General features: G+C 47.0%; 2 protein-coding genes across 7 annotated transcripts in view; one reads left to right on the forward strand and one right to left on the reverse strand.

Annotated features, from left to right (window-relative positions):
* Positions 1-6,986: 6,986 nt before the first annotated feature.
* Positions 6,987-51,583, forward strand: HADH (hydroxyacyl-CoA dehydrogenase). Of its 2 annotated transcripts, none has more exons than XM_027599060.1 (8): positions 6,987-7,213; positions 29,511-29,639; positions 32,784-32,941; positions 37,144-37,270; positions 40,666-40,755; positions 44,339-44,411; positions 49,692-49,808; positions 50,734-51,583. In XM_027599060.1, the coding sequence occupies exons 1-8, from the start codon at positions 7,082-7,084 to the stop codon at positions 50,850-50,852; spliced, it is 945 nt and encodes a 314-aa protein (XP_027454861.1). In that variant the 5' UTR covers positions 6,987-7,081; the 3' UTR covers positions 50,853-51,583. The 2 variants fall into 2 exon arrangements, with proteins under 2 accessions (XP_027454861.1, XP_027454862.1); XM_027599061.1 differs by lacking the exon at positions 6,987-7,213 and adding an exon at positions 7,889-7,992.
* A 10,644-nt stretch (positions 51,584-62,227) lies between these two features.
* Positions 62,228-70,668, reverse strand: part of LEF1 (lymphoid enhancer binding factor 1) — a 120,155-nt gene continuing 111,714 nt past the window's right edge. For 4 of the 5 annotated variants that reach the window (XM_027599907.2, XM_027599905.2, XM_027599908.2 and 1 more), the window contains one exon: positions 62,236-63,413. In XM_027599907.2, coding sequence (XP_027455708.1) covers positions 63,334-63,413 — 80 coding nt within the window. In that variant the 3' untranslated portion in view covers positions 62,236-63,333. Of the gene's footprint in view, positions 63,414-70,668 lie in introns of all 5 variants that reach the window. The other variant, XM_027599906.2, reaches the window with a different exon arrangement.

Raw genomic sequence — 70,668 nt, forward strand, 5'->3', positions numbered from 1 at the left:
GTATTTTTATAATAAATAATCTCTATGATAAAATATTTTTTTAAAGATTTACTTTACACAGAGAGAGCGAGAGAGGGAACACAAGCAGGGGGAGTGGGAGAGGGAGAAGCAGGCTTCCCGCGGAGCAGAGAGCCTGATGCGGGGCTTGATCCCAGGACCCTGGGATCATGACCGGAGCTGAAGGCAGACACTTAATGACTGAGCCACCCAGGCACCCCACTATGATAAAATATTTTTAACATTTAGGCCAAACATTGTGTTTGAAATAAAGGATAATTGAAATGATTTTATCTAGGAACCAAGATGAAATTTTTAAAACCATGTTTCACAATGCAAGCAAATAAAAGTAGTGACCTACATTGAACACATTTCATTACCATATGCAGTTTTCCTCTTTTTATTTTTGTATTATGGACATTTATTATGGACAATACCTACAGAAGTTAAGCACAAATCTTGTTTCATCTACACCCAACCCACTTTCCATCATCCCTGTTCTGCATTGATTTATTGTGAAGCAAGTCTCAGACATATCATGTGAACATATTCATAATGCAAAATACATCTTGCGAGGATGGTTCAAATCCAGTTGCAGTTTTATTTCAAAGAAAAATTGACAAAGGTAGAAATATATTCACAAAATAGTCTACGGAATTTCAGAATGTCAAATCAAACAGACCAGAAGAACGTGGTTTGTAATTCTCAAATGTTTTTATGATTACATTACAAATGTAACGACTGTAAGAATGTTATTGAAGGTTGTATATTCTATAGTTTCTTCTTATTCGGTCTTACTACTCAGACTTTCTTTATGTGCTTGCTATGTGTGCTTCATTTAAAACAAAGTTTTCCACAAAGAATATACCGATTCGGCATTTCTAATTCTAAAAGATGACACTAAATTCTGTTCTTCTCCCATCATGTTGTTTGGGAGCATCTGTCCTCGTATTTTTTCCAGTCTGAATTTGTTCAGCAACTCTCTTCCCACCTGACATGCAAAGGCTGTGTGGTGAGTTGTCCATTATTATAGTTTTTGAAAGATCTCTCCAAAGGGTATTTAAGTCCTTTATATAGTTTCCTTGTACCCAAACACAATGTTCATGGCAAAGCCAGTGCCTAAACATAAAAATAAAAACAAATTAACTAAACCCTCAATAAATCTGTATTTAAAGAGAGGGAGAGAGATATGAAACTAAATGCCATTCCTGACCCCAGATTGGATTCAGTACTAGAAGGAAAAAAAAAATCTGTGAATGATATTATTGGATCAATTGACTAAATTGAAATACAGGTGATCAATTAGAAATGTTGTAACAATATTAAATTTACCAATGTTAATAATGTACTATCGTTATGTAAGAGAACCACCCAATTCTTAGGAAATATACACTGAAATACTAGATGAAGAACCATGATATGTGTAACTTACCCACAAATGGCTCAGATATTATATATCTCTCTCTATATATTATACATATCTTAAATATTATGGATAGATATCGATATGTAGAGAGGTAAACATAGAAAATAGATAAGATAAAAAAATGATAAAGCAGGGGCACCAGGGTGGCTCAGTCGGTGGGGTGTGGGACTCTTGATTTTGGCTTGGGTTGTGATCTCGGAGTCGTGGGATTGAGCCCCACTTTGGGCTCTGTGGGGAGCATGGAGCCTGCTTGGGATTCTCTCTCTCTCTCTCTCCCTCTCCGTCTGTCCCTTGCTTGTTCTCTCTCTCCAATAAAAAAAAAAAATGATGAAGCAAATGTATAAAATATTAACAATAGGTCAATATAGGTATATGGGTTTCTTTGCATTATTCTTATTCTTGCAATTTTTCTATGAGTTTGCAGTTATTACTAAATAAAAATTGAAAAAAAATTAAATGTAACTGTGACCACGACTTTCATAAAAAGGTCCACCCTGATCTGGCCCCTGCCCCCTTCCAACCTCATCTTTACAGTTATTCTATATTAATTTTATTTCCAGACCACTTTCTTTTCTGTGTTCCTTCACAATCTACAGATACGTTTTTCTCTCTCTGGAATGTCCTTATAACTCTTCTTCTGCTTGATAACCTCCTACTCACCCTCACTACTCTGCTGTAATATCTCCATCATGATGAAGTTGTTTAGCACACTGGTGAAGGGCAAAAACACATGGTTCACGAAGAGTCTAGCAAATTGAGCATTTACTAAATATGTTAGCTGGTACTCCGTGACACCCCACAAACACTTTGCTACCCACCCCCAAGCTAACGTCCTCCACAGTCCTTCTCATTCCCCTGGGGAGAGCAGTTACAACCCTGCTGTCATGACTCACTTCCCCGTTTGTTTCTCCTCCTATAATATGAGCTCTTGAAAGACAGAGACAACATTCTAGTCACCTCTTTTCCAGCACCTAGAATCAGATGTTTCTTGATCACATAAAGCAATGAAGAACTTAGTTGTTATTTTTAAAATCAATCATTTTACTTTTAAAGATAAACAAGGAGTCACTGTCAGCCTTGTTAACTCTAAATATCTGACTCTGAAAATGTCTTAGAATTGTAGTTAGTAAAAAAGTGTTTTAGCCTTGAACTCATTTATAAATGAACTGGCAATTGGGATCTTTATGAGAGATAATTTAGAAGTTGGGAAAAGTAACTTTGGTTCTTTATGGCTCAAATTTAGGGTACTTGTGAAGGAATAGATGCATTTAGAATGTTGGGGCTAGGACTTAGAAGTTTGGTCTTTATCCTGTGGATAAAGGTTTTGTTTTTGTTTTTGTTTTTTATGTGGATAAAGTTTTTAAAAGGAGGGGAGTACAGTGATCTAGCATCAGGGCACTGTCTAAGACAGATGGAATTATGAAAAGAGTCTTGAGGTCAGAGTGCGTTCAAAACTGAGCCTGACCTGTTATTAGGAGAATTACATTTAATAAACAATTTGACCGTTCAGCATCTTGGCTTCTTCAGCCTTAGAGGAGGATGGCAGGGGTAGAATTAGGGTTGTTATGAAGAGAGGCAAAACAGCATAGTGGTCAAGAACATAGAGGTCAAGAACAGACTATCATGAGTTCAAATTCTCCCTGTGCCATTTATTAGCTGCGTGACATTGACTAAGTTACTAAACCTCTCTGTACCTCGGTTTCCTTATCTTTAAAGGAAGGGTACCCTTAGTACCTACCAAAAAGGATTATTGTGAGGATTTAATGAATCTTCCAAGTAGGGGGGAAATAGAGGGAGAGAGCAGCTGTGCTGGGATGAATGACTGCTAGCATGGCAAAAGCCAAGACACATATTTGAAGTCTACCATGATACTTTCTTCCCCCTAAAATCTCAAGAGGGTAAAATTATTTTTTTTAAGATTTTATTTATTTATTTGACAGAGAGAGAGAGAGAGAGCAGGAACACAAGCAGGGGGAGTGGCAGGCAGAGGGAGAAGCAGGCTCCGCGCTGAGCAGGGAGCCCGATGCGGGGCTCAATCATGGGATCGTGACCTGAGCCGAAGGCAGACGCTTAATGACTGAGCCACCCAGGTGCCCCAAGAGGGTAAAATTATTTGTAAATTTGTTCAATGTTGCTAGACATTTGTCTTGTATGTTTTATAAGTCATTCTGAGAGCATCTCTCAGCAGGATATAGAAACAAGTAACTGTTCCCTTCTTAAACTAGCCATGTCTTGATGATGCAAATTGGATGATTATTTCCTTGAAAGCCATGCTGACAAACGTGGCACTGTGCACCCTCATTAGTTTTGCAGTTGGTAAACCTTTGGTTGAACTTTCCAGGCTTTGCTCTTGTGCCACCCTAAGCAGGCACAGGTTCTGGTCTTTTAACCATATGAAACCTAGAAATTGCTCAACAAAACAGAAGCAGCTGTAATTTTTCATTCTTACCCTAGTAAGCCAGAAATCATGAATTTCCCACAATTACAAGGAAAAGTCTAACTTACTCCATGAATCCTGCCCCCATGAATGCTCCTGATTATTAATGCACCCTGTCCTTGGGGCAATGTGTCTATCGTATGACAATGTGAAGACCAAGTGTCAGCTCAGCTCTCTCTCCACGTACCTACTTTGTAAAGCAGGACAGCTGGGAAGGCTTTGATATTTTTTGTCTACTGCTGCCTTGTTGGAGGTGAAGAACCTACTGTACTCCCTGCTTCTGCCACTCTTCAGGCCCTCCACCATGTATATTTTCAAATAATGCTTCTTTGATATGTATTTTTTAAGTATTACAATGATCCATTTATGAGACAAAAGTAAAAGCAGTCATCATTTACTCCATTCTCTGTGGCAGTCCTTCCCTTTGCTGTCTCTGAGTTGGTTCAGTGACCAGGGTCATGCTTCCCAGTACCCCCTCCCTTTCTGTAGAGAGAAATGAAGCAGGACCCCAAGAACAGGGTGAAGGTGCCAGTCAGGGACCACAGAAACTATTGCTGGCTGCCTGAAAGGCCAAGACCACACACTTGGGAAAAGACTTGCAGTCTTGGTAAGGGAAGAATGATTTTATTGTAACTGTTATTTGATCAGGACTGGGCTGGAGTGGAGGGGCAGGTCGGGCCTCCAGCCTCAGAAAAATGTAGGAAAGCCATTAGGGTTCAAAGCCGACGGCCAAGAAAAAATTCTTGAGACGTCTTTGGTGCAAAAAAGGTGATTTTACTAAAGTACGGGACAGGACCCGTGGGCAGAAAGGGCTGCAATGGGGTCCTGAGGAGCGGCCCATTATATACTTTCAAGTTGGGAGGGGTTAGGGATAGTGTAAGTCTCTAGGGCACTATGGAAGCAAGGTTTCCAGGACCTTGAGGGGGCTAGCTATTGTTGAGAAAAGGTCATTTTTTAAAACCATCTAATAAAACCTTAGTCATGAGACCCTTCAGACGCATATCGGTGGGCCATAGGCTCGGGAGACGATTGCCAACATGTATCTTGGGGGGTTTAGAGATAAAGGAAATTTCTAAAAGAATTTTTATATGTTAAAGTAGACTTACAGGACCCTGGGGGTCCGGCTAAAGTTGCCTTTTGCCCTGAGCAAAGTATTAACATGGAGGCACTTGAGTTCCTAGAGGAATGTCACTCTACCTCTATCAAGGACTTGTCCATGGGCTGTTAGTAGGGAAATTTAATAACTTCTCTTCTGCCTTTGTTTCCCACGTCAAGAACTGGGGCTAGAGGGTGCCTGGGTGGCTCAGTTGGTTAAGCGACTGCCTTCGGCTCAGGTCATGATCCTGGAGTCCCGGGATCGAGTCCCGCATCGGGCTCCCTGCTGAGCAGGGAGTCTGCTTCTCCCTCTGACCCTACCCCCTCTCATGTACTCTCTCTATCTCATTCTGTCTCTCAAATAAATAAATAAAAAAAAAATTTTAAAAAGAAAAAAAAAAAAAAGAACTGGGGCTAGAGTCTTAGCATGAACAGCTGGAAAGGTACCCAGCCATTTCTTTTGATAGACAAGGACACTGGAGCCCAGGGAGAGGAAGTGTTGCAAGGGTCATACCGCACACAGGCGACAGAGCCAGCACTCCCACCGCCCACTGCTGTGCTCTTTTCTTTACATCCCACCTTTAGATAATACAGACAGCCTCAGATTTGAGAGCCACTAAAAACATGGCAATGGTTATTCTTTTCAGAGAAAAACAGATCACAGATCTGAAAATGTAGCATCCTTGGGCACTGTTTTACATTACACAGATTTTCATTAAAAAGTGTTTATTGTAACAATGCTAATTAGAGTATGTTTGGATGTCTGGCCTTGCATTAGACACTTGTTAAATGAGAACCAAAAGTTAAAATCCACCTCAAGAATCATCCATGCATCCTCCTAATCTACCATCCTACCCTCACTTCTAGCCACACCTAATTCCTCTCTGTTTTCCCCTGGCAATATTTTCTTCTGTTTCCACTTTAGCATGTGCTGCTACCTCTGCCTAGAATTCTCTCTTCTTCTTTGTTCTACTAGGTTTCTCTGTGTAATCTTTCTTTTCCATTTCTAGTCCCATTGGCTTTTGCATTTGTTACATTCTGGCACTCAATGGACCTTAGTTACTTGGATTTAACACTGTCTCCTCAAGCAGCAGTGATCCTAGCATTGTTCCAATCCTAACAGAGCGCTGGGTAACTGCACTTCTCCCATAATTTTACAGAATTAGATATAAAAATGAGATCACAGCAAAGGAATGGTAAACACAGGATTCGCTGTGTGGGTTACTTCTGATAGGAGAGGCTGACTTTTGTTTGGATGGTGTGTTTGTGGGTTCTTACTGTGTATCCAAAAATAATAAAGATTCTATATTACTCAAGTATAGTAACCAGAAATTATTCACATGAATGAGAAGATTGACCTAATTGGTATCCAAATCTTCCATTATTTGGAAAGACATTCTTTTCCCATGCTTTCTAGGTGTTACTTCACAATGGTTGCTTTTTGACCTTCAACCGTCCACTTTCCCTGCACTGATCGATGCCTGACGCTGAAATGGGTAACTAAAAGTCAACCCCCTTTCCCTCCCGTGGGCCTGTTCGCTACACTGGAACTCGTGGGTCCTTAGCCATTTGTTTTGGGTGTGAGCAGTTTGCTTCCTTCCGTTTCAGCAGAAACAATCAATATCCACCGCATTAAAATAATCACCACAGCCAAAGAGCATGTACGTATTCGGCGCCGAAATACGCGCAAGCATCAAGGATGAGGATTTAACAAGGCAACGGCGGGTACTTCACCTCACGAGTGACTGGTGCCCTTTCTGAAGAGAGCGTTGCGCGGCTGAAGGGCCCAGGCCCCACCCCCCGACCGCTGTGAGCCCACCTCCCCTCGCCCCCACGCCGCTGCGACCACGCCCCCTTCCCCGCCTGTAGGCCGTAGCCGCGCCTGCCCACGTGAGCCCGGAAGACGCGCTAGGCCGTTCGAACGCGGTCCCACGCCGGCCTGGGCCAATGGGCGGGGCGCACCTCGAGTCTCCACCCCCGCCGTCGAGGACGTCACTGAACTCGAGGGCGGGCGGGGCGGAGGGGCGGCCTAGGCCTCCGCCCCCAGAGGTCAGCTCGCTGCTAGTCCCTGCGCCGCGGGTAACTTCGCCAGGTCTTATCGCTGTCGCCGCTTTTGTCTCCGCAGCATGGCTTTCGTAACCCGGCAGTTCGTGCGCTCTGTGTCCTCCTCGTCCACTGCCTCGGCCTCGGCGAAGAAAATCATCGTCAAGCACGTGACGGTTATCGGCGGCGGGCTGATGGGCGCCGGCATCGCCCAGGTGAGCTGCCGGGCGGGCAGCGTACCCCGCTCGATTTGCTGCGCACGCTTCCATGCAGGCGCTGGCCAGCCGAGACCGGAGTGGGTGTCCTGCCGGGAGGCCAGGGTCCGCGGGAAACCGGGGCGAATGCCGCCCCGCCCCTCACCCGTGCAGTTGAAGAGTGTTGAGTCTGGGCCTGACTCTCCTCCACTCCTCCGAAAAACGAATGTCTTTGGATTGAGCCTGAGGTTCTAAATTCCAGTCTCCCGCAGGGTCCGATGAAGGCTCCGTGGAAAGTGTTTCTGAATGGAGTTTGGAATTGGGCCGTGCAGAGAGTATAGTATTATATGTGCACAATATTGAGGAATAACATGTGCGCTTGCTGCTGGGCTTAAACCGAATTTGCTTCCAGAGACCTGGACTGCGATCAGTTTTGTTTGTAATCAGTTTCTTAATAATTATACAGTCTTTGTCGAAGCCGTTTTCTGCTCTTCTAAATGATCTCTGTTCCCCGCCCTCGACTTGTGTTTCCTTTGTGGGTTACAAAGAATAATTAGTCATCGTTTTGGTAGCACTTTGTAAGGTTACCTAATCGTAGCTCGTGAGGCTCTGGGACGCCTCCAACTGCAAGCGTGTTGGCTAGGCAGCTTTGACCTATTACCCTTTTTTGCAGAGAACAGCGCGGTTTCAGCGCGGTTTAGGGTCTGGGGAGAGTGGGAGTAGAGTGGCTGAGGGCCCAGGAAGAGTCTCTAATCTCATTGTTCATCTTCAGGACTCTGCCCTATTCCACCTGAGCTATGGTACGGACTCAGTTGTGTAACTGATTACCTGGATACTGTGATACTTGCATGTATGTATGTATTTATTTTTAGCGGTTACATTCCAGCTCATATTGGAGAACTGTGATTTTCTTAGCTGACTTTATTCTTAGCTTTCCAGCCCTTTGCAACTTGGATTGTTGAGGACGGAGGCAGTTACCAAGTTTTTCTTAAGGGAGTACTGGAGTGCGGTGGCTACAGTCAATAAGGTTTAATTTTTTCAGTGTCTATCTGCAACCAAGTCCACACTTCCATGCTTGCTTTTTTAAAAAAATCTTTCCGGGCGCCTGGGTGGTTCAGGCGGTTGAGTCAGACTCTTGATTTTGACTCTTGATTTCGTCTCAGGTTATGATCTCAGGGTTGTGGGATCAAGCCCTGCCTGGCCCTTGAGTGTGGAGGAGCCAGTTTAGGATTCTTTCTCCCTCTCCCCTTGCCCCTCCTCCCCCCCTTTCTCTTCCCTCTCTAAAAAAAATCCTTTATTATTACTGTATATCTAAATTCTCCCTCCCTGCAGATTTTTTTGTCGCATATTTAATTGCATTTTCTCTTAAAATCAGTATTTTTTTAAAAATGTTTTTATCCATCTGACTTCTTACAGTCTCTCATATTTTTCTTCTGAGATCATGTTTTTGGACATACATTGCCCTTTTTGTTGTACGGATACCCTGGCTGCTAGGTTATGGTGTTCCCGTAATCTGTTACATGTGAGGAGGAGTAAGTCCCTTTAACCTAAAAGTTCCCCCCCCCAAAAAAAACAAAACTGAAAGTTCCACACATTATACTACATGATACTCAGAGCTTAGCTTGAGCGCGCTTACATTCTTCCTGCTCCACCAGAATCTCCCAAGGCTATGAGAGTGAGATTTCTTGTGGGCACGTGTAAAATAATGTATTAGCCTAAAAACACTTAAAGAGCGTCTTGGTGACAAGTTATTAAGGCTTTAGCCTCCAGTAACAGTATGGGAAACGGACAGTACCTTGGAGACATCAGTGGAAGAGGATTAGAAGAAATTATGTAGGAAGCATCACCTCAACTTTTGTACAAAATGGGATTGCTCAGTTCTTGGGATGCTGCATCCATTATTGGATACCATGAAAAAGGGTGTTATCTTGCATGAAAAGGCACAGAGGTAGTACCTAAAATTGTGGGTATGGTGATGGAGCATTCACTTGAGAAAGGCGTGGGGAGAAATGACTGACATTGGTGGGAACACATACTTGTGGGTCAAATCCTTGAGTAGTTGGAGCAAGGAGCGCCTTTTCAGAGTTAAGGGGGAAAAATGTTACTTACCGCACTAGTTGGAAACATAATGGAATTGTCATTCTGAACGTTGATAAATACCAAAAGTCTAGGGGTGCCTGGCTGGCTCCGGCAGCGGAGCAGGACTCTTGATCTCGGGGTCGTGAGTTTGAGCCCCATGTTGGGTGTGGGGATCAGAAAAAAAATACCAGAAGTCTAAGTAGTGGACATTCATAAGGAACATAGTTCCATTCTTATATAACAAAGTTTAAAAAGAGCCTCACCCACTTCAGGTGACAACTGTAATCCTGTGGGGGAAACCACGCTTTCCTGCAGAACATCTCTGGGTGCCGCTGGTTGGTTTCGCTGATGTTTTGGGTGGTTTAGCTCATCTGTTTTTGCATTCTGCCCTGCAGCATGCAGTTCCAGGCAGTGTATCACCTCATTCTTGATGCTCCTTGACCTTTGGTTTTTGGCTCTGGGTAAATCTGTTTTGCTGATTGAGTGCCACTGAAGAATTAGATGATGTGTTTTGAATATAGAATGGGTCCAGTTCAGTATGGGGAGTTGGATGATTTTTATGCTGGCGTGGCTTCACATGCTGGCTGTGTTAACATGGGAAACTTACTCAGCCTCTGGCCTCAGTTTACTTATTTCTTAAAGTAGGACTGGGCGCCTGGGTGGCTCAGTTGGTTAAGCGACTGCCTTCGGCTCAGGTCATGATCCCAGGGTCCTGGGATCGAGTTCCGCATCGGGCTCCCTGCTCGGCGGGGAGCCTGCTTCTCCCTCTGCCCCTCCCCCTCTCATGTGCGCGCGCGCGCTCTCTCTCATTCTCTCTCTCAAATAAATAAATAAAATCTTTAAAAAAAAATAAAGTAGGACTAATACTAATACTAGCCCGGCAGGAGTATGGAGAGGATTGAATTAATTAGCATATGTCAAGCACTTAGCACAGTGTCTGGCACCTAATAGGAGCTCACAAAATGTTAGCTGCCTTTACAGTTATTATCTTCATTGAAGTAATCCTTGTCCATTTGACCTTTTTGCCTCATATCTAGTCCCAACTCTGTTGCTGCGGAGGTAGGACTGTATTATTTAGATGAAGAATGTTGGTCATGATTCTGTTCCAACTTGCTTAATCTTGAACACAAATGCCAGTTGAGTCTGTGCTTGGTTTGTTATGGACCTCTGAAAAGAGGGAAGGCGCTTTTTACCCTCCCCCCCACCCGTGGTAGATCCTCAGTGAAGCCTTACAGACACAAGCACAAACTGGCATCTAAGCTATGTGTTTATTTGCACTTCCCTGAACTCTTTCTGAAGTAGTTCTATTTACAATTTTAATTTTTTGGTAAAATGTATCATTTTGTCATGTGTTCCACTTCATGCTGAGTAGGATAAAAAAAGTTTTTTGAATAGGTTTTGTGGGAGCCTAACATGTTTCTCAAGCAATTTAGCGGTTTCAGGTAAGTGAAGTTTGTGCTTCATTATATTTGATCAGAGCATAGGCCATTTGTACATGTGTATTCTCCTAGAGCATCTACTTTGCCTGTCATTTTTTTGTTTGTTTTAAATTAAAAAAAAAAATCCCTTAGGCTGCAGGTTAATATTTAATAAGGTTAACTTGTGTGTTTGTCCATTACAGGCGTCTGACATGGTTCTGGTCACCAGTTTAGCTTTAGCCGAATACTTAGGCCAGCAAAGAAGCTTATAGCGTTAAATGACCCTTGAGTGAGGGGCAGGTTGTTTTTTGTTCTGTAAAGGAGGGGAGAAAAGGAAGAAAGCTACTAGATGTGCATTTCTTCAGTTTATTGAATGAGTCCTTTCTCAGCTTCCCTTGTTTGTTGCCTTTTTTCATCTGAGGAACCCAGAGAGCTCATAGCTTTCCTTATGTTACTGGGCGGGGGTGGGGGAGCCAGTGGGCTCCCTGGAAATGTACATTTCAGAAGCTGGATTCCTCAGGGCTCCTGGTACAACCTTCCTTTTAGTGCACTATACGTCTTTGAGGAGATGAGAAAGTTCGGAAGGGGCTCGGGGCCTGATTCTTCTCACCCAAAGCTTTTTTTTTTTTCCCCCCGTGTTAAAAAACAAAAAGTACACATTTCTTCTGGGGAGGGCTCCTTAGACTATTAAAACAGAGTTGGGGAATGGCAGGGGAGAGCATTCTAAGCTACAGATGAATGTTTCCTCAACATCTGTGTTGCTTTGTGATGCTTGATAAGGACACAAGTGGACCCGAGAGCTTTTTTCCTCCCTAGCCACTGAATTTGGTCATCCATCTCTCTGCCCCCAAACTCTGATTTTTTCTGATGCTGAAAAGAAGAGTGGTCACAATTGCTCTGTATTGTTTAACTTTATTATTATTTTTTTTTTCTGCTACAGTGAATATGTCTCAGTTGAACAGTGCAGTGGCCTGGGAAAAGTTTCAGGATTGCTGGAGACTGGCACAGTTACCTGGCTATAAGCTCTCCTTTTGAGTGTTCCTTATGGACGGAATGTTTTTATTCCATTGTTAACTCCCTCCTTAAGGGTATGGGATGCATTTGTCATGAAGCTCTTCCCTCCTTTCTTGCATTGTTGCTCATTTCTTTAGTGGGCTCTTGTCTGATCTTCATGATATACTAGGGACAGCAAAACCAGCCCTTGTCAGCATATTAGTCATTGGACTTGGGGTGGGGCTGGAGACTGGAGAAGCGGGGGGCTAACAGGCAAAAAAAAGAATGCCAAAGAATACGTTTGGACGTTGTAGAGCAGAAATGGCACCTCAGTCAGGTTTTGGGTTTTCTCCACCATGTCCTGGATCCAGCCTCACTGTTACCTGCCCGTTGCTTGTGTTTCTAACTTCCGTTCCTCCCACTTCTGTCTTCTCCCCATGTCTGCCTCAGGCACACCCCTCACTGCCAGCTCTCTTGGGCCCACAGGAGATTATACTGTGGCTCTCTATCCTGGGTCTGCCTGGGGTATATGAACAATGCAATAGTTTCTGGTGAGTGGTGGTCTAACACTTGAAAGTGAGCAGAGTATGGCAGAGCCTGGCACCCAGCCCTGCCTGTCCTTGCTGTAGGAACCTTAGGTGAGTCACTTAACCCCTCTCTGCCTCTTCCCTTATCTGCAAACAAGGATACTTGCCTCACGGTGCTGTGAGAGCTAACCGCTCAAAGAGCTGAAGAGACTTCACTGGCGTGTTCAGTGGTAACTGTTTCGTGAATGTTGCTTTCTGGTAGATTTGTGAGATCAATCTGGTGATGACTTCTCTAATTCTAAATCCTCTTAACTGTCTTTGAAGATGTTTGACCCCTGAAGCCGAGATAAGCACAGTTCTGCCTGCACCTCTGGCCTATGCTGTGTTGTGGAGACAAGTGTGGTCTCCATGGGCAAGGGGATCTTTTGTGGGTATGGAATCGACAGATTAACAGCTTGACCTCTCCTTAGCTCTAGACTCAAAGTTAGAATCACTCACTGGTGATTTCTGTTTGGCTGCTCTGATGCCCTCTTTCTGCCAGGAATAGACTCAGACTCCCTTGCCAAGACTTAGTTATTCATCATGTTCCCTTCCTTTGCCCCCTCCAGCTTTCCCTGTGACTTTCCTCCCTCTGCCATTACCGCTCTTGTTCTTCCAGCCACATACACTCTGAAGCTGGGGTCATGGTCAGAGTCTTCTCTGTGCTGCAAAAACTCTGAGGCTTTTCTCTGTGAGGAGCATTCTTTCCCTTGAGCTCCCCATTGTAATTCCTGGATCAGGCATTGATACTTGAATTGTTGTAGGAGCCTTTTAATTGGTCCTTTTCAGCAAAACCCCACTCATTCTAGCAGCCTTTGCCATACTAATCTTCCTAGAGAGAAGTTTGGATTTGTAACTGTCTCTTCTACTCAGAAAGTATTCATCATGGCAGCATCTTGGAGAGATAGGTCAATATAACCAAGAGTTTGTTGATGCTAGTGACATGTCCAGTTACTTCTTCTTCTTCCTGGAATTGGTGGGAGATGGGAGGAGAGAGTCCTGGGAGAGTTACTTTTCTCTACATTACCAAATCCAGATGCTTATTGAATTTTCAAAAAAATATGTACTTCTCATCTGAAAATGGAGACACATTTCTTTGGCTTTTTAGAAATACTTTTTGAAATATAAAAACCTAAGTAAAAAAAAACAAAAACAAAAACCCCCACAAAGCCAGCTAGTGAATTAAACTGTCGTAAGAATAAACCAGCTGGTTATGGTAGCGGGCGGGGGTGGTTGAAAGCCTCGATGGAATGCCTTTTTTTTTTGATTGTCGAAGTTAGTGAAGACAACCCATGCTGATGGCAGAGTTGAATTGCACAATCGGAGATAATCATAAACCCAGAATTGTCAGCTCTGAGAGACGCATCTGATTTATGCCTTTTTCCCTCCCTGGATCCAGTCACGCGCTCAAGGGCAGGCCTTGATGCAGAGGAACAGCAGCGTCTGGGGGACAGTCAGCATCATGAGCGCTCAGTGCACTTATTCTGGGAATTGGAAGGAAGGCAAAATAGTTTTCTGAGGGAATGTAATGCTGATGCCGTGCGGTCCTCCTGTCGTGTAGGGGCACACGGGACAGGTCTCTGTACAGAGTTCTCACACGTTTACCATTCAGGTTAAGCTGCTTCAAAGCTGGTGATATGTTTGCAAAAATATATAAAGCCAGCATGCTTCTGCTTGGAGTGTTTCCTTGGCCCCGTGGCTGGAGTACTCAGGGGCTTTGACAAGTGTGCTCTTCACCTGGCCTATTTTTACAGCTCTCAAGCACCCGGGTCTAAAAATATTTCTCTCTGGCTAAGCCTGCCTTCCACCAAGGCTAGGGAGGTCATGGAGCTATGAGAACATAGCCTTCAAATAAATTTGTTTCCATTACAGATTGCTTGTCCTCAAGGTCTTACAGTGGGTAGGTACTGTAATATAAAATAAGAGTTCTTAATGGGTTGACTTAAATTATGGTCACTCAAGTTAAAGTACCAGGAAGAGCCCTCTTTATTGTAAAACCAACAGATGGCTATGGGAGGGGGAACAGAAGGCCTTTCTTTTTATGTTCCATTTCTCCCCTACCATCTCCTCAGAAAGTTGGGAATAACTTGGGGGGGTATTGTTGCATAATTCAAGAAGAATGAGTGGGGTTTCTTTGCATCTGCGACATGTGAAATTCTTTTCTAAGTAAGAGCCTTCAGTAATATAATTATTTTCACATTGTTGGGCGGCGGCTCAGCTACACCGATGAAAAGAACCCCGGACCTTCGGGAGATCTGATCTCGTCTTGGCCTTCTTAACAACTGTATGTGTTCAGCCAGCATTGTCTGGGGGCCCTGCAGCCAGGTTAGGTCTTGGTGCTCAGTGGCCAGAGATGAATGACATTTTGTCAGGAGCCTGCAGTAGGGAAGTAGGGAAGACAAGGCTGAAACATGGTCATAGCAGTGTGGTGGGCACAGGGCTATTACAGGAGCACAGGAAGGATACCTAGCCTGGGGCTAAGAAGATCTTGGGGTGTGAGGTCTGGAAGTGATCTTACTTAGGATGTGTGATGCTGAGGCTTAGTGAGGGGGAGTTGGGGAGAAGGCGTGGAGAAGTAGATGTGGAGGCTGTGGGCCTCACGGTGGTGGTGTCAGTAAGCAGTGTGTTTGGAGAGGAGGTGAGTCTCCATCCAGGAAGGCTTTGTGTGCCATATGTGGGAACTGAAGGTTTATTCTTTGGTCACTGGGGGCCATTGAAGAGATTGATGGAGTAAGTACTATAGACAGAAGTACCTTTTATGCAATCACATTTTACAGTACTGCCTGTATGTGATCTTAAGTGAGTAGTTTTTCTGTCTTAGTTCTGTTTCTTTCCTCAGTAAAATGAAAGTGCTGTGTTGGATTAGAACAGAGGTTTGGGTTTTTTTTAATTGTGGTAAAATATGCATAACATAAAATTGATCATTTTAGCCATTTTTAAATGCAGGTGTCCCCCACTTTCCAAGAGCTTGCATTATGCCATTTTGCTTTTATGAAAGATCTACGTTAGTCTCTGTTTTTGGTAACTGAAAGAAACCCCTGGAGGATTTTTGCTTTTGTGAAAACAGGTGAAAAGCCAAAATAGCATTCAGCACTTGTTTGGCAGCAAGCCGTTTCAGAGACCTCACACACCCTGAGTGGCTCTTTCCCTGGGAATGACGCTCAGCATCCAGCCACCATGGCTTTGAACTGTGTCTGTGTGTGCCTGTGCTTTATCTCAGTTTATTTTTGTATATCCATTGGCAAGATGTGTCCAAAGGTATCAGAAAAGCCTAAGAGAGGTTATTTTTGGGGTCTGAGGAGGTTCAAAATTTTTCCATATAAATTAATGGTAATTGCGTCTTTTCTTTATACCATTTTGGCTTATGAATGTTTTCATTGGAGTGTTCTACTGCCACATAGTGGAGGGAGCCTGTATGCAGTGCAGTGGCATTTAAGTGTATACACATTGTTGCCAAACCCTCACCATCATCTATCTCCAGAACTCTGCATCCTGCAAAACTGAAGTTCTGTACCCAGTGAATGATAACTTCCCCCATCCCACCCCCGCCCTTAGAAGCCACCGTTCTACTTCCTGTCTCTGAATGTGACTGTTCTAGGTACCTAAGTGGAATCCTACAGTATTCTTCCTTTTGTGACTAGCTTATTTTCCTTAATATTATATCTTCAAGGTTCATTCATGTTGTACCATGTGTCCGAGTTTCCTTCCTTTTTAAGGAATAATAGTTCACTGGAATAGTTTTAATGGAGTAATGTATATACCACATTCTGTCTATCTATTTATCTGTCTTGGGACACTCGGGTTGCTTCCAGTTTTTGGTTACTGTGAATAATGTTGCTGTGAATATGGGTATACATAGGACCAACAAGGACTATTTAGAGTCCTTGCTTTCAGTTCTTCTGGGTATATACCTAGAAGTAGAAGTGCCGGATAATATGTAATTATTTTTACATTTTTGAGGAATTGCTATAATGTATTCCATGGCAGCGGCAACATTTTACATTTTCATCAGCAGTGTGCAAAGGTGCCCATTTGTCCATATCTTTGCCAGCACTTATTTTCTGTTGTTTGTTTGTTTGTTTTTATCATAGCCATCCTAATGGATGTGACTAGATGAGAGATTTTTACACTAAAGCTCTGATGGACTTTAAGGGCTCTATGAATCCCAAACCTCCCTACCCTGACCTCTGTTTTACATATTGCTCTTCTGTATGCATTCCTATAAAGAAGGATTTTTATGGTTAAAAAAGGTTGAAAGCCACCACACTGAATGATCTGTAGGGTATCTTTCTGCTCTAAAAATCAGTGATCTTGTAGCTAATTATTTGTAGCTAATAAGCATAAACAATAAATGCTTTTGCTGATCTCTGACCTTGCAGTAGTTGCGAAGCTAAGGTGCCTTCATTTCCCCAGTGTGATAGAGAAGAAACCTGTGTTGGAGGGACTGAGCGTGTGTGTCTGTGGCCATCCTTGACCTGGCTCACACATGTGCCCCTCACAGATGGTCACAAATACAGGGTTTGCATGCCTCTAGCCTTGTCGGCAGCCCCATTGATAGAAGGGTACAAGACCTGTTCACATGCTGGAGGAAATTAAGCATAAGTTCATTTTTGAAATCACAGGGTGCTCAGACCAGACTGCACAGCAGTTGTCCTTCACTTCCCCTTTTGCCTGGCATCTTAACCACCAGTGCCAGAAAACAGTTACTCTGCTTGCTCTTGTAGCATTCTTTCCCCCTTCGCAATTGACTAAAGGACTGTGCTTATTAGCTCTTTTTGTTGTTGTTGTTACTGTACTTTTCAAAGTAATGTGGCGCCTGGGTGGTTCAGTTGGTTAAGCATCTGCCTTCGGCTCAGGTCATGAGCCCAGGGTCCTGGGATCGAGTCCCACATCTGGCTCCCTGCTCAGCAGGGGACCTGCTTCTCCCTCTCCCTCTGCTTATGCTCCCCCTGCTTGTGCTCTCTGTCAAAAAATAAAAAAATAAAATCTTAAAAAAAAAAAGTAATGTGATTTTTTTTATAATTCTAAAATAACTTGAAAGTTACGTAAAATTTGTTATAGTTTCAAGTTACAGTCATGATTTTTTTTTTCAAGTTTTTATTGAATTCCAGTTAACATACAGTGTTAACTTTCAGGTGTAGAATTTAGTGATTCATCAGTTGCATATAACACCCAGTGCTCATCACAAGTGCCCTCCTTAATGCCCATCACCCATCTTCCCACCCCCACCCACCTCCCTCCAGCAACTCTCAGTTTGTTCTCTATAATTAAGAGTCTGTGTCCTAGTTTGCCTCTCTCCCCCCACCCCATGTTGATGTGTTTTGTTTCTTAAATTCCACATATGAGTGAAATCATATGGTATTTGTCTTTCTCAGACTTATTTTGCTTATTATAATACCCTCTAGCTCCATCCATGTCATTGCAAATGGCAAGATTTCATTCCTTTTTTATGGCTGAATAATATTCCATTGTAGATATATACCACATCTTTATCTGTTCATCAGTCAGTGGACGTTTGGTCTCTTCCATAGTTTGGCTATTGTTGATAATGCTGCTGTAAACATCGGCGTGCGTATATCCCTTTGAATCTATATTTTTGTGTCCTTTGGGTAAATACCTAGTAGTACAGTTGCTGGATCGTGGAGTAGTTCTGTTGTTAACTTTTTGAGGAACGTCCATACTGTTCTCCAGAGTGGCTGCACCAGTTTGCATTCCCACCAACAGTGTAAGAGGGTTCCCCTTTCTCTGCATCCTTGCCAACATCTGTTGTTTCCTGTGTTGTTAATTTTAGCCATTCTGTATAGTCATGACTTCTTGAGAACTCGTCTAAAAATAACTTAAAAACTAAGGCTTTTTAGAAATCTATTATTCATGTGTTCTTTTCACAAATATTAAGTGTCTTGCATGTGCTGGGTATTGGGGTGGGTAAAAGGTAGTATGTGGTTGCTGCTCTTGAGGAGTTCATGGTCCAGAGAAGGAAATACAAGCATGAACAACTAACTAATAAAGGGAGATAGATTGCCTATCTGTCATATCTGGGATGTGACCTGATACAGATGAAAGTTTTGGTAGTTTGAATATCTTAAGGTCAGGGGCACCTGGGTGGCTCTGTTGGTTAAGCGTCTGACTCTTGGTTTTGGCTCAGGTCATGATCTCGGGGTCCTGGGGTCAGGCTGCACGTTGCGGGGGGGGGGGGGCGTCCATGCTCAGCTGGGAGTCTGCTTCTCCCTCTGCCCCTCTCCCCACTCATGCTTGCTCATGCGCGAGCTCTCTCTCTCTCTCTGAAATAAATAAGTAAATCTTCAAAAAAAATAAATACCTTAAGGTAAGACTTTTAAATACATAAGATCTGATATAGGGGTGCCTGGGTGGCTCAGTCGTTAAGTGTCTACCTTCGGCTCAGGTCATGATCCCAGGGTCCTGCTCTGCGGGGAGCCTGCTTCTCCCACTTCCTTGCTTGTGTTCCTTCTCTTGCTGTGTCTCTCTCTGTCAAATAAATAAAATCTTTAAAAAAAAAAAGATCTGATCTGATCTATATGATACATCTTCTCTGGTAAGGAAAAAGGGACATTTAAAAAGGCATATGTATAGGGGCGCCTAGGTGGCTCAGTCAGTTAAGTGTCTGATTCTTGATTTTGGCTCAGGTCATGATCTCACGGTGTTGAGATGGAGCCCTGAGTCATGCTCTGTGCTGGGCGTGGAGCCTGCTTAAGAGTCTCTCTTCCTCTGCTCCTTCCTGCCCTCCACTTGCACACACTCTCTCTCTCTTAAAAAAAAAAAAAGGCATATGCACATATTATACTGCGTATATGTATATGAAATTTATATTTCCTGGAAGTTTTTTTCAAAGACTTTATTTATTTATTTATTTATTTATTTATTTATTTATTTATTTATTTATTTATTTATTTCGAGAGCAAGCAGGGGGAGGGGGAGAGAGAGAGACTCTCAAGCAGACTCCACCCTGAGCACGGATCCTGACCTGGGGCATGCTCAAGACCCTGAGATTACGACCTGAGCCGAAATCAAGAGTCAGGCACTTAACCGACTAAGCCACCCCAGTGTCCCTACTGGAAATTCTGCTTGGACTGCAAATAGGAGTGTGCCAGATCCACCCTGTATTGGTATTTGTGGTAACAGCAAATTCAGACTCCGAAGTGGATGATGCAGCAGCTCTTTTGAAAAGGTCTCTAGGTGTTATCTTGAGTTCATCATTCAAAGTTGGTGTTTGCACTACCATATCCTGGTGATTGCACTACCATTACATAATGGAGCAGCCATTGATAGCTGGTGGCTCACACCAGCGCTATGCTTTTTCTGTCAGTATTTGGAATCTTATATGAAAGATTTTTTGTATCTGTAAATCTGTAGAGGTGCCAAGAAGTGACCACCTCTGTTAAAGGTTGGGAGAGGTTTCCCTAAAGGAGAAATAGCCTCTGTGTTGAATTCTAAAAGATGATTGGAGTCCCCCAGGTAGCAGTGAGGGAGAAGGGGCTTCCTGGTAGAGGGAACCACCTGGGCTGGGGCGTGAAGCTGTGAAGTAGTATGGAGGAGGAGGAAGTGGGGTGTGGCTGGAGAAGAGTACAGGTTCAGGTTACTATGCTACAAAGCATTTAGTCTTTAGTTACTTATGGGACAGCCACCGTGTGCAAGGCATGTGGTAAGTACCAGAAGATAGAAAGATCAAATCAGTTTATGCCATAAGGAATTTAAATCCGGGAGCGGAGATTGCTAGACAAAGATCCAAATGACACAGTTTCTTTGGTATACAGTAGCAGAGTAAGACCAGTAAAAATCTAGCTCTGAGGTTTCAAAACAGAGAAAAGAGCACATTCATTTGGTAAAAGGCTTCATGGAGAGGGTAGCATTTGAAGTGGGTCTTGGATGGTGGGTAGGATTTTTTTGGACAGTACTTAAGGGTTGAGATTAAGAAAAAAGTGTTGTGTAGCAAATTGTGACCGTCATAATAGTGGTACCATTAATGGAGTTCAAAGAAAAACGGTAGCAAATTGTGACCGTCATAATAGTGGTACCATTAATGGAGTTCAAAGAAAACTGGTTCAATGACTGTAGGACATCAAGATGGTGACTGAGGACAGAATATGTTAGTTTTAGGCACAGTTGGAATTAAGAGAATGATTGATATTGCAGAAGAAAAAGATACCGAGACAGAATAGTCTTGACTGCCATGCCTTTTGGGTCAAGAATAGCCAGCACATGAGCTCCAGATGCAGACAGCCCTACCTTCAAATCCTAGTCCTCTCCAGACCTTCAGATTGCTCCTTGTTACAGTGCCTCCCCCAAAGGCTATTATGAAGATGAAATTGGGTAATTTAGGAGGAGTGAAAGTTCTCTGAAAGCAGGGGATTTGTTTTGTTCACTGCCTCATCCCAGAGCCTGGAAGAGGCATGAACAACATAGGTGTTGAGTTAGTGGTAGGCAGTAGTTGAAGGAATGAATGTAGAGATGTGGCCAGCATGATACTCTAACTGGTAGTTCCCCTCCATTCACAGGGGCGCACAGGTGTTGGGGAGGGGACCAAGAATGCTCACTTCTAAGAAGCCAGGCTTTTTGTCTGTGACTTTGATCGTTTGTTGAAAGCATTTTCTACCCAGACTGTTCTCAAAGGCTTCCCCACTGTCCAGATTGTGTGTGTACCCCAGTACAATTATTTGGCTTCCAAGAACAACACAACAATCTTGTTCTGCTCTTAGCCTTCAAACCAGAGCGTAACTGAAAGCCAGGAATGAAGACCTAACCACTTGAAGGACTCTGGATTTCATTGGGGAGGAGTCACCGGAAAGCCGTAACTGTGAACCACCGTCTCTATCACAGGAGAGAAGTAGGCCTCAGCAGCAGTTAGGTATGATTCTTACAAGAAAGAGTGAAGAAATTATATGGGAAAGAGATTTTAAGGTCAAAAAGCAGCTGAAGGAACTGTGTAGGATGGCCTTAGGAGTTATGAGTTTGACACTTTTAGACCTGGGTGGTTAGTGGAGGAAGGAATGTGAATCCATGGAGACTTCTGACTTGCACTTTAAGATGAAACAAACATCTGTTAAGGTTGGGAGAGATGAGCTTAAAGTGGGGAAACTCAAGTGGGAGGCTTTTGCTGTTGAATTATGTGCCCCTACGCTAGTGTGGTACTATGTGGGACTCAGAGAGGAATGCTGTTGAACTAAGTGTCAACACTGTGTTTCAGTTTAAGTGTGTGGCTTTTTTTTTTTTTTTTGGATACTTGTAATTCAGCATACACACCTTCTTTCTTAACACTTGATCTTATGGTTACCAGAAAGGTTAGATGAGGTCATTGTTTTTCAAACTAAAGTCTTTTTGAAAAGAGGATTTTGAGGCTCTGAGAGTTCTTAAGAAATTTAAAAAATTATGTGTTTTCCTTTCATTGATCCTGAAATTTTAAGCATCTTCTGGATGATGTGAGTGTTTTTATTGTATCACCGATGAGATCTGAGGCATTCAGTGCCAGTATGTACATTTATGTTCATAGTATTATTTGTGCCAAGGGAAGACACAGTACCTCCTCCAAGAACCTTTTGCTGTAAATTGAAGAAAGAAAAGAGGGAGAATAGAACAGTTACTGGCACTTGGTAAAAAATGTAAGAGCTCTGAATGCTGAAGAACCGACGAGCCTCCCAGTGGTGAGCATAATGCTCATGGAATAAATACTTGTATTCCATGGATCCTGCCTTGGGATCAGTAATTAGCTGTGGGAGTAGTGGTAACTGCAGAATGAATTTTCCTGTTCCAGATGTCAAAAATAATCATATTATATGCTCTTTTATTACAGGTTTTAATCTCATCATTGTCTTCAAGAGAGTAAACTACAGAACTGTAAAGTGACACCTCATTAAAATTGGCATTTGATAATACTTGAGAATTGGTTAAATAAGATTAAATGAGATAGGATAGGCCTGATGTCTGGCACATAGGAAGTACTCTAAACTGTAGTTGTTACTAGGGATAGCAAACCTCTGTGGACTCGGGTTTGGGTTTGTTCTGGAGTTTTTCAAGGGATTTCTTTCTAGGGAGCTTAGGATTTTTCCTGGCATTATGGCCTGTGGAGAAGAAAGAAAGGGAGTGGCTAGCTTAGGGCTGTTAGGGGTTAGCCAGGAGCCAGCTGTAAACAGTCAGAGATCAAGGCCAGAAGACCGCCATTTCAAGGGAAGGGACTGGAACATAATTGGGAAACATGTGTGCAGGGCCTGACCTTAAAGAAAGGAATTAAGAAACAAGTTCTCTTTAGGGGAGATGAGCAAGACACTGATGTTCAAGAGGTCTGGGCAGAAGTAGGGGCTTGATGGGACCTGACATTTCCTTGAGGAATTTGGGGAGAAGTTAGAGGAGAGGAGTCTTCCAGATAGTATCTTCTGGATAATGTCTAGAACTTTCTCATGGACACAGGGCAGCAGGAAGACATAGAAACCCCTACTGATATTGGGACAGAGGTTTGCTGGCCTCTCAGTGGTTTGAGGAGATAATTGGCAATAGAGAAGGGCTGGGGTGGATGGGGATAGGAATCAGGGCAGACAGGTTCTTTATTTTTGAGTGATTCTTGAGTATTTGGGCTGCACATTAGAATCATCTGGGATTTCTCTCGTGTGCTCACACTTTCTCTCTCTAAAATCTTAAAAAAAAGGAGGGGTACCTGGGTGGCTCAGTCAGTTAAGTGTCTGACTCTTGGTTTCAGCTCAGGTCATGATCTCAGGGTCGTGAGATCGAGCTCCTTGTAGGGCTCTGCACTCAGCAGGGAGTCTGTTGAAGGCTCTTTCTCTGCTCTCCTTCTGCTCCTTCCCTCTCTCTCTCTCTCAAATAAATAAGTAAATCTAAAAAAAAATCATCTTGGGTTGTTTTTAAAATGCCAGTGCCTTCAGACTAAATAAATCAGTATCTATAGATGAGGTTTGGACGATAGTTGGTTTAAATGTTTCTCAGCTGATTCTAACCTGCAACCAGATTTGAGCACAGATCGTAGAACATCAGAATCACCAGGAAGGCTTTGTTAAAATTCTGCCCCCAACCCATAGTTTCTGATTTATTGGGTTGGGAGTGGAGTTTGATGATTTGCATTTCTAACAAGTCTCCAGATGAGGGTGATGCTGCTGGTCCGGTCCCCACACTTTGAGAACTGCTGTCCTAGAACCATAGGGTGTTTTAGGTGTCTTTTGAGGCTCACATGGCAGATGTCATTTGCCTGGATAGATGTTCTTGGTTATCAAGTCATATTTGCTGTGAACATGACTGTGATTTGATTGAACTGAAGGCTACTTCTGTGTGTTGTTACACCACTTGCTAACCCTCACCATGGGACAGTGTACAAGGTATGGAACCTCTTTCAGCCCCAGTTTTCCTCATCTACAAAATGAAATGGTGCTGCCAATTTCATAAGGACTGTGAACGTGTTTTAGGACTCCAGTTTGGAGAAGAACTGACGTGTTAAGAGGAATTTTTATAGATGTCACCAAGTCCGTAATAGTTACTAAGGAAGGCATGTGGGAAAGAGAATAACAAGTCAGTAGCATGACATTTTTGTAAAATAGTATTTTATTATTTACTGTATCTTGAAAGCTGGTTGTCTCAGCAAATAAGACAGCATTCTTTGTACTCCTCTAACTAGATTACAAGAAAAGTTCTGGAGCCAGGCAGCCTTGGAATTTGAACTCTGGCTTCACAGCTTTGCAGCTGAGTGATACTGGGCCGAGTGACTCAACTTCTTTCATTCCTTTTTTTGCAAAACAGGGATGCTGTCTACTTCTGCAAGGCTGTTGGATTGATCGGAAATAGTCTTGGAAAATGCAAAGTATGTGCCTGGCACGTAGTAAATGCTCAGTACATTGCATCTCTTTGCTGCATTTGGCTTTTTTTTTTTTTTAAGGGCTTGTGTTCTGATAATTGTGTGTAGAGACTGTTACTTTTGTAAGCTCTCCCAGGTCTCAGGGATCTCATAGGAGAAATAAGACAAGTGCATTAATAACTTAGAAAGAAGCAAGCTGGTGTTTATTAGTGGCCTGTGACTGTTTAGCCATGCTTAAGACTGCCTCAGCTTATTGAGCCAATCTGGGATGAGAGTCTGACATGGAATGCATGGGGGCAAGGGACAGACTGCTTGCATCCTGAGTCTGTCTCAGTGCTGGACAGTTGAGACACACAACAGTAGGAGCAGATTAATACAGTCAAAAAACACCAGACTCATCCTGTGGAAACTTTATTAAGTATCTAATATTGTGTTTTGTTCATTTATTTAACAAGTAAACATTGGGTGCTGGCTGTGGGCCAGGCACTTAGAGTTGCAGAGACAAATAGTGCTTGAAGTTGCCCTCAAGATGGTGCTGACCTGGTGTCCCTAGGGTATTTCTGCAAGAAATGATTGCAAGGAACTAGAACATTAGGATGGGTTGCTCTCTGCAGGTGGGTAGGATGAAAATGTTGCTATAACTTGAAATCACCTGAGGTAATATTGTAATGGTCATTTGTTTCTATGCAAATAAATTGTGACCTGAACTAAAGAGCTTCTTCCCAAAATGGAAAATATTTCAAGGAGAATTTAATTTTCTCTTTTTTGCCTGTTTTTTTTCTTTATTCAGACCTAACCATATCCACTTCGGGTTTAAATAGGAATGTCCTTTCTACCTGTGTCTCTACCATAAGATTTCCTTCATATTTTCCTGAGGTTTTATGAATTAAAGAAAAGCTGAAGTAGAAAGTATTTACAAAAACAAAACAAGACTGCTGGGTGTAACTGTTCAGAGTATACAATTGTTGCCTTCTCACTGGACCAGAAATACCAGTAGAGGCAATTTGGAGCATAAAAAATGCTCCAGTCACTTGAGGAAGAGAGAGAACATTGAGCTTTTTGAGACCAGTGAGGCACGGTGGAGCTAAGGGAGATTTTGCAGAGCAAGAATGTGATCAGTAACGCACTGGGAAAGATCTGTCTTCTTCCTCTCTGTCAGGTTTGGCTCCTCCTTGTACCTCTTGCATCTTCTGGGTGAGAGGGAAACTAAATGTTACACACTCGGTCACTTTGACATGGTCATTTGACATGCGCACTTTGCTCTCCTGGAACGTTGTCCGGAGAGCCTTGTTTTGGCAGCTGGTTTTGGCCAGTGTCTACACACATGTTTCCAGTGTGTTCGGCCAGAAACCCGGATGAAGCAAGGCAGGGACCGGATTGCCCAGTGTCTTCTTGCACGGGGGGCAGGGAGTGGCTGGGGGAGTTTATCAGAGGACTTTGGATTAAGAGAAGAAGGTTAGCATGAAGGCTGTAAATGCTTTTCTGGCCATGGTTTTTCCTGGTTGAATTTTAGTGCTTTTGTAATGCACGTGCCTCTGGTTTACTTGACTATTTCGGGGCACTTCCCCTCTAGGTTTGGATCTGCTTACAGTTTAAAAAAAGCAGTTATAGTTGATCCTTGAACAACATGGGCTTGAACTGTGGGGACCCACTTAGTCATGGATTTTTTTTTACAATATATTTTTTTAAAGATTTTATTGTGAGAGAGAGAGAGAGTAAGCAGGGGGAGGGGCAGAGGGAGAGTGAGAGAATCTTCAGCAGACTTCATGCTGAGCACGGAGCCAGATGTGGGGCTCGACCCCACGACCTGACCTGAAATCAAGAGTCGGACACTTAACTGACTGAGCCAGGTGCCCCTGTTTTTTACAGTATTGTAAATATATTTTCCTTATGATTTTCTTAACATCTTCTTTAGCTTGCTTTATTGTAAGAATACAGTATATAATACATGAAGCATGCAAAATATGTGTGAACTGATTGTTATTGGTAAGGCCTGTGGTCAACAGTAGGCTATTAATAGTTAAGTTTTGGGGGAGTCAAAAGTTGTATGTGGATTTTCAGCAGTGCGGGGGGGGGGGCGTCAGCACCCCTAGCCCCAAGTTGTTTAGGGGTCAGCTATCTAAGGAAAGCCTTGTGGCTTATCTGTTATGTAACTAAAATGTCCCATGACTGTCATAATCAAACATGGCTATACCTTTGAAAGTGGGTTTCTAGAGAAAAGGTGTGAAATCACCCCTCACTTGTCCCCCACCCCTCACTTCTTTATGGTTAATCCTTTATTCCTTGGGAAGTTGGCCCATTCCACATGTCCTCCTTTCAACGAGCCTTCTGAGTTCAGCTGCCTGACAGGATTCTTCACGATGGCAGTTTTTATTTTATTTGACTTCCCACCTATGGAGCCTTATATCCTTAGTTTTCTCCCCCCACCCCGGTATTCTCAGTGTGATTATAAAGTCCCTAAGCAAAAGACACTGCCCTCATTTTCTTTCTTTATTTCTGTTCCCTTCAGCTTTGGTATTCTCTTGTGCCAAATGTACTTGAATTTTTTTCTCCAACTCCTTGAGGAGCAAAAAAAATCCGAGTGATGCCTGCTAGAAGAAAAGGGGAAAGTGGATCGGGACCTAGTCAGGTAGAAATCTGGGGAGTCCTTTCTGGCTTATTCAGAGGATAATCTAGGTCAGAGGTTAAGAGGGACAAAATGGAAATCACTTGTGTCATTCCAGACGCCTCTCAGAGGAGCCAGAACAAAAACGGAAGGTCCCTAAAGCTAGCACCTCTGCTCGCCCCTACCTTGCAGGCAAGGTGCCCCATCAGTGGTTATCAGTCACACCTCCCTTCAGCTGTTGCTCCCCAGGGTGCCTGCCTCAAAGTAATTTTTATTTATTTATTTTTTTAAAAAAGATTTTATTTATTTATTCGACAGAGAGAGACACAGCAAGAGAGGGAACACGAGCAGGGGGAGTGGGAGAGGGAGAAGCAGGCTTCCCGCCAGGCACAGAACCTGAGCCAAAGGCAGATGCTTAACCACTGAGCCACCCAGGCAACCCCACCTCAAAATAATTTTAATTTCAACTAAACTGCATCTGGAATTTGAGATTTGTTTTCTTAGTTTCTGTGTCAGGATTACCCACCAAATCCCCCCCGCCCCCTCCAGGTTTGGTGATTTAGTTATGGGACCCAGCATATAATGATACTCATGGCTACAGTTTCGTTCAGCAAAAGGCTACAAAACAAAAACAACAGAGGGAAAGGTGCAAGGGGCAAAGTCTGGAGGAGAGCCGGGCCACTTCCAGAGTCTTCTCCCTGTGCAATCACACAGGACACACGCAGCGCCTCCAGCTACAGGTTGTGATGGCACATGTGGAGTGTCTACCAGGGACACTCACTGGAGACCCGGGGCCCTGGGTTTTTATTGGGGCTGGTCACACAGGTACCCTCTGCCTGGCACACTCCCCAATTCCTGAGCCCTGGAGGGAAAGCAGGTGTGCAGCAGAGGCCACAGCGCACGAGTGGTTTAGGCACAACGAGCCATTCCTCTAGGGAAAGGATGGGAACTCTCTCCCAGTCTGAGTTTCCGGGGCCCCGCCAAGGGCCTTTCTAAAGATAACAGTCTCGGGCCTACTGTGTCACCTTCTGCGCACGGTTTCTAAACGTGCTCATGCTTGTTTTACTCGGAATGCGTGGGGGGGCCCGTTCGTGTCATGTGCTTGAGGTGTTGGCAAGCTGGGCCTCGGTCTGTTGCTCCTCAGGGAGAGAGCCTGCTCTGGGTGGATGGGTGTTTTATGTGGGCTGCGCTGCCTGCCTGCAGCCTGTGTTTCTGCCAACAGGGCAAGTTCACTGCCTCTGTCCTTTTGGCAGGATAACTCTCGTTACAGCTGTTACCCAGCTGGCCGGAGCAGACCTTCCTGTCCTGGTCCCCAGATGGGCTCTGGGGCACCGGCAGCCTGGCTCCCCTGCCCACAGGTCCCACAGGCTCAGACTTGCAGCCTCTCTAGGGAAGATTGCTCAGGGAGAAGCCATAGGTGCTCTTGTACTTAACTTCCAGTTCAAACTCGTCTTACAATTTTTTTAAGTATTCTTTGGAAATCTTGGCTCAGGGATTTGGACCTCTTTGCCTTTGAGTTTTGCTCTTGTGTTACGTTTCCTCTCCGGTTTTCAGTTTGGAATCTGAGTCGCCCACTTTCAACAGCCTTGCGTCACGACGGTGGGTTAGAACGGTTTCTTGCTGTCCTCTCTGGGCAGGTTCACTTCAGCTAAGCTTTCCCTCTCCTACACACGGTTGATCCACAGATGTTTCCAGAGGGGTGGTTCTGCGGGGGCCCTCTCAGAACCCGAGGGGCATCTCAGTCGTGCTGGCATCCCGGATCACTTGTGTTTGTGGTAGGCCGCATGTCCTCTTGCGTGCGGCTTGAACTGAGTCCAGTGTCTACCTGTAATGTGACCTGGTGACCTACTTTTAGCCACACTACCTGTTCCACAGTCCTTGCAAAAGCTATTGGCAAATTGTGATGAAAAAGGGATTGGCTTGTCGCTGAATGTGGCTAAACTGAGCTGGCTCCAGGTGAACTTTGGGGCAGCGGCACTATGTATACCCTCCGAATTTTAGCCAAGGCGGGATGGGGAACTGCCCTCCTAATTGGCTGGTCACCAGAGACCTACTTTCATGGGAGCCATGCCACTAAGTAGTCCTTGGGATCGTCGTCTTTTTTTTTTTTTTTTAAATTTATTTGAGAGAGCGAGAACAAGCATGCGCATGAGTGGGGGGAGGGGCAGAGGGAGAGAGAAAGAATCTCAGGCAGACTCCACGTGAAGCCCTACACTGGGCTCGATTTCACGACCCTGAGATCATGACTTCACCCAGCCAGGAGTCCAACACCTAACCGACTGAGCCCCCCAGGTGTCCCGGCCCTTGGAATCTTTTTGGCACCATTATGAAAGTCTTACCTGTTGCTGATTTAAGGACTACAGAAGAGATGAGCTAAGCAGTCGAGCTGCACAGGATGCTCCAAATTTTAGGAAAAAAGATGGTGGGTGGGGAGTAAATGCACTGTGAATGGGCTGTTGAGCACTTGGACTATGGCTAGTGCACCTGAGGAACTGATTTTTTCATTTTATTCAATTTCAGTTTATGTAAGTAGTCACATGTGGCTGGTGGCTCCCTTGTGGGACAGTTGGGAAGCAGTTCTGTGGCTTTCAGAGCCTTGATTCACATCCCGGCTCCGCTGCCTACCTGTTGTGTGATGGTGCACATACTTCTTAACCTTTATTGTAAGGTGCTTCTGAGAATTCGTCGTCCGTGTGTGGCTGGCAGGAAGTGTGTGCTTAGTTGAGGTTGCCTTATTGTGGTGTTTCCTCGGTATTTGGAAGAGAATGGTGGCAGAGTTCATATGGGATATGAAACTCTACTATTTTTTTTAACTTGTACATTCCCTTTCTTTCTTTCTTTGCCCCAGGTTGCTGGAGCAGCTGGTCACACAGTAGTGTTGGTGGACCAGACAGAGGACATACTGGCAAAATCTAAAAAGGGGATTGAGGAAAGCCTCAGGAAAGTGGCCAAGAAGAAGTTTGCAGAAAACCCCAAGGTAATGTTTTGTTTTACATGACCTCAAGACCCATCCTCTGAACATAACACATTTAGTGGCCTTTGCTTGCTTTTTCAGTTTGTTGAGTAAAGCTCATTTTCCCATAACTATAGACCAGCATGAATAACATAATCACTGAACATTCTGTGAGGACTGAGTACAAAACAGGAGAAGTAAACAACCCTATTGTTGGGTAGGTTTTGAGGTAGGGGAGAAGGTTTCTGCAGGTAGTGAACTCATTCTGTCCATGGAGAATTTGGGATTGAAGAACACCTATTTTGTCATATGGGTGGAAGAGAGTGAAACAGGAAGAGAATTTTGGTATTTGCAAGTTAAAAAGAGAATGATATAACAAACATTGCATTTAGATAGAAAATCTTGATTGCTTGGGTAATATCTTACACGCATTTATATTGTAGTTATGGGAGAGGGAAATACAGAGTGTCGTTCTCACTCCCAGCAGCAGAGGGGGTAGGGGAGCTCGAGGAACTCCCAGAAGGCCGGCAACTCTGGTTTACTGACCCTTTCTCATTGGACCTTCACGTTTAATTAGAAATACTGCGGAAATCACCCAAGTGAATTTTTGCTTACCTTTGCCACCTTCTTAAAGTTGCGTAAAGATTGATCTCCTTGGGGCTTGGATGGAATTTCACTTCATATACGGGCAGAGAAGAGGGCAAGGGGGGGCTTTTGTTGTGTTGGTCACCTCGGGTATCTATAGCAGTGTGGCTCTTCTGTTTTGAAATTTTGTGTTGTGAAATATATGTAATGTAAAATTTGCCATTTTAACTGTTTTTAAGGGTACAGTTTGGTGACTAATTACGTTGATGCTATTGTGTAGTCATCACCACTTTTTTTTTTTTTAAAGATTTTATTTGTCAGAGAGAGAGAGAGCACAAGCAGGGGGAGCAGGAGAGGGAGAAGCAGACTCCCCAGGGAGCAGGGAGCCCGATGCAGGCCTGGATCCCAGGACCCCAAGATCATGACCTGAGGCAAAGGCAGGCGCTTTAACGACTGAGCCACCCAGGCGCCCCACCATAACCACTCTTTACAAAACATTTTCATCTTTCCAAAGAGAAACTCTATACCCATTAAACAATAATGCCTCATTCTCTCCTCCTCCCAACCCCTGGTAACCTCGAATCTACTTTCTGTCTCTCTGAATTTGCCTCTTCTAGGGACCTTGTATAACTGGAATCAGGATATTTGTCCTTTTGTGACTAATGAATGTCATGTGGTACTGTCTCCAAGGTTCATCCGGGTTGTAGCGTATGTCAGAACCTCATTCTTTTTCCTGATTGCATAATATTCCATTGTGTGTATAGACTACATTTTGTTTAGCCATTTGTGTCAGTGACACTTGGGTGGATTGCACCTCTTGGTCATTGTGAATAATGCTGTACTGAACGTTGATATACTGTCTGCCCAGGTCCTTCTTCAGTTCTTTCATGTATGTACTGGAAGGAGAATTGCTGGGTCATATGACAGTCTTGTATTTGGCTTTTTGAGGAACCATCAAACTATTTTCCATAGTGGCTAAACCATTTTACATTCCTACAAGGAGTATGTGAAGGTTCCAGTTTCTCCACATCGTGGCCAACACTTGTTTTCCATTTTTTTCATCATAGCCATCAGAGGAGGTGTGAAGTGGTATCTTGCTCTGGTTTTGGTTTGCATTTTCTTAACATGTAGTCACCTTTCAAAAATCAGAGGGGCAGGAGTAGAGTTAATTTTTACCCTCTCCCTGAAGAAATCCAGACACGAAATGTCACAGGCAGATTAACATCTCTGTCACCTGTCCATATTCTTCACGACAGGGGGACCTGAGATAGGGCATGTTGTGAAGAGGGTCCAGGCAGGTGGGATTTTTAAGAGCCCTGGGCTGGAGGTTGGAGTCGAGGAGAGAGTGAGTCTCAACCCAGGTAATCTGCATTTTTCATGTGTTTACTCTGCAAACTTCTGCCCCTTTGGGCACAGGCCCTGGGCCCCACTCAGAGGGTTTAAAACAAACAAACACACGAGGTGCTTGTGCTCAAGATGCACAGCTCCTGATGAGTGAGTCCTCAGGAGCCTCTTCTCTCGGCCTTGCTCATCTCCGCCTGGCGTGTGCGTGGAGGAGGGACGTGCCTGGTTCGCACCGACCAGCACAGCGGCCGCTGGGCACAGGTGTGGGACAGACCTCGGAATTCAAAGACTTACTAGGAGAAAAGAATATAAAACATCTCAGTGCTTTTTGTATTGATTACATGTTGAGATGATAATACCTCAGATGGATTGGGTTAAACAAAATTAACTTTACCTGTTCACTTTTTATACTGCAGCCAGTAGAAAATTGAAAATCACCTATGCCCTCACGGTATATTTCTGTGGAACAGCTCTGAGAGTTGTTTTATTCCGCAGTAGTTTTTGATGCCTTTGCTGACAATGGACAGAGTCCATCTTGAGATAAAAATGGCAGTTGATAGAGGTGCTGTCTTCGGCCCTAACTGAGGTCTGTTTGTGGAATCCTGGAGTCACAGATGAGGCAAAGGTGGGACTGCGAGCCCTTTGCAGCAGAGGCTATGTCTGGCGAGTTTTTGCAAGCCCCGGAGCTAGCCTGTGACAGGCGGTGATTACCTGCGGAACGACTGCTAAGTCGGGCGCGCGTCTTCTCTTGCCCATGCTCAGCTCTTCTTTGCCTCTCTTAGCGATGAACAGTCAGCACCTCCTCTCGGACTAACGAGTGGTGCTGAGCTGAGCTTGTCCTCGTTTCTGGAAGGTCCTATTTCGGGACCTGTCTCCTGCCACAGCGCGTGGCAGTGTGTTCACAGTGAGAACGGAGAGCTAGCCGGCCAGACAGGTTCTGCAAGAGGACCTCGTGGTAGCTGAGCAGAGCTGACGAACAGTGTCAAGGGGTACGGCCCGGATGCCACAGTGATCTCTGACCAGCAGTTGGCATGTTCGCAAGCTGATTCTTGCCCTGGTGTCTAGAAGGTCCTGAGAAGCAGACATGTAGGGAGTTGCAGTGCTTAGAATTCCCGGGCGCATCCGAGTTGCAAGTTCGCCTCTCCTCGCCCCCCTCTCTCCTTCTGCCTTAGCATCAGATCACACACCATTTTCCGGTGGGTCCAGTGAATGCTCTCTTCCCCTTCCTTCCACTCTCAGGCGGGTGATGAATTTGTGGAGAAGACCCTGAGCAGCATATCAACCAGCACGGACGCAGCATCTGTAGTCCACAGCACGGACCTGGTGGTGGAGGCCATCGTGGAGAATCTGAAGGTGAAGAACGAGCTCTTCAAGAGGCTGGACAAGTTTGCCTCTGAGTACGTGACCCTTGGGCGTTCTTGTTGGGTCTGAGGGCTCCCTCCCCGGGCTCGGGCTCTCCTCCCAGGAGGGAGTGTTTTGACACCAAGCCCACTTCTCTTTCTGCTACCCCAAAGCTGTTTCCAGAAGACTGACACTGTTTCCTCTGTCCTCCCTCCTCCCACTCCCAGGCTGCTTCCCAAGGCTTGGGCTGCCTTCATCTGATCATTGTCCCCAAGGGAGGTGGGATTTCCCACAGTAAAGTGGGGGGTCCTTTCAGGGACAGTCCTGTGTCTCTCGCAGTATCTGGGCCACAGGCCCTCCCGGGCCAGAGGATGAAGAGGCTTGGGCACGTCCTCAGATGTCTGCTGAGGAACCTCAGAGTCATTTGTGTGTCCCCTTTTTTTGAGTGGAAGCTACAGAATGGTGCAGTTGAAGGGAGTGCCTGTCTGTCTACCCAAAGTTCCCTGGGCTTTCCTGTTTTGAGCTTTATCTGGATTAAGTCACAACACTTGGGAGCATTTCAGGAGCACTGAGTTCTTACCAGGCTTCCTGGCACAGGGTGGGAGGGGAGAGTCAACCCCACGCAGGTCAGGCATATGGGTGCCTGGAACTCGGGACCAGCGGTGCCAACAAGCGTCAGTAAGCTTTTGCACACAGGCTGCTCCCTTTCTCAGAATCTGGAGCCTTCGTTTGTGTTTGACTTTCGGCTTTTGGCAATTGTGACACACGGCTGATTTATTTCTGCTCTCCCTGGGGCTCACTTCACCCTTCCTAGTTAGAACTGAAAGTCAGACTAAGATTATAGGACAGAAGTAATTCTCAGCCAGTGAGCAGTGGCTGAAGAGGGATACTCACATACCAGCCTGCTGGAATGTCAGCCCTCATAGCTGTATGGCCTGGTGTCTGAGAAGCCCTGCCCCTCTGTCACCTCCATGTCACTCTGCTGATGGGTGTGCTCATGGTCTTTATGCCGACGTTTAGGGCCTGCAGAAACAGAAGACTCTATGGTACAGGTATTGGCTCCCAGGTGAGCAGGGAGCCCTCTAAAATAACCCCCCTGCTACCCCGGGTAGTTTGGCCTTTATTGAAATGTTGGTCTTTCCTGAGTGACAGTGACAGGTCTGACTGCCCTCTCAGGTCTGCGTGAGTAACGGAAGGACTGTTAGGGGAAAGCCAGGTGGCCCCACCTCTTCCCTCTCTCTCTGTCCATGGACAGTCATGAAGCCTTTCTGATCCTCAGTTTTTATCATCTGTAATTTGACTGGGGGGTTAGGAGTAAGTCATTTCCAAGACCTTCCCAGTTCTAACTCTCTGAAGACTAGTTTCCCTAGTAATCTGCAAAATAGAGGTAGCGGTACCTATTGCCCAGAGTTGTTTAGGATATTAATTTAACTTGGCTCAATTTCCCGAGTGCCTCCTGTGTGTCAGGCACTGTGCTAGGCTCTTTCACTTAGGTTCATGTCACACAGCTGAGACACATGAAAGGGCACACCAGAGGAGGCACACCGTGGATGTGACCTTGCTTCTGACCATCAGCTGCCCTTCGCTACACTCTTGTTTTCACCTTAGATCACCACCATTATTGAACCCCTGCTAAGTTTTGTGCCTTGTTTTTGTAAGTAGCTTGAGTGAGATATCCTTGACTGTTAAGTTCTACAGCGACTCCTGTAACAGGGAAGGGGAATGTGTTCTAGTGGTGAAGTTCCCAGCGGCGCCCCTGATGTGCCCTGGAAAAGAACACGACTTCCCTGGCTGTGGTTACAAGCAGTGCAGATGAAGGGGGGTGCCATGGCCCACAGAGGGCCCCAGCTGAGTCCCATCCACCACAGCCCCCACCACCCCCTCTTGTCTTCTCCGCACTGAGGCTTGCGGGTGTGGCCAAGGATCATCATGTTTGTGCTGTCGATTTTCTGTTAGTACATCTAAGAGGATGGTAGTGTTGTGGGTCCCTGAGTGTCAGAGAGGGAAAAACCAGACCGTCCAAGAGTCCAGTGTCCCAAGGAGAACGTGAGGGTGTACTTCTCTGTGGAAGACAGGGCAGCCCTGTAAGTTGAGGTTGTTGGCACATTGTGTTTGTGTAGAAAGACGCCAGTGTGAGAGCCGTCAGGAGCAGAGCCAGCCCAGCTGATTGGGAGAGGGGGAGGTAGAGGTCTGTGAGCAAGAGGCATCTCTCCCCTGCTGGTAAAATGTTCGCTGGGAGCATCTTGGACTGGACACACCCGGGACTGGGCTCTGATGTAACTTCACCTTTTAACAAAATGTGCTCTCCAGTGTGCCTCCACATCTGTCCTCCCTGCAGGCAAGTCGCCCTTTCATTGTCCTATAAAACGGTGCCACATTGTGCGTGTAGCAGCCCCTGCCAGCACAGCGCTGGGGCGCCGTGGCCCGGCTGCTGGGGTTCATGGTGTGCAGCCCGACGGTGCTTGTGTCAGCCACACTCATGTTTCTTCTCCCGACCCCTCCTCCCCCGCTCACCCCTGATTTCAGGCAGATTGTCGCATTGCCTTTTGGGTAGGCTAGAATTCCCACATCTGGTCAGTAAGGGATCACTCCACTTCCTGCACTGACCGGGCCGTGATGGTTCTCCTTAGCGTTAGGGTGTTTTATGTATGTGTACCCACAAGGTGGCGCTGTAGGACAGCCTAAGTCTTGCTTGTCTTTGTTTAAAGATTTGCCGGTAATGCCTTTGGCACCCCACTTTGTGGTGGTCTTTAAAAATTGAATTTGGATAAAGTTAATATGTGTTTTTAAATAATATTTTACACACACATACACAAAGATGGTACTGCGTTTTTTAGGAGATTTTTTTTTTAAAGATCTTATTTATTTGAGAGAGAGAGAATGAGAGAACACGAGCAGAAGGAGGGTCAGAGGGAGAAGCAGACTCCCCGCTGAGCAGGGAGCCCCATGTGGGACTCGATCCCAGGACTCCAGGATCATGACCTGAGCCGAAGGCAGTCGCTTAACCGACTGAGCCACCCAGGTGCCCGTCTTTTTTTTTTTTTTAAGATTTTATACGTTTATTTGACAGAGACAACAGCGAGAGAGGGAACACAAGCAGGGGGAGTGGGAGAGGGAGAAGCAGGCTCCCCGTGGAGCAGGGAGCCAGATGGGGGCTTGATTCCAGGACCCCGGGATCATGACTTGAGCCGAAGGCAGACGCTTAACGACTGAGCCACCCAGGCGCCCCTCTTTTTTTTTTTTTTGTTTTTTTTGTTTAGAGAGTGAGTGGGGCTGGGGGAAAGGGACAGAGGGAGAGAGAGAATCTTAATTCCGGGCAGGGCTCAGTCTCACAACCCTGAGATCATGACCTGAGCTGAAATCAAGAGTCAGATGTTCAACCAGCTGAGCCACTCAGGTGCCCCTGCTTTTTTTTTTAAAGTCAGCAGTTTTCTCATTTACTTTTTTTTTTTTAAGATTTTATTTATTGGAGAGAGAGAACGAGATAGAGCATGAGAGGGGGGCGGGTCAGAGGGAGAAGCAGACTGCCCATCAAGCAGGGAGCCCGATGCGGGATTCGATCCCGGGACTCCAGGATCATGACCTGAGCCGAAGGCAGTCGCCCAACTAACTGAGCCACCCAGGCGCCCCGCGCCCCTGCTTAAGAAGATTTTATAAGCAGAATACCTTGAACTACATTTATCGTAGATGTACATGTATCCTTCCTTCCCCAGATCTACCTGTGTAACCTTAAAACTGTTTTTGGACCGTGTTGGTTTTCTTCTGTTTTCATTTTAATTCCCATTCAGTAGAAGATTAAAGCTTTTCACTTGAGGGGAAAAGATCTTAGTTCTTCACAGTTTTTTGTTGACTTTGAGGGTCTGTGGCATATCCTTTCCGTCATTAGTCTGTGCTCACTTAGGGTTTCATTTTGTGACGGAGGCTGCTACTGAACCTCAGTTTTCCTCCACATACCATGAAAATTAACAAATATAAGTAGAGAAATGTGGCTCCTGAAAGTAAATGAAAGATTGGTAAAGATTAAATACACCTTTGAAACAGGTAAGTTTAAATTATCTAATTTAATGATTCAAACTTGAAATGAAACTGGTCACTTGATTTCAGCTTCTTTGTGAAGTTCTCTTCCCTGACTTCCTCCAGAGGTCAGGACAATAGATCTGGGCAGTAGGCAGTGGCCTTGTGCATTGCATCGAGGGTAGTCCTGTTTGTTTCCGAAGAGGGGACTCATCCTGATACTCCACCATCTTTCTCTCCACAGACACACGATCTTTGCCAGCAACACTTCCTCTCTGCAGATCACAAACATAGCCAACGCTACCATGAGACAGGACCGATTCGCCGGCCTCCACTTCTTCAACCCGGTGCCCTTGATGAAGCTGGTGGAGGTCAGTGGGCATGTGCTCTTGTGTGTCTGCTTGCCCGGCCAGCTCTGCCAGGCCTGCTCTCTGACTCATGCCCCTTCTGCCATCGGGGGAGGGGGGCGGTGGCGCCGGGTGGATTTTAACGGGAGGGTGGAAGGTTTCTCGGGCCACACTGTCCTTCCGGAGCCAGGAGAAGAAAGAGCCCCTGATATCTAGGGAGGCCTCTGTGCTTTGTTTCTTCGCAGCCCAGTGGTCTGACCAGTGATGGCCAGGAGGGCTGCTAACTCTGTGGAATGTCATTCACTTATTTGTGCCATATGGGGCGGGCGGTGTAGGGAGAGTGTCTGACTGGACTGGGAAGACAGCAGTGCAGACGCCTGGCTCGCTGAGACCGCAGAGGCCAGAGCCACACGTGTCGATACGGTCTCGGTGAGGTCAGCGTGCCCCAGGCTGTAAGTGGGATCTTATCAGCCTGCTCTTACACAGGAGCCACCGTACCCCCTGTCCACCGTCGCCAGGGTGAATTCTGGCCCAGGTATTGTCCCCAGCTGGGGCGCATCGCCCGTGTATTTTGATGCCAGCTATTAAAGCAGCTCCCTGTAGCCTGAACCTCCTGAGCGCAGACCTCTGAGATGGAGGGGAGTGGGGCCCCCAGTGATCCTGTTTGGGTTGCTTCCGCTTGCTTGCTTGGAGACTTGGGTACGGGGAGACGAGTCACAATAGACAGTTTGCACCTGGAATGTGGCAACTCGCCTTTTACAGGGGGCTAATGACAGGGTCTGAGGAACAGCCGCTGTTAAAGTAGCATTTGTTCTGGGCTTGAAGAGTTATTGCCGTGCGAAGTGTGGGGGACGCGGGGCCAGGCAGACCTCCGGGGGTTGGCCAGGGCTCCCTGGGAGAGTCTCGGGCTTTGCTTTCTCCAGCTGGTGCCTCTGTCAGCCCTTTCTGTCCTTCCTCTCTCATGCCCTTACCCCCGTACCGCCCCCCGCATAAGTATTCGCCTCTGGTTTAATGGTGACTGTATTTCCTTAGTTTTCTCTCAAAGACAGCTCTGACCTGCGATAGGAATTTATCTGGTCTGCTAACACTGCTCCTCAGCTTCCTGCAATATGCTCTCACTTCCTAAGGATGTTTTGAGAAGTTGAGGAATAAAGGGGACGGCTGGGGGGAATGAAAGAAACTGCACTTACCCTTACGCAGAGAAAGGCAAAGAAGCGGGATGGAATTGTCAACATTTCAGTGCTTAGGGACTAATCACTTTCCTTAGTTACTGTGTCAGGTACGTGTGTTTGCAGATAAAGACACGCTGGATACATTTACTTCAAACTCCAGTGCTGTTTTCCACTGCTTTTATGTAATAGTGTTGGTCTATGTCTTTGAGAAAGTGGCCCGTTGGTCGGTAACAGCTAGTGCTTAGCAAATGTTACCATTTTCTAGAAAATGTCTTCTAAAAGTGCTCTTTATTCAGTTTTTATTCTTGGGTGGTCACATACGTGTCTCTGGTGGTGAGCACGAATGTGAATCGTATCTTGAGCAGTTGTCCTTTACTCGGGACGGGACGCACACGTACGTGTGTATGTATTGTCTCAGACTGTATTGGAGCTATAAACAGAATATCTGTAGCACATTGCTGTTTGTTGAATGGATGGATAAAGAGGCATCCTCCTGTTAAAAAATCTTCACTATTGACTCCTTTAAATCAAGAAATTATATTTGAAACTCTATAATTAGCAACCTTTGTCCTAGTTCCATCTGTGGGGTTCTGCTGGAGTCCCTTTCACACTTCCTTTTGAATAACTCTTGGATTGCTGTTTGATTTATGGGGTTTGCAGAGCAGTTTCTGGTCCATCTCCTCCCATTCCTCATCCGCATCTTCCGGGTGCTTCTGTCCGTGCTACTCATTCACTTCCCTTAGTGTCATAACATACCACCACACCCCAAACTGTGATCACAGTAAAGACGGATGATGGTAATTCTCTTCATTTATAGAGCACCTTTCATCCTGCACAGACACTAGCTCATTAAGCCACACAGCCCTCTTGCAAGATGGAGGACGTGGCAAGTATCATTATCCCCATTTCAGAGTAGAGGGGTGAGGCATGGGGTTGACTGAGTTGTCTCACCTCATATAAAGGGTCTGATGTAGAAGCCAAGCCTGTTTGCTTTGACCCTCATTGAAGTTCCTTAACTGGCATTTCAATTATATATCTATTTAAGTTTAAATTCACCTGGGTCTCTCTCCATTTGCCAAAATCTAGTTCCTGACAGGTGAGCTCTCCGTGTCCTGCGGGCTGACTGCCAGGCGACGTGCTTGGTGTGACCTCCTGGAGTGGCAGCAGGCCTCTGGGAGCGGGGCAGCCCTTGCTTGCTTGCTTGCTTGTTTGCTTGCTTGCACGCACCTCGTGGGTCCAAGGGGCTGCCAGGAGCCTTCCCCAGGTGCCCGGCAGGTGGTAGGCCTAGCCTGGGGCCCCTGTGTGCTGGAAATGAAAACCTTCCTCTGTGGGATGAGCCTGTTCTGATGTGAAGGAGTCAGTGGGCTTAGGGGCATCTGCATGGGAGAGGGTAGAGTACTGGGGGATACTCGTCTCAGTGTCCAAGAGACCTGTGACTTGGGCAGATCGTTCTCTTTTCCTCCTTTAGACTAGGAGAAGATGGTCCTCCAGGCAGAGCACTTTAAGGGCCGTTGTCGTACTCAGTAGACATCCAGTTACTTCCAGTTATGGTAGCAAGTAACACGGTAACAAAAGCTAGCATTTCCTGAGCACTTTATACCTCCTAGCAGCTGCATTTGATGCTTTACCTCCTGATATAATCCGTTGTCACCTCACCTCAGCTGCTTGAGGTGGGGAGAGTGAATTCAGTGTCATTTCAATTTCAAGAAGCGTGCCCAGGGTCACAGAGCCAGTAAGTGGTGTGATGGGCATTCGAACCCAGGTCTGTTTTGGGAAGAAAGTCTGTAAAACTCTTCTACACACATACACATTTATATTTTAAGCCTTGATTTTGTACATTCTGTAGTACTTTATTGTCTCTTTTTTTTTTTAAGATTTTATTTATTTATTGAGAGTGAGTGAGAGACAGAGCACACGAGCAGGGGCAAAGGGAGAGGGAGAAGCAGGCTTCCTGCTGAGCAGAGAGCCCGATGCGGGATTCCGTTCCAGGACCCTGGGATCATGACCTGAGCCGAAGGCAGACGCTTAACCCACTGAGCCACCCAGGCACCCCTAGTACTTCACTGTCTTAAAGTGGATGTTTTCGTAAACTCTTTGTTTCTGGCTTTGAGATCCTTGTATTCTGGAACTAAAACTATTTTTGCCACCTTCTATGTAGACACTTTACATCTTGAATGTTTTCTTGAATCGTTCTGTTTCAGTTGTTTGCTGACTCTCTGGTCATAATTCTCTGCTTTGCATTTTCAGGTCATTAAAACACCAATGACCAGCCAGAAGACTTACGAATCTCTGATAGACTTCACCAGAGCCCTGGGAAAGCATCCTGTTTCTTGTAAGGTAGAGTATAGGTACCTTGGGAAGGGGGTGGTTTTCCTTAGAACTGACTTATTTGGGGTAGAATTCTTCTATAGAAAGATGTGAGAGATGAGGCACTCTCACCTCAGGCCTGTCTGGGGGCTGGGAAGAGCACGTGGGGCCTCTTTTCTAGTTTGCCAGCAGGGGAGCCAGACCCTAACCCTTGCCCAAGGCCATCGGGTGGGCCCTTTGAGATCTGAAGAGAGCCAGAGCTTCAGCTGAGTAGAAAACTTCTCCCCGGGTCTTGGCTTTTGTCTGTTGTTGGGCTGCTGTGTTTCCATAAATGGTTTTTGTGACCCCATTGGCTTTAGCCTCTGCTGGGCCTGGGGGAGCCTGGGAGCCTGCATGTCAGCGACAGCGTGGTAGACACGTGCATCCCGAACTGAAAACCAGCGCCTCACTTTGGGAAAGGGCACGACAGGTGGCTAAGGAAATGATGAGAGAGAGGAAGTGCCCACTTCCCCAGGTGGGACTAATGAAGCTGTTTCTCAGGGAGTGTGGCATTGTGCTTTTGTGTCTTGTTTTTCCACTAAGAAGCAAGGCCCAGTGGGCAGCATGCCTCCCACCTTCCCTTCTTGCCGTACTCCATTAGTATATGGGAAATGCCCCCAGCTGCTGTCACCTGCGGTGGTGCTCTCCTCCCGTCTCTGTTGGCCAGAGCTCCTCTTTAGTCCTCCCAAGACTCAGGACTACTCCTCTGCATGACTTGGCAGTTTTTTCAGAAGGGCAGTTGTGCCATACCGTTAGAAATTTTTATATGTGTGCATCTACCTTTTTGACCATAATCTTTTCTGTCATTGTGGTTCTTCTTACAGAATGCTTTTGCTTTCTAAAATATTCTCCACCTTGAACTCACAGTATTGTAGTAACCTGGGGAAAGGCCTATTGCTCATGAATCCTCTGACTGAGTCATCTGTCGGCGTGGCCCCCGTAGCTTGAGAGAGCAGACTCACGTGCCTGTCCCCCCCGGTCGAGGAGGGTAGCGGTGTTAGGGAGGCTCGTGTTGTAGCACTCATTATTTCTTTGTTTTGTTTAGTGGTTTTAAATTGGATTTTTTAAAAAGTCACATTAATAACCAGATGTTGCACTTTCTCACTGGGTTATGCTTTGTTTGTGGCAGAAAGTAGTAATGGTATGAGAAAGAGAGCATCAGTGTGTAGTGAATCGAAAGCTAGATAAGAAAGTGGAAATGCGGGGGACAGGCAGTGATTGTCTTTAGCAGCATAATCATTCATTCATAGAGAGTTCCACTGGAGTGGCCCCAGCAGATGCAGGAATGGGAACTCCCTGGTCTCATAAAACTGCCTTGTTTTACATCATTTCAGAACTCTTTCCTGGGTGATACCTTCAAGCTCTCTGGGTTAGTTATTCAGGCTCTCCATGAAGGATCCAGACAATGGAAGGCAAGCATAAAGAACAAGGGTCAGCACGCTTTCCTGTAGAGGGCCAGATAGTCAACATTTTTGGGTATACGGTCTCTGCTCTAACTACTCGGCTCTGCTGTTGGGGGCGATGTGCAGCATAGACGGTCCACGCGGAGCCCGTGGCTCCGCCACGGTGGTGGAATGGTACAGAAGCAGGCCGGGGCTGGATTTTGGCCTGCAGGATCGCAATGGACCAACACGCAACATAGCAGATGACAGTGCACCCGGAACGTGTCTGTCTTCATAGTGAGACTTCTTGAGGAGAGCGTGGTGTAAAAAGGGTGAGACCATGGACTCTGGAGCCAGTGTGACTGGGATCACATCCTGGCTCTGGCACCTGTTAGCTGTGTGATCTTGGGCAAGTTACTCAACCTCTCTGGGCCTCAGTGTCCTCTCCCCCCTGTAAGGGTAATAATAGTGCTTGTCTCACAGGGTTATCATAAGGAGTAAATGGATTAATATTCGTAAAGTACATAGAACAGTGCTTGGCACACGGTACAGTAAATAAAGTATATTTAATAAACAAATGAGTATAAAAATATAAGGTATATGATTACATAATATTAAATTGCTTTATCAAGGGACTATGTTTCTTTACAGTTTACATACCAATACCGTGAGAGTATATGCGTCTCTTGACTCATCAGTGGCATTGAATATTAGCATAATGGGGAAAAAACCCTTTTGCCACTAATCTTACTGGCAAAATGCTATTTTATTCTAATGAGTACTTCTCTGATTACTAGTGAGTTTGAATATTTTGTGAGTTTGAGCACTTTTTCGTTATTGAGCTCTATGGATGATACCGACTGTATAAAACTCCACGTATTCTGATTGGAGCAAACATTTTCCCCAGAGTACTTTCTGACCTCTAACCCTTGTATATGTGTGCTTCATCTACCCTGTCCTGAGTTTCTGCGATAAACTTTTTGAGGTTGAAAAGCACTTTTGCCCTAGATATAAAGTGGATGTCATTTCATTAATACAGTTGTGGTGAAGCTGATAAAGCTATTTTGCTCATCTCTGTGTTCCTGTGGGGCTAGGAGTAGAACATAGTTTCTGCTTGTCCAGACTTGAAGGAGGTACCGATCCTGTGGCTCTGTTGCCTAGTTTACCCAGCGTGCAGTCGGGTTAGCTGTAAGAGTAATGCACGGGGCAGGCCAGCTTTCATTTGTGCATTTATGGAGGGCCTAGTGTGTGCTAGAAAGAGAACACAGGGCCCAGGGTAAGAGTGAGGAGTTCTCTCTGCAGGAACATCATAGCCCTTTGTTAAAATTTACACCATTTACTTAGTGAAAATTGGTTTCACATAAATACCACCAAAAAATTACCAACCCAACCTGCCCCACAAATTTCCCCGGAGAGACCAGTCAGTAGAATCCAAATCCCACAGGAGGCCTCCAGGAGAGACGATTAAGCGTAGTAACGAGGAGGAAATCGATGAAAGGGGTGTGCGGTACGGGGGGGGGTCATGCGGGGTGCAGGGGTTTGTCTGCTCTGGCACCTGTACCCAGTTGGACCACCCTGCACTGCACACTGGAGCGTGAGAACATCTCAGGTAGCCCAGAGATGGCTCCGGGGAGCCCAGGCAGTGGCGCTCCTGTGAACCTTGTTCAAGGTGGAGCGTACTTTTTCCAGATTCCTGAGAGGGATGTGGGGCAAGGAGAGGAGTAAAGGGGCTACCATTTGAGTATCGGGCCTTACACGCAGCGTGTTGGGTGTTTTCTGAGTTATCTTCACAACTTGTGGAAATTATTACTCTGATTCACCAATGATGAACCTGATTTCAGAATGTCCCAGTGTCAGCAACTATTAGAATCTGAAGCCCAGATGGCCTGCCCTCAAAGCTGTGTTCTTTCCAGTGACCTCTCTGCCTCGATCTGCCTTTATTTCAGGATTCCTGCAGTGGGGGCATCTAGGTTTGATTTGATTTGATTTTTTTTTTAAGTATTACAGTTGGGTAAATTGTCACATACCACAGAAGTAGGGCTGTGCTGGTACTTCAAAAGAAATCTTGAAAATGCCAAGCTTGGTAAGTGTGGGTAATAAGATGCAGAGTGAGAAGGGGCAGTCTAGTGACTTGGCAGAAGATAAAGTTCAGTGAAAATTCACTTGCCTTTTATTTTTCTCTCCTCCAACAGGACACTCCGGGGTTTATTGTGAACCGTCTCCTGGTGCCGTACCTCATGGAAGCGGTCAGGCTGTACGAACGAGGTAGCTGTCCTGAGCCGGGCTGGGAGCGGCGGGTCTTAGCTCTCAGCACTGCTCCCTGGTTCTTGAGCAGGCCCTGTAGGAATGGCTAGGCCATGCAGAGTACGGGAGGGGCTTTGGTTCATTTAGCTCTGTGAATCAGCCTCACCCTGGACCTCAGGACCTTTGTCATTGGGTGCCCTGGTCCCCCTGAGTTCCCTGTGGGGCCTCTGAGCCTCTGAGATGTGGCTCTGGAACCTACCCCCCCACACCCAATTACAGTCTCAGCCAGAGCCATCGCATGGCCAGCCCAGATTTATATCCTAAATCTCTGTTTTTGATGAAAAGGTTTCCTGCTTAAAATAATAATAATGTAAAAATCACTGGACTAAGGGACCTTGAAAGTTCCTTAAAGTTCTAAAATTCGTGACTCTGTGACAGGTGATGGGAAGTAAGTGACAAGGCTGATAAGGGACGATGACTATTTCTAAGAGCCTTCCCTGTCCTTACTAAATGAGGCCATGGTGTTTTGTTTTGTTTTGTTTTTTAAAGATTTTTATTTATGCATGAGAGACAGAGGGGGGGAGAGAGAGAGAGAGGCAGAGGGAGAAGCAGGCGCCCAAGGAGCAAGGAGCCTGATGCGGGACTCGATCCCAGGACCCCGGGATCATGACCTGAGCCGAAGGCAGACGCTTAACCATCTGAGCCACCCAGGCACCCTGTTTTTTTTTTTTTTTTTTTTTAACCTTAAGGAATGGTCTCATGCTTTTGTCAATACTTGTTGATTTCCAGAGAATGATTTCCCCTGTTGTAAAATTATAAAACTTGGGACATGGTCCAAGGTTATAAAATGGCATGTATCTTCCTGCCTCCTTTCCCTACCACATTTCTGGAAAGGTAACTATCATGTCTACTTCAAAGGCAAATAGGCCTTAATAGGACTGGATAAAAAGCAAGTGTAATTGTTTTCAATTACTTCATTCACAAATGGTCGCTCCTGAGAATGTCATTTTTTAAACAAAATATTTACACCAGCTCTTCCAGAGAGATGAAAGCACATTTGCTTCCTCAAAATCTGCTTTAAATATTAAAACTTCTCTCTGTTTTATGGAAGCATTTGCCACACTTTTGCTCCAAGATCAAACCAACACTTCTGTGTTTATCTATCAGCAAATATGCCTAATTACACCTCAAAGAATGCGTGAAGCGTTTTACCCTACTTTGAAAGGCAGGTTTTTTTTTTTTTTTAATGTAATGTTTTAGAATGGAGCACGTGGGTAATCCACCCCTTAATGTATTTTTTCCCCTCACTGAAACATACTGTCACTTTGATATACTTTCAGATGTACCTTGTATCTGATTGTAAGTGGAAAGGCGTTTTCTTGTCTTTTGCTCCCCTCCCACAGGCAGTGGGCCCTTTGACCCTCCCCGTCGTTCCCCCCCCCGCCCCGGGAGGTGAGGCCGGAGAGGGGGCCCGAGCCCCAGGGGCCGTGTTCTTAGACGCTGCCCACGCTGCCGCCCAGGACAGCACAGCCCGGCTCGCCCCTCTGCCTCTTTGCCCACCGCTGCTCGGGGCCTGTGAGCTGCAGCGTCAGCTCGGGGAGCGGCTGGAGTCGTGTCTGGGGTGGGTGTTGTGGCCCAGCAAGCACACTGGGGACTGGACCCCACACGTCCTACCTCGGGCTTCTTCCCATGTCCCTTTGCCCCATCACCGCTGCCCCCCCGTCCTGGCCCGCTGGGAGGCAGGGTGCCTGCTCTCAGCAGCTGGCTTCTCTTTTGAAACCTGGAGCTATTTTGGATTCGTTCTCCCTTGCCTGCCCTGTCTGTCCGCTTGTCCTCTTGTCCAGGAGGGTGAGGAGACGCTGCACGCTGCCCACCACGGCGGCGGGGGGTCTCGGGGCCCGGCGGCGGCAGAGTGGTGCAGTGAAGACACTCTGAGACTTTGTTTTGCCCAGCCTCTTCCTTCTCCGGGGAGAACTTCTCTGCCCACCATCGTGGGCGGCGTGGGCTCCCATAACACAAGCACCGCAGACTGGGTGTATTTCCCACAGTTCTGGAGGCAGAAGTCCAAGGCCGGGGTGCCAGATGGCGGGATTCTGGTGAGGGCCTCTTCCGGGAGGCGCACGGCTGACTTCGCGGCGCGTTTCCGCGTGGCGGGGAGCAGAGAAAGGACACAAGAAGCTCTCTGACTCTCTGAAGGGCCCTTGTCCCCTCAGGGGCTCCACCCTCATGACCTCATCGAAGCCTCCACGTCGGGGGGCAGGGTGTGAACATGAATTCTGGGGACACACACACTCGGTCTCTGGCAAACCCTGTCAGCCCGAGGTGTGCGCGGCGAAGCGCCACTCTGCGTGGGGGAGGCCCACGGGCGGATGGACGTGTTGGCATTAGAGCAGAGTCACCTCCGTCACCACCGCTCGGGGCCCCGGCTGCCTGGGGGCCCTGCACCAGTGCTTCTTGCCAGCGCCCTGGGGCATCTGGTGGCACTGCAGCGTCCCCTCGCCACTGCTCTCTGATGCCCTGGGCCTCATGGCTTCTTCCTTGGGCCTGCCTTCTCAGTCCTCCAGCTTCTGTCCTCGCTCTGTGCGGCTCCCGTGTGTTCATGCTCTAACAGGGGCCTGGTTGGTGCAGTTGGTCCCCCTCATCCCTGCGGCTTTCTGTCCAGATCTTTGAGCAGGCTGGCGCCCGGCAGCAGACCGCCACACCGGTTGGATGTCCCTTCCTGACAGGTCCCAGGCAGCTCTTCTGGGAGGGCTGGGCTGGTGGCAGGCCCTGGGAGTGTCCCTGCCCCGCAGTCACTGTGTGACATCCTGCGCCCTGTCATTCCTCTGCTCAAGACCTCTTCGGTGTTTCTGTTGTAGACTACGGAATACAGTTCCTTTCCCAGAGAAGCTGCTCTCACCTTCCCCCCCGCCCCTGCTGCCGTCACCACGGACCTCACTTCCCCCCACTCTTACAAGGCCCTGTCTCATGTCCCCAGTGTTCCAAGCTGGTCGCCATCTGTGTTATTGTAACTCTGTACGCTTTGGCTCTCCCTCAGGGTGGCTGCCGCTCTCCTCCCCGTGGCAGGGCGTCTTTCTGTTGCTGGATACTGTTTCCCTTGCGGCGCCTGGGAAGGGTCTCCTCTGCATCTTCCCCAGAGTGCTCCTACAGGATAGGCACTTAGGGAGCTGTTGATGAAGGAGGGAGTAGGGGCTGCCGCCGGGGCCTGGTAGTAATGCCAAGAATGGTGGGTAGGTGGTGCTGATGAGCCAGCCTAAGAAACAAGTCTGGCTGCTCCCAGGCCCCCACCGCTCCCAGGTCCCCACCCAGGTCCCCACCGTGCAGGAGGAAGCTTTTCCTTGTTGTCTTGTCTAGAGTTGGGGGCTCTTAACTGGGGAGAGGTGGGAGGCCCCATGAATCTCCTGAAGTTTTGTGTGTGCAGTTTATTTGAGGCAGGTGTCCTATTCTCAGTGAAGTGCTTGACTCTGTACAAGTTTAGGAATTAGTGGTCTAAAGCACAGTTCCATATTTAACTCCCATGTGGCGCACCAATCTGTGTGCTTTATTTCTCCCTCTTCTTGTCTCTTTTGCTCTGTATTACCGAGAATTTTTAGAGTTGCTGACTTTGTAACACTGCTTAGATTTTTTTTCTTCGATATGCTTTATCTTCATATTTTTTGAAATAAAATAGTCTTCAAGTGAGTCGTTGAATCTGGAATTACAGAATTGCCCCTAGGGCTCATTATTTGCCCTTGAGTAGAGATTTGATTAAATGGCTTTAGGTAAGTTGGAACCGTTACACCGTGAGATTTCTGTCCCCAGGAGCTGATATTCTGACGAAGAGAGGTTGTCCACAGTGAATGAACCAGTAGATGCCACGTTAGGTTGTGACCAGTAATCCGGAGAAAGATGAAGTGAAGAGGATGGTGGGAGGCCTCGCCTGGAGTTCTTACAGTTGCCAGTGTATATGCAGGGAGGGAGCAGGGTGCTCTGACGAAGGGACATCTGAGCAGAGAGGCCTGCGGGAAGCAAATGTCAAATGTTGGAGGCGGGACGGCACCAGGCCCAGGGAGCAGCAGGTGCTGACCAAGGAGAGCGGTAAGCGAGGTGTCATTTAGCAGTCTGGGCTCTAACACCATAGAAGCCTCAGGGTCAGATGAAGGCCTCGGAGCAGAATCCATTTATCAGCTGCCATGCTCCTGCTCATTTCTCCTTTGCACATGCTGTCCCCTCTGCCTGGCATGCTCTTCCTGCCCTCTCATCCCTTGGGATGCTCTTCATCCTTCAGGACCTGGGCCTCAGTGGGTGGGTTTTGGTGAAATGTTAGCCCTGTGAGTAAATCTCTCCACCTTTGCCCACACAGAGGCGTGTCAGTCTTCATGAATCTTCAGCAGTGGCTGGACACATCCGAGTCCTCCCACTATATCATGAGTACTTGGGGGCTTGTCTGGTTTTTCTCTGTCTCATTCTCAGTCTCTGGTGCATGCCTAAAAATCTGAAACGTGTTTAGGTATAAAATTCTCTTTGAGGATTTGAACTTTTTTCTCCTTTTATTTAGCTTTGGTGTAACCGACCATTTCTTTATACTTTGGAACAAAATTTCTAGATGATCACTTGTTACAGACTATTTCCATTCCTGATTTTGGAAAAAGGGAACAGGTTCTCTGAAAGACTTCTTGTGGGCCCAAGGACCATAATAGTGAAGGGTAAAATTCCAGGAAAAAAAGCACATCGGCTCGTGTCTTAATCTAATAAACACATTTTCAAATTTGAGTGGCAATTTTAAATCAGATTTGGGCTTCTTTTTAAACTTTATCTTGACTAAAGGGGTGATGTGAGTGGTAATTCCAGAGGAATATTCATTACTTGTAAAACCAAGAAAGCTGGAAAGGAAAAATATGCATACCATACATATAAAAAACACAAAGCTTAGTTCTTTTTTTGTTTTAAAAAAGTCCCTGTTTATCAATAAAAATGTGCTCTAGCTTTAAGTGATGTTGTAATAAGTTATTCCAGAGTTGGAAAATCCCAATCCATTAACAATGACTAATGTTTCCAGGCCACCGGAGCCTTCTCTCTGCGTGAACACCGGAGCAGTGCTCTAGAATTCACCTCACAGAATAGCTTGGTGGAATAGCTTTGAAAATCTTGTGGTCTATTTGGCGTGTATCTCTGAGATGAAATCTTACCATAGCCAGAAATCCTGACTCTGGATGTTTTTTGCATGTGCAAACTTGTAAACCTCAATTCTGGGACTAACAGTATGACAAGGAGAACCGCGGGAAAGATGGTGATGGCTCAGTGCTGCCCTCTTGTCTTCAGGTGATGCATCCAAGGAGGACATCGACACTGCCATGAAGCTGGGGGCTGGGTACCCCATGGGCCCATTTGAGCTTCTAGATTACGTGGGGCTGGATACTACGAAGTTCATCATGGACGGTAGGAATTGGACTTCCCTGTTCTTTTTCTGTAATGGAATCGAGGTCGTTTCTTTCATAGTACAATGCTTGTAATTTGAAATTTCAAGGGGTCTTCGTAGGCCTTCCAGAGTTCTGCCCCACCAGCTTAAAGATTCAAGTTAAAAGGTGGCAGAAAAAGGAAAAATGTGCTTGCCTAGTGTCTCTCCACAGGGTAACTTGTTTTTAAAACTTTTCTTTTTGAAACAATTATAGATTCACAGGAAGTTTCAAAGATAGCAGAGTGGTCCCGGGTCCCGGGTCCCCCTTACCCGGTTTCCCCGACGGCTCCGCAGGACAGGAACACGTCGGAAGCAGACATTGGTACCATGTCATTCCGTCATAAATGCTGATTTGTGTAACCTCCACTTCCGTGGAGATCTGCACCCTTTTAAGGATAATAATGTATCTCTTTACTATAGTGGCTCTAAAGTTACAGTAAAGATGATAATGAAAAGTGGACTCCTGAAGTTGAGTGTAGCTCAGGCCCCCACGTTTCACAAAGAATACCTAGGTATTTGTGGGGAGCAGGGAGGGTTCTGAATGAAGCATGAACCTTTGTATTTTGTGAGGCTGCAGACTACCAGTGGCGGCAAGTTCAAATTTTTAACGTGTGTCCCAAAAGTTGTTGCACGGTGCCACTGAGGGGTCCAGGCGGCAGATGAGCTGGTTCCGTGTTTCCGGGAGGACATTCGTGAGTGGCCGGGCCGTGGCGGAGCCGGGCCGCGAGCAGCGCCGCCGGGTGCTTCGGGGCCCGTCCGGCTGTGCCGGCTCAGCTGCCTCCTGCCTCTGCCACGTCAGAGTGGGGACCCTTCTCCTGAGCTGTGGCTCCAGCCTTGCCCTGGGGGTGCTGAGGTGTCCGAATAATCCCCGCGCTTCGTCCTCAACCTCTTCCCTCCTCTCAATAGGGTGGTATGAAATGGATGCAAAGAACCCCTTGTTTCAGCCCATCCCGTCCTTGAATAAGCTGGTAGCAGAGAACAAGCTGGGCAAGAAGACTGGAGAAGGATATTACAAGTACAAGTGAGGCACAGCTGCTCCGGCTCCGGGAGGAACCCCGTAAGCACGTACCAGCAGCTCCCCCAAGTGCCACGGGAACGTTCTCTGGTCAGATGTTCCCTCTCACAGCACAGTCTGTTCGCTCTGCGTTTTGTGACCTGTCTGAAGTAATTATTTACGCTAGTTATCGTAATGGCAGATTTCTCCATTGAGAACTAATTTCCCTTTTTCAGTCTGTTCATTTCTGTGTATTCTCTCAAAAGCTTTACACCCTTGGTGCCTTGGAGCAAACATTTCTTCTGAACCTTACCTTTTCATAAAGAATTGCCTGGATTCGTTCCCTTGTGAAGGGGCACTTGCCCCGCGCGCCGCTGTGCTCACCGTTGGCACACGGGAGCGTGGCGAGCCGTCGGACACGTCGGTGGCGCGTCTGGAAGGGGCTGCGTGAGCAGCCCCCGCGTCCTGCCTTGCCGAGAACAGCTGCTCCCTGCAGCCTCAAGCCTTACCCTGCATGTGGGGCGCGACCCGAGACGTCATGTCTTCACTCAACTCCGGCTGCTGGTGGGCCTATCTCCGTGTGCTTGGTTTGCGGGAAGAGGTCCCATTCACATCCAGAATCTCAGTGAAGTCCGTCTGTCTCTCTTTTTTTTCCCACAAGAAATCATTGCTGCAGACTGCCTGTAAATTGATTCTAATAAAATGCAATCTTTTAATCTGTGAAAATTTGAATTGAAATAAACGTGTATAATTTAAACTTGGGGCATGCTTGGATGGTTGCGGAAGTTAAGGTTGGTAATTTAGGCAAAAGCCTTGGCCCGTCGTCTTTGGCCTGCTGTTACTTGGGAAGGCGGCCACGGCGGGAGGCGTTGCCGTAGAGCCGGCCGGCCGCAGTCACTCCGGAGACTTCCTACCAGTAAAGCAGCCGTAGGGCCCCAGAAAACGATTTCTAAGGAACATCTGTTTCTTCTTTGCCAACAAAGAGAAATAGTGTAACATAAGCTTCTTTTAATCAAGGGCTTGAGAAAGTGTCTTCCAAGATAGAATTTTGAAGCGGGAAAGACGTCGGAGGCCCTCAAGTCCGGCGGCCTCGGTCACAGAGCGCTTACGTGATGCGTGCAAGGTCGCAGAACTGGGTCAGAGCAAAAGCGCGTCTGAAAACCTCAGATCCAGACTTTCACACAGGACTGTCCCCAGCACGGCCGTCCTCATAGTTTGGTGTCCTGGGTCACTGTTTCAGTGGTTGAGAGATCCTCCCCCTTCACGTCATTGTTGATAAAAGGGAGCTGGTTAACCTTTGTCCTGACTCTAACTATAGCATCATGGGAAAATAAGTAAATACGGTAAATACATTTCTACTCCACATAGAACCTGGCTTAGAAAACTTGTAGGTTATTCTAAAACATTTCCTAACGAAAGAAAGGAAGCACCTGCGACGCCACCACCACTTGCATTTCCCAAGTCCCCTTGTGGTCGCGCGGGCCCTGCTCCTCTCAGGCTGCTGCTTGACCTGGGCCCGGAGCCCTGGGCTGAGGAGGCCGCTTCACCTCCCTCCCACTCCCACTGCACTGCAGTGCCCGGAGCCCTGGGGCCCTTGTCCCCGAGGCCGCACGGCTCTGGGCCATGGAATTCCAGGGGAGGGGGAGCCCTGGGGTGCAACCGCCGCCCTGCCGCGATGCCTTTTCCCAACCCAGGTGTTTAAGCGCACTTCTGGCCTCATCCAGAAAGTCCGCAGGCCTGGCCTCCGCCGCCTCCATCACGTCTGGGGCCCGGCAGGAGATGTGAACATCTGTCGCCCGTGGTAGGTGGGGCCGTTGCCTCAGTCGGGCGCGCCTCGCAGGTTCCCTGCGGCCCCCGCTGCCCGGCCAGACCTGCTCGGGCCTCAGCGTCCCGGTGTGCACCCGCCGCGTACAGGCCGTGCTTACAGACCGGGCCTCGGTGTGGGGGAGGGTGGGGGGGCTGCTTGGTGGCCCTGGTGTGGGAGAGGGGGCGAGTCCGGGCGGAGCGCAGGGAGGGCCTGGCCTCACGGCCCCACTGCTGCCCCTCCCGGGCCTGGACCTCCCCCCACGCAGCAAGCCGGGACCTTTGAAGGGATCCAGAAAGGAGCGCCCAGGTTTTAGGTCAAGAGGGTGCTTGGTTCCTCCTCTCTCCTGTACTCCCTCCTCGTGATGTCTTTATTCCTAGAATAGAAGTGCACATCTGAGGTGAGAAAGCCACACGGTGGATGAAACAGCACACCGAGAACAGCCTCGGAGCTGAGCTGAGCCGTCAGCCTGGCCTGCAGTTCCTGTTCAGCAGGATGGGGTTCTCTGAAGCACAGTTCCCGTGCTTATTGAAGAGGCCTTTGTAAAGTCAAAGCCATGGCCCTTAATGTCCGTAAGAGTCACTGTTCATCTCTTGGGGGTGGTGGTGAGGGGGGAACACGGCTGGCTCCCTCCTTTTGACATGCACCCTGAGTTGTATTTCCCGTCTGGGACTGTGAAGTGGCGAGGCATGGGGGTAAGATGGGACCAGATCTGGGAACTGAGACACTTCTGTACTTTATCCCGGCGGTACAAATTGAGGGTCCCGTGGGTGCCGTGCTACAGTGAGTTCTCTGGCTCTGTCACACGTCAGCTTCCGGAAGCTCACTGGAGGCTCAGCCACGCACCGTGGGAGAGGGTTGCACTACTCAGCAAAGGCCCGGCTCGGACAACGCGTGCTGAGTATGCTTTCTCTCTTGGTTTGCGAGGTATACTTTTCACACGTTGGAAAACAAGCTTTTGTCTTGTCTCACCTCAGTTTTAATCCCCATAACATTTCAACCTAAGAAACCAATTAAGCCTACCGGAAGTACAAGATGCGGCTGTAGTTTTGTGGGGCTCATTTTCTTGGAAATAGGCATTGATGCTACATAAATAGTAATCTAAGAAATGCTTCGAACAGCGGAAGCATTGCTGTGCTCTCAATGCATTTGGTCATGTAAATTCCATTTTTAATATCAGTCAGTGGCAGAACAAATTTCAACTCCTGAAAGAAAAATCCCATCACGGATACTAATTCTATTGAGTTGTTTTGTTTTGTTGTTTTTTTTTTTTTTTTTAAGATTTTATTTATTTATTTGACAGAGACACAGCGAGAGAGGGAACACAGGCAGGGGGAGAGGGAGAGGGAGAAGCAGGCTTCCCGCAGAGCAGGGAGCCCGATGTGGGGCTCGATCCCAGGACCCTGGGATCATGACCGGAGCCGAAGGCAGACGCTTAAGGACTGAGCCACCCAGGTGTCCCATTGAGTGTTTTATTTAAATTTTTTTTAAAGATTTTATTTATTCATTCGAGACACAGAGATAGCACGAGCAGGGGGAGAGGCAGAGGGAGAGGCAGGCTCCCCGCTGAGCCAAGAGCCAGTCATGGGGCTCAATCCCAGGACCCCGGGATCACGACCCGAGCCGAAGGCAGATGCTCAACCATCTGAGCCACCCAGGTGCCCCTTGAGTGTTTTATTTAAAATCACCAACCGTATCTGTTGCAGAATTAATCGGTATAAATGATGACTAGCATGGGCCTTAAACAGGGAGTTAAACAGACGTGGGTTCTAGTGCTGAGCCCCACCCTGCTTTACCTGTGTAACCCGGAGGTGGGGGGAGGTGTTTGTCTCCTGGGTGTATCTGGTAGGATGGGCAAAGTAATGGAACCCGCCTCAGAGGGTTGTTGAGGACCAAACGGGATGATGGATTGCAAATGTCGAGCACTCCGCCTGGCAGATTAGGCTAATTGTGACCCATCTCCCTCCTCTCTGACCCATTTGGAAGGGAAAGTTCCCGAAAACCTATTGGCTTACAGAGTCCTGAACATTTTACACCTGGCGGGGAGAGGGCTGAAGACTGAGAACAGTCCCCAGTCTTATAAAAGAGCCTTGGCAGTTAAGCTGCTGGGCCACCCAGGTAAAAAGACGAGGGCCAGAGCCCCCTCCCCTCCGCCCTCAACCACTCCACGAGGCCTTTCCAGGCCCTGGGAGAGGTGCTGGTCCCCGCTGCTCGGGAGGCAGGAGCGTGTGGGGGGAGCGTCCAGCGAACTGGGGGAGACGGCTCCTGCTCAGGTAAGTTCCGTTTTATCGTATAAGCGATAGACTGCCAATGACTTAAGACCCCGGAAAAAAGGCAAGTGCACAGAAGAGACGTGCCCAAGGTTCTCTGAACACACGCAGTAGAGAAGTAGTGGTGTATGAACAGGAGAAATCTTAAACTGCATTTTATCATAATGTGGTTTTTCCAGGCAGAGCCCCTTTGCAGGCCAGAGTAATGAGGCCGGCTGTCGGGAAGCGAGAGGCTGCTGCCTCTGACTGTGGGTCTCCCCACCTGTATGGCTTGCACCGTGCATCCGTATAAATGATGAATACCCTGGGTTTGGGGATTAAGCAGCCTTGGGTTCTGGTGCTCAGCTCCACTGTACTTCTGTAACCTGAGTGTGGTGGGTATTTTCTGGGTGTACCTCAGCGTGACACCTCAGCCTCATTTCTGTAGATGCACTCACTGGAATATTCCACTGGAAAATGGCTGTTCTTGAGCAGGTGGGTATTAGGAAGGAAAGCCCAGAATAAGAAGTGCTTCCTGCTCCCTCCTCGGAGACAGCCGCTGGACTCAGACATCCCAGGTGTAGATACTAGGAAACACAGAAGTCTCCAAAACCAGTACCGGGCGGGGGGGGACGACCGTGTGTGACCGAAGTAGCTGCTTGGGGCAGTTTGAAGGACTGAGCGCTAAATGCCTCCTTCTGGAGTTGCGTGGAGGTTTTTGGCATATACTTGTGGGAAGGTAGATTTCCAGAGCCTTTTAGCCTCAGTGTTAAAGTTCTAGAGAAGGGTGAGGGTGCAGAGCAAGCGTGCCCTCCTCCGCGTGGACCCGTGTGGGCTAGGCAGGTAGGGCGGGAAGCCACGGTCCGGTGCCGCCCCAGTCCCCCTGTGGTTCGAGCCCTGGGGGACAGGCCACCTACCCTCCGCGGCTCCAACACGTGAGACGCTCTTGCGTAACTGGTGTCAGGCGGGGATGTGACGCGCAGGGGAGGGAAACAGCAGAGGGCTGGCCCTGCCCGTTGAAGGCCTCGTGGCTGGCAGAAGCTTGAGCTCATCCACCCACACGGCCTAGGCCGAGAGCCAACGGGGCTGGGCAGGCCCAGGGGACACCTGTTCCCTCTCGGCGCCCTGGCTCAGGGTAGATTCTGCCAGTAGCTGGCACCACACTCCTGAGTCCTAGGCCTATGACAGGTCATTCATGCTTGCATCTCAATTTTCTCTGTTGTCCTTTCTTGTTAAGTCTTGTGTGTGCTGGGGGTTGTCTTTTGCTGGGAGAGAGAGCTAGTTTATAGTGTCCTTTTATTAAAATCACGGCTAATCCCAAATGCTGGGAGGCCAGTGAGGGACAGCACGCCGCCCTCCCGAGACTTGCAGTTTGCAGGCCCCCCTACCCTCTCCCCAGTGAACCGCAGCCTCCTTGGGCCTCTGTGTTCCAGGGTCTCTGATTACCCCCTTGAAATCCCCAGCCTGCTGACTAAGATGCTGGTGTAGGGTGGACAGCCTGAAGGAGAGAATAGAGACCATCATCCTAAAGTCTCAATAAAGTCAGAGTGGCCATGATATTGTGGGTGGAACTCAGGATGAAAGCTCATGGAAACGGGCCCACTTTTGCAAGGGCTGCCTGAAGGGTTTGTGTTCCCTTGGACTAGGCACCGGCGGGGAGAAGAGTCCTAGCTCATTGGAGTCTTGGAACTGGAGCAGGCACGGCCTGTGCCAGATACTGTCATGTCGGAAAGGGATGGGACTGTTCAGGCCCTTCTGGGCTTTTGTCTGCCCCTGGGTGAGCACTGAGGGGCCTCTCCAGAGCTGGGCGTGGAGGACAGGCTAGATTTTTAAAACTGGGTTACCCCTTCTCCGATTGAGCACGTGCATCTGGGCTAACTGAAAAGACCTGTAACAACAGGGGTGCCTGGTTGGTTCAGTTCATGGAGTGTGTTACTCTTGGTCTCCGGGTTGTGAGTTTGAGCCCCACGTTTGGTGTAGAGATTACTTAAAAATAAAATCTTAAAAAAAAAAAAAAAAGACCTGGGGCGCCTGGGTGGCTCAGCCGGTTAAGCGTCTGCCTTCGGCTCAGGTCATGGTCCCAGGGTCCTGGGATGGAGCCCCGCATCGGGCTCCCTCCTCAGTGGGGAGCCTGCTTCTCCCTCTCCCTCTGCCCGCCACTTCTGCGCTCTCTCTCTCTCAAATAAATCTTAAAAAAAAAAAAAAACTGTAACAACAAAAGGGCCAATTTGTAGGACTCCATTTTACTTTGGTTGCCTCATGCCTTCTTTCTATGGGAGAAAATATTCCAGCGTAGAACATAATTCAGTGATTCCATAATACAGTTATTCCTCAGTAAAAATACTGAGACAAGCTGAAGATGGAGAAAAGTGACTCATCTACGAATTCCACTGTGACCACAAAGAAAAAAACAGTTGTGAGATTAAGTCTGCCCCTTGGATGCAGTGTTCTCATTCCATCTGGCAAATCATACATTCCCTACCAATTTCCTCCATACGCTGAATGGAGAGCAGAAACTTAATGTAGCTATGATAGATTAAGAGAAATGTTGCATGAACACATCAGTGCAGATGACCCAATACGATCCAGATTCTGCCCTTTGGGTAGAAGTATTTTCTTGATCTTTGGTCCAAAACAGATTGGTTAGTCCTGGTTACCAACTGCTTCCGGGGACAGAAGAAATAATGCTTATATGCTCTATGGCTACAGGTGATCCGAAAACCACATACTTCATACCGGACAAAACACGTTTAATAGCAAATTCTAAGCCCATTCAAAGGGAAGTGCGTTTGTGAGTCACTTCCTGTGTGCAGGCCAGGTGGCGCTCTCATTTCCGGCTCCCCAGAGCCTGTGGAGGTCCGTGACCTCTTTGCTCAGCCCAGGAGGAAGCGCGCTCACAGGGGTTAAGCGCACAGCGCCCAGCAGCGCTGGAAGGGGACGCCCTTCCCCTCCGGGTGACTCCAAGCCCGGGCTTTCCCCGCCGGGCTGCCTCCGGCCTAATGGAAGAGCCTGATTCCTTGCCCTGGGTGCAACCCCATCTGACCTGCTGGAGCTGCTAGAACCCTTGGCAGTTGTCAACAGGGACTTTCCTGATTTAAAACACCCCTTCTCAGGGCAGCCTCTGAGAGGCCACCTACGTGTTTTGCCTGAGGGGCGCCCCTGACGGTCACCATGTCCTCCATTTCTTTTCCTTCATTAACTCCTGAGGAAGGTTAAGATGAGTGAACCAGACACTGAGATAAATTATTACATATGTCCGTGCGGGTTCACATCTGAGAATAAACGAAAGGAAAAACAAAAACAAAAACAAACAAACTTGTTTTTTAAAGTCCAAATTACCACTCAGGGCGAGGATGCTTGTACATGAATGAGAACAGGAGAACACGTGCAGATGCTGAACGACCTGACACAGTGGAAAACCTTTGTTGTAGGGTCTCACCCATCGGCAGGTGCTCAGGAAGGACGGATTTCGGGGGGCACATCGGTCATTTCTTTTTCATACCAGGTTATTACTGCTGCCCACAGGCTCGCTGACGATCCCCACCATTACCATTATTTCATCAAGAGCAAGTCAACGGCCAGTTTTCACCCGAGTTCTTCAGGTTTGAATAAAAATTAATTCTGTATTACATAGCACGTATCAAGTTTTCCTGAGGTTGATTCGTGCCAGCCATGTTTATCTCAACTAGCAGCTCTTGCACGCCCTTCCTTCTGCTCTCTGTCTGAACGACTCCTGGTTGCAGAGCCAGGTCGTGCAGGTTTCCCCAGTAGCGGGCTGGGCGGGTTTGGAACAGTCGCTTCCAAAACGGTACCTGCTCAGTGATGGCCCACCCGCCAAGGATCTTCTTCTGCCCATAATACATTTAGAATCACGTCTTTCTATTCATATTAAGATGCTCAGCTGTAGTCAAACTGTTCAGTTTCTACTAAAAAGCAGTTCAGATTTTTGTGTATGTATGTATCCCTAGAACTTAAGGTGGGGTTTTTTTGAAGTATAATTAATATAAAACAAATTATTGGTGTGTGTATAATGATTTGATATTTGTATATATTGTGAAATGATCACCACAAGCCTAGTTCACATCACCATCCCCATCGTTACAAAAGTTTTTTTCTTTCATGGGAACTTTTAAGATTCTCTTAGCAACTTTCAGATATGCACTGCAGTGCTATTAACTGTAGTCACCATACTGTACATTGCATCCCCAGGACTTATTTTTTTAAAGATTTTATTTATTAGAGAGAGAGCATAAGCAGGGGGAGGGGCAGAAGGAGAGGGAGCAGCAGACTCCCCACTGAGCAGGAAGCCTGATGCGGGGACTCTATCCCCGGGATCATGACCTGAGCTGAAAGCAGACGCTTAACTGAGCCACCCAGGCGCCCCGCCCCTCCCCCCAGGACTTATTTTGTAACTGGAAGTTTGTACCTTTTGACCCTCTTCACCCATGCTTGCCACCATCCCACCCCACCCGCCTCCCTATCCTCAGGCAACCACCAGTCTGTATCTGTTCTCTGTATCTGTGAGCTCTTCTTGGTTTTGTTTTAGAGCCCATATCTGAGATCATGCAGCATTTGTCTCTGTTTGACTTATTCCAGTTAGCATAACGCCCTCACAGGTTCTATCCAAGTTGTTGCAAATGTTAGGATTTCATTTTTTCTTAGGGTTGAATAGTATTCCATCGTGTATATTATACCATATTTTCTTTAGGCACTTCTCCATCAATGGGTACTCTGGTTGCTTTCATATCTTGGTTATTGTAAATAGTGCAGCAATGAATATGGGGGTGCATGTATTTTTTTGAATTAGTGTTTTTGTGGTCTTTAGATAAATACCCAGAAATGGAACTGCTGGATCCAGTATGGTAGTTCTTCTTTTAATTTTTTGAGGAACTTCCACACTGTTTTCCACAGTGTCTGCACCAATTTACACCAACAGTGCACGAGGGCGCCACATCCTTACCAACATGTGATTTCTTGTCCTTTTGATACTAGCCATTTTCACGGGTGTGAGGTGGTATCTTTGAGGTTTGATTTGCATTTCCCTGATGATTAATGATATAGAGCATCTTTTCATGGACTTGTTGGCCATTTGTATGTCTTCTTTGGAAAATGCCTATTCAGATACTCTGCCTGTTTTTTTTAATTAAAAAAAATTTTTTTTTATTTATTTGAGAGAGAGCGCGCATGAGAGAGGGGAGGGTCAGAGGGAGAAGCAGACTCCTCGCAGTGGGAAGCCCAATGTAGGACTCGATCCCGGGACTCCAGGATCATGACCTGAGCTGAAGGCAGTCGCTTAACCAACTGAGCCCCCCAGGCGCCCCTCTGCCTGTTTTTTAATTAGAGTGGGTCTTTTTTTTTTTTTTCCTATGGAGTTGTATGAGTTCTTTATATAGTTTGGATATTAACCCTTTATAAAAACTCAGAAGTTAGGTTTCACAGGGCAGCTCTTGACATTCCCTGGGTTTTTATGTATGAAAGATATCCTGTGGCAGAAGTAGTAAATGTAATTTGTAGAACAACTACTATGTCATGTGGAACATTTAAGTTTCTTTTCTGTCAGAACCATGCATTACTCCCTCAGGATTTTTCTCCTTTAAAAGGAAAGCCACACAGACATCTTGTTATTGCTCACAGGCCGTTGATTAGAGGTTTCCATGTTGTCACAGCCTGAGACCAAACTCTGGAGGAAAAAATTATTGTACTTAGGACAGCTGTAGTCATGAAGGAGTTCAAAGGCCCCTCCGAATGGCTCAACAGGTAGTTGCCAGCAACCTTAGCAACAACACAAACTAAAACCAGGAGGAAACCACCCTTTCGTAAGGACCAGCATGCCAGCTATGACCTCAGAGGAAGGCTGGGCTCCCAGAGAGGCCGAGCCATCCTCCTCCGGGCACACGGTTCAGCCCTGAGCTTGCAGGGAACGGAGCCACATCACTCCCAGATCAGAGGCAGAGCCAGAGGCACGTCCCTCTGCACACAGATGCCCCAGGCTGACTTCCCTTGGGCCGTACCCGAGACTCTCACCTGTCCTTGCCCACACCGCTGCCTGCAGGAAGCAGGGTCTTGGTAAAGTGGGCCAGGAATGAGCACCGAGCTGTGACATCTAAGATATGTGGGAGAAACAGGGTATTCTAGAAGGAGCATAGAAAACTAGAAGGGAACCAAGTTGGTGGAAGGAATGACTGGCTCAGAGGACCCAATAATCCATTTCTTCAACATTGTTTACTCATGTTTTATGTCATAAAAATGTAGATGAACCACTGAAGGAGAGGACTTGAGTGGGCTTCGGTGGCATTCCATTCTCAGCTTCGTGTCCTTGCTCATACTTGGTGAACAGACTATTATTATTTTTTTAAAGAGACTATTATTAATCCGTTTCCTTCTAAGATCCAGGGGGAGCCAATCACTGTGTTGGTACAAGTTTTTTTCCCCACCCCCACCCCCAAAAAGTAACACTTAACTATCCCCTCCTATGCCATTCTGTTTAGATTTTCTAGTTAACTCCCAGAGCTTGAATGGCAGCATTAGGCCGCTGGGTTCATGTACGTTAACAAAAGTCAGATGATTTTCAAATGAATATGAAACCTTTCTAACAAGTAGGTCTACTGAGCATAATGGAGTTTTCCCTGGTTCAAGTTTAGGACTAAATGATGAGGAATTGGAGAGGTTCCAGAGGATAGTAATGAAAATGATTAAAGGACTGATGATGAAAGGTTCAAGGAGTTGGGATCACTTAGCCTAGAGAAGAGAAATTGGAGGGGCGATTTAATGGCAGTCTTCAAGTACAGTCGGTGGAGGGTTATTACAAGTATGGCAGCCAGCTGTCCCCCAGCTGTACTGGGGACTGGGAAAGGGAATCAGGAGGGGATTTAAGTCAGACTAGGGCTATCAATGGTTCTCAAACTAGTTCAAGAGCTGGAAACCCATAAAAACTTAAGAGAAAATGATGGAATGTAAACTGAAAATTGGGGAAAACGTTGACTTTTTGGAGATCAGTGAGAGTTAAAACCTACCTTCAGCACAGGGACACTTTGCTTTGGGGAGCCCCTTGTTGAGAATGGACGAGCTCGGAGGATGGAAAATGGCCCGCACACTTGGCTGACGGCTGGAGCCCATGAGGCTGGTCTGCGGTGTTTGGGGAGAAAGAGAATCGCTCCTATCTGAATCCTGGTGACCGTCTTCTTCCCACTGGCCCCTGTGTATGTCTACACCTTTGAGGACTGCATGTCCTGGAGACCGGGGAAGGCACCCTTCTACCGCAGGTGGCGGCACCCCTCCGATGTGGACAAGCCAGCTCGGGCCACTGCCAGCTCAGGGGTATCGGGAATGTCACTCTTTAAAGAAAGGACACGCTGTTTTAAAATGTTTTATTACAAAGCTTCTTTTAAAAAATGCTCAGCACGTTAACTCAAACTGGAATGACAAACGTTAGATGGCAGTCTGGGGCAAAGGCTGTGCCTTGTTATTTAAAAAAAAAGATGGGTACATCAATGCTCATTTTAACAACTGGCATAAAATCCCACTAATTGGCTAATAAAAACAGATACAAATACAGAACATTTAAAGTAATAACAATTCAAGTGCTGGGCTTTTTACAATAAGGGGGTGAAAAGGAAAGAAATGAAAATTCACTGCAAACCGGCCTGCTGAAAGTATCGGTTAAGGTTTACCATTAAACAAAGGAGATCAGAAGAAAAATAAAATGAAATAGGATGGCCAACTGCTCCCAAGAGGGTGGGTCTGGCTGTCCCATTTATTTAGCTCTATCCAACACCTTACCAAGACAGAGAGGCCACTATTTGTTACAAGTAATTCACAGAGAAGCCACTTGTCTGACAAGATACCGCTCAAAAAAGGGCAGCTTCTTTTCATTTTTTATTTCAAACTTTTCCAGATCTTTGAATTTTACTCAAAAGCTCATAGCTAGCAAAATATACAAGAAAGTTAAAACTAAAAAGTGAAAATTAAAAAAAATTCAAGTTTAAAAAAAAAAGCAAACACAAGATTGATCCTTTTGCACTGTTAAATAAAAGCTTTCGGAGAAAGGAGGAAAAAAAAAAATGAAGACCGAAACAAAGTGGGAACTCTTCCACAAAGTCCCCCACCGGGATGCTGATGATGGATGTGCTGCCGGCTCCAGTTGCTCCTGGCAGGCGAATGTAGCCAAGTTACTGTCCTTGCCAAAGGGTTACAGGTATGGACGCAAGACGCTCTGGGAAGTGCACGTGGAGAGGAGGAAGGGCAGCTGCTCGGCCTGCTAGCAATCTCAGGGGCTTTGTACTTCTCATTTAGGAAACCTTTTATGCTTTATTTTGGAACTTGGCTCTTGCAGTAGATGAAAGGGGGTTTGGCAGTGATTGTCTTTATGGATCAGCGTCTCTAGCATTGACCTCAGGGTGAAGGTGGTGTCAATTCTCCATTGGGGTCGACTGGGCAAGCCCTGGAGACAGTCTGGGTTTTCAACAAGCTTCCATCTCCAGAAGAGGTCCTGGGGTCGCTGCCTTGGCTTTGCACGTTGGGAATGAGCTTCGTTTTCCACCTCAAGAAGGAACAAATGAAATGTTGTTAATGTGCATTTGTCACAGTCCTTTAGCCTCTATGGCATGCAGCATGTGTCTTAAGATCTCTGCAGTTAATAGTCCACTTTATCGATTTGGTGATGGCTAAAACGGTTAGCCCTACGGTAGCCCCAAATCTTCGGACTACGTTAGAGAATAAATCTTATTGATTCCATGTACACGTACACGTGCGCACAGCGACGAGGACTGCATTTCATACCTCGGGTGCTGAGAAAAGTGCATGGTGCGTGCTGAGCAGTATTAGGGCCGTCTGCACTCTAGCGACCTGGTAGCTGCTCTTATCATTAATGCAACTACTATCAACACTGTCCCTCAAGAGGAATGATGGGAACCGTGAAGAAATGATCTATGCACGTAGGCTGCTACTGACAAAAACAAAACGGGAGCAAATCAGCCACAGAATGCTGTCGACTGAGGAGGCCTGCAATGTCCATTCAGTTCCCATTCTCCTGTCAAACTAACCTTTCCCTGGTTAGCAGGCAAACACCTGCTACAGCACTGTGCTGTTTGAAATTTCAGCAGGGTACAGAGCCTTCACACAGGAGAATCAAAGAGCCAAGAAGGACCCTACCTTTCCAAAGACAAAGGAGCAAAGCCTGGACCCGTGGGGAAGGCACCCCGCAGATCCCTATTTACATGTACTTTTGCAGCACAGATTTTCAAAGGTTTGGTTCAGGCTGCTCTTCCAGACGAGGAATGGCCTTGCAGGCCTGGGCTAGGAGCTCCCAGCAGCTGGAGACAAGTGCTGTGATCAGAACGGACTGCTCGCTGAAGGAGACAGAATGTCCCTCTGCTGGGATGCAGCCCTGCCCCAGCTGTGGGCTGACCCTCCAGTCGTGAGCTGAGGACCGTGGCCCCCATGCTCTAGCAGGCCAGCGCCTTCTGGGGCAGCACCGCGCACTTCCGGCTCCCCAAGCCGTCCTGGCCTTCCCCTGCCCTTTCTTGAGCTGAGCACAGTCACAAGACTACTAGAACAAACTGGGCTGTCCAGAGTGGCCATTTACTACACGGATACCATGTGCTTCCCTGGAAAGAATCTTAACATCTCCTAATAAAGCCATTTCTTTTTACAGCCTCCCATCTTCCCACTGTTATTGCATTATTTCAGTGTCCTCTTTACAAATCCTCCCAATGGCATAACTAGTCTTAAATTGGCCAAGAATTTGTCTTGCTATCAAACAAGACAGACCAGACGTGGTTGCTTCTTTAAAATACAGGACCATCAGGGCAGACCAAGTCTTACCTCCAAATGGGAGAAATGGGAGCCTTACAGAGTTGCTTTATAGATATAAAACAGGTCAAATCAAGATTCTTTTCAAGAAACCACAGGCATGAGGCTCCGGAGACTAGAGCCTTCCCACATCTAAGGCTTCACTGGGGGGCTGTGGCTGGGCCGGGCCAGGCGAGCCCTAGCGCAGCCCGACCCACCAGTGAAGTCGGTGCAATCAAAGCCCACAATTACTGCTCCCGCTTCAAAGGCGGTGCAGCAAGGCCCAGCTCACAGATGTTAAGGCCTGGGCTCCCTCTGCCCAGAGTCACTGCGTGGGCCAGTGGTACAGTGGGTTTGGAGGCGGCATAAGACACCCCCCTCTGCCATCTGCCCCCACCAGCCAGCTGAAACCTGTGAAGTTCTCTTGGGTCAAATTCCAATCTTGACAAAAATATTCCACCAACCAAATGGACCCTGGAACTCAAATGGGCTGAGTCACATATGAAGAGCCCAAGTAGTCGAGGGGAAGCTGAAGAAGACTTCACGAGTGGATCTGTTTCTGGGAGATAAACACTCCGAAGCATTAGGAAGGTCTAGGCCTTGATGCAAAAGTAGTGCAGGAAGGGCAGGAGGGAGATTCCTTCTCTGTAAGCTCCAATGTAAGATGCTATTGGAAGCTGCGTGCTTCACCAGCCCCGTCCTTGGGGTCCAGAGCCCAGCCCCCTGCCTCAGGCTGCCTCCCCGCAGGAGGGGCCAAGGAAACAAGCCCTTTGGGAAGGCTGAGGTGGAGGAGAGCACAGTCCGCTCAAGCTGTCAGGGCCAAGCTGGGGGCAGCAGAGCTGGCTTGCAGGAACAGGGGAAGACCCCCTCCTCCCCTCCCTGTATCAGGTAATATCATTTCCTTGTTCAGAAATGCTGAGGACCCCAAAAAGATGGGCTGGAATTATGGATCCTTCTTTCCTCCCTCTCCCAAATGTTACTAGTAATGAGCAAGAACTTTAAAATGTTTCTAGTTATTACATGAAATTTGAGGAGAGAATATCAGAGATAAGTTTTGCAAGAGGTGAACCGAGGCAGATTTTAATTGCCAAAACTGCCTTCGAGCAGCACGCCACACACCTCCTGCCAGCTGCCTGGCCCAGGGGCAAACTGACAGAGGCCTGGTACTGCAGGGCGTGACCTCTCCTGTTGCACAAGGTCGTGTCTACGAAGGAGAGGCGCAGATGGCTAGAGCGGGGGGGTGCCAGCACGACCTAGCTTGACTGGCCCTGGCATAGCAGAGAACACGGAGGCCTGTGGCCGTTAAATGATCGGCCCGAGGCGGCCCCTAGAGAGTATCCATGCCCCCTGCCTCCACGGGGGTCACAGCCTCGTGACTTTCCCTGTGACCTGGAGGTGACCTTGTCTGCAAGCCGGTGAGGGAGAAGGAAGAAAAACAACGGCTGCTGAGCACGGCCGCGCCAGGCACTGGGACACGCACCCTGTGCGCACAGTGTCCCATCACCACAACAGCTCCCCAAATTCCTGCCTGTTTACACATAAGGAAATTGGGGGCGGTGTGAGGTTAAACAACGGGCCTAACGTCACCCAACCTGTGGGTGGCAGGATTCGCTTTTGAGCACTAACCATATGTCTTCTGCACCATATCCTGGAGCTAAATTGTCATTCACTTTCTTCTCTCCTGCCTACCTTCCAACCATCCCTCCATCCCCAGTCCACAGCACTGCGGAGGTGGTCTGCACCACGACCACTGCCCACCCTAAGATGCTCTGCTAGAAGGCAGGATACTAAAGAGAACAAAAGGCATAAGAAGTTAACTCTGAAATTTAAATCTCCTCTAAGATGGAAAGTATAACCCACAAAAGCCAACTGCTCGTAAGTGAGCATGCCCGGGTTTTGGAAAGGGGAACGATCATGCATGGCGGGGAAGGCTGGCACCGAGCCCCCTTTCTGTAGTTGAGGTCGGCCCGAGGAGACCAGTCAGTCTGCTGGCTGGAAGCTCTGAAGCAGGCCGGTTCCCGGAACCTGGAGGAAGGGGTTGGAGGAAGGGATCGGTGCAAGGGATGGGTCTTTGGCCCCGTGCTTGGATCCAGGTTCTACAGACGGAGGCATGAATCCATGCGGTTGCCTCCCCTGGGTTCTTCAAAGGGAGTTCTCCGTGAAAGCAGACTTTGCAATTTTGAGGTGACTCTGAGGCAGGCCCGGAACCGTTACTGACTTGCTCTAGGGGGATTTCTGGTCTCTAGCTGCTGTGACCGGTTTCCCTTTGTGCCTCCTCTGTGGGCACATAGATCACATCAGTGAGCTAGGCCTCCCAGGGCAGGTCCACCAGAGCCTTGCTACTTCTGGAAACAATACAGAAATATTCTCGAAGAAAGGGTGGAGTAAGAGAGCCTCAAAACTTCATCTTAGTTCTATAAATTGAAGTGCTTGAGGAAGACAGTAACTATGTAGACCCACCTTATCCACCCATCTCCAAATTCTTTATCTAATTCACATTTCTCTGTGCGTTTTCCCACACCAAAGATGCTAACTTCACCTTCTAGACCTGAAGCCCCCGTTAAACACCTGTGTGCGTGTGTCTAGGTGTCTCCGCACAGGGGGCGTGGGGAGGCACAGTGTGTTGTGGACTCAGAGCAGAGCTCCGAGGACAGCCCTGGGTTGGTCTGAACACGGGCTCCAGCATACTACCAGGTCCTCTTGGGCAAATTACTTGAATCTATCAAACCCCAGTTTCCTTATCTGCAAAACGGAAATAATAAGTTCCCACCTTTCATAAAGTGTGTTGAGGGGAAAAAAGGAGATCATGTGCGTGGTGAATGAGCAAGTATCTGGCATTTGAAGGGCATCATGAAGGTTTGTTACTGCAGCAGATGGAGACTGGGAGGTACAGACAGACAGACTGACCCAGGCTCGAACCCGACTCTGCTGCATAGCAGCCACGTAGCCCTGGACAAGTTCCCAGCGTTTTCTCATCTGTCCTATAGGCCAGAGGTCTCCCCTGCCCAGGGCTGCCCCAAGAGCGGCACGAGGTACCCCAAGCAGAGGCATCTCTTGGAGCACGCCGGACACAGCATGTGGTCCAGAAATGTCCATTCTATCTCTGCTGCTCCAACCTCAACGTGTTTGAGGTAGTAAGATTCATGCTATTTATAGAACTTCTGGTAGAAAGTTAAGACCAATAGAGAATTCTGCAAAATCCCTCTTATGAAATATAAAATATCTCTTATGAAACAGTATCTCCAGCAACCCAATAATTGAGAAAAGTAATCCCAAAAGGGCAGCAAAAATTTGTTATATTCTCGAAGAACATACCTAAAATTTTAGAAAATTTCAGGTTAGTATGAATTAAAACGTAAGCACAAAGGTGTGCAGCACTGTCCCACTGAAATGCTCTCATTTTCCACTCATTCTGCCAAAAAGAACAAAGCTTACGGATGGTTTTAAGCAGGATCACCTCACTCATCTGGATCTCAGTTAGCTGGCAGCCTCAGTTCTAAAGAAGACAGCTGCCTCAAGCTATCACAGTGCTATCAAGAAATTCATGCACCAAACCAGCACATTTTACCCTTCCTTACAAGAGCACCCTCCATATACCAACTCAGAGCCCATTTACTTTTAACTCACAAATTATTCAAATAAGCTTCCTGAATCTACACAACAAACCAGAGAAACATTACTTTAGGGGAGGGTCAGAGTCCCTGACAGCTAAGGAAGACACAAAAATTATAAAGAGCAGATTTCTTAAAATCCTACATTACTTGTGGTCATTTAATAGTGGCAAACAGCCCCCATCCCTTGTTAGCATATACTATATGCTCTGTAGAGTAACAGCATGAAGTATTAAGAAATACTTAATTTCCATGTACTCTGTTGAAAGAGATAGAGGTTGCACTCAAGAGTTAAACAAATTACTTGTTTTCATACTTAAAAAAGTAAACCTAGAGTTCTCTGGGAAACCATTATCCAGAAGGGCTCATTTCCTCAACAGTTCCAGATGGCTCATTGAGAAAAACATTCTTTTTAAACCAAATTTGTCCAAAATAATTTTATTCTATAAACCGTTCTTAAGTGCATTGATCTTAATTCAATTTTATGCTCTTTCATGAATAATACTAAATATTACATGTCTCAAGAGGGTGTAAATGAGCCTCCCCGTCTCCTATTATTTGTTAATGGCACGTGATCAACCTTTGTAGCCAAGGGTCCGGTTCCCTGTTTCAGTTTCCCAAGGTGACTTAAACACAATTCTAGTTCTTCTGATCATTAAAGAGGGGAAAGGAATTGACAGAAGGGACACTGCAGCACAGGAGAGATTTTAGAAGCTTTTGCCTGTGTCTTCGCTAAGGCACAGCTGGCTAGAGACACTTAACCCGTCTGACCTAGCAGACTCCAGCCAGCCGCTTCCTGGTGAGCGGAAGCAGACACCTGTTGGGTTGCTGCCTCGCTCTGCTCTTGACTGTCCCAACTCCAACACCCACAGTGAGAGCGATGTGCCCCAATGGCGATTCTGTACAGTGTGACCATCCCCTGTGGCCACAGCTGATTATGGGCTAAGGCCGAAGTGTGACCCATGCTGGGCTGACCGGCGTCCCTTCCCTGGAATTTGAATCATGTCTTTGGGACACTGACACTAAAAATGTGTAAGCTTGAGAGTTCTGGACATGTGGATCAAAGAACTGAGAAAGTTCATCTACAGAAGGGAGGAGGAAGCAATCTTGGGGGACAGATGTAAGAACAGGCCATCTTCCAGTCCTCTCCTTGGGCCATGTGCACTGTTGTCTTTGGCTCCCATAAGATGCTCCTGCATCCTTAAAATGGACTTCCCCATTCTCCTTACTCCAACATGGGCTGTCTCTTCTTGCCATCAAAGGCTCCTGTCATATGAGTCAGCGTAAAGTGTCCCGGATAATGGTGAGAATTTTAAAACCTGCATTCCGCACACCACTTGGTCTAGCCACATAGTGTCATTATGCAGCCATCTCTCTCTTCAGGACAATGTGCCCAAGCCTGCCCTTCCTGCCAGATGTCTGGATTTTCCTTCTTGAACGTTCTTACTATGGAGTTCCTGGTAAGAGACATTGTAATCAAGTGTCATTGCCCTGTGAATCCTCTACAAGGTTTCTACGGATCTGTGACAAGTTTAGCAGGAATCTGTGGACAAACATACAAGGAAGGAAGTCACGAGAAGGCCACTGCCTCAGACAGAGAAGGTGCTGTGCGGGAGCCTCTCCAGGCCACCAAGATCTCCATCTCCTAGGAGAGCAACCTGCCGACCCTGACAAGACAAATGTCAACACCAGTGGCTGCTTGGCAAAAAAGATGAAAAATGGAAAGCAGGATGTCATTTTTTTCACTTTCCCATTTTCAAAGCCTTAATTTTTACTTTGAGATTTTGGACAAGGCTAAGATTCCTGTTTCTGACTTTATTATTTTGTAAGAGCCTGGCTTTGCTTTCTAACTGACGGGTCAACCAGAAGCAAATACCTGAGGCTTATTGACGCCTAATGACTACATCTGCTCTTGGGGCACAGAATTCAGAGCAAAGATGAAGCAGAAGTGGCAAACTCACCAGGGTGAGCATCAAAAACTGTATGAAACGTTTTTCTCAATGTGACCACTGAACGCAGACTGCTCCCTGACTCCAAGAGGGCACGGGTTCTGGAAGACCTTCTTCAGGTCTCAGTCCCATGGCCAGTCCTGAAAGTGGCTCCAGCCCCACTCTGAAGCTCTGTAGGGAGGCTGCATAACCCTCAGGGGCCCCAGGCCCCCAGCCCTTAGTTAATAGCTCATCAGGCTCCCCAACATCACCCTCTAATGGAAAGTTAGACATAGTTTTTTAGAAGATGTAAGTCCAAGCACTGCACAATTAACTACTGCATTCTATACTGCACTAGAAATTACCTCTCCCACACACCTCTTGGCCCCAGGGAAATAAAGCCTGAAGTAAAAAAACACATTTTTCTCAGTTTATCAAGTAGACAAGGTAGAGTTTACACCAAAGT

Source organism: Zalophus californianus, chromosome 2, assembly GCF_009762305.2.
Source record: "Zalophus californianus isolate mZalCal1 chromosome 2, mZalCal1.pri.v2, whole genome shotgun sequence".
NCBI classification, from domain to species: domain Eukaryota; kingdom Metazoa; phylum Chordata; class Mammalia; order Carnivora; family Otariidae; genus Zalophus; species Zalophus californianus.

What these genes read in the sequence shown, in the direction of transcription:
- HADH (XM_027599060.1), top strand. Translation starts at nt 7,082, where the DNA reads ATGGCTTTCGTAACCCGGCAGTTCGTGCGCTCTGTGTCCTCCTCGTCC. An exon ending in CCTTGATGAAGCTGGTGGAG is followed by an intron (nt 37,271 to 40,665) that starts GTCAGTGGGCAT and finishes TTGCATTTTCAG; the next exon opens with GTCATTAAAACACCAATGAC. An exon ending in AGCATCCTGTTTCTTGTAAG is followed by an intron (nt 40,756 to 44,338) that starts GTAGAGTATAGG and finishes CTCCTCCAACAG; the next exon opens with GACACTCCGGGGTTTATTGT.